Below are 72,089 nucleotides of genomic sequence, written 5' to 3'. Positions count from 1 at the left end.
GTGAGGGAGAGCCTAGCTTTTCCTGCCAGGCAGGATGCTGCCCAGGAAGCCCACTTCTTTCCCACCCTACCTAAAATGCTGAGATGATTGGCATGGCTGAGTGATTGAGAGAGCCTGAGAGCAGGGAAGATATGTTCTGGGAGCAGAGACCTTGGTTCTAAGCAACCAGGGCTCAGAATTCATCAAAGGGCCACAGATCCTACTAACTACTTTGTGGGTTCCATCAGGAAATCCACCGATGAGCTGCATGGGACACCTGACTGGCCCATGGACAACCCCAATTCTCTGCACACCTTACTGTGGCAGTCACCCCCTGTGTGCCCCCACAGAAGATGATTGCGTTCCTTTGCAGATGGCTCATGAGCACATGCAGAAAGCCAGCCCAACTCTGCAGAACTGAGATGAGGCACACACATTTGAGCATTACCGGACACCACTCGAGGGAAAACAAATGAAAGGCTCTCAGCACTCAGCCTATCTTTGAAGGATAAAGAAAAAGCACATCATACAAGAATTCCCTCCCACCAACCCAAACATACTGTTTTGTTTCTTTCTTTGTTTCTTTCTTTGGCATATATATATATATATATATATATATATATATATATATATATATATATGAAGAAGCTTTACTTTGGGGAAACCGGACTCATGTAGACTTGATCTGCATGAATAGGGTAATAAAACAGAGGCTATATTCCCTTTCCAAGTCTGAGGGCTGATGGTAGTTTTAATGATGGTGGGGAAAATGACAAGGTGACAGCTTAAAAGGTAAGAAGTTCAATTTGTGCCAGATTTAGCTTTGATGGGTGGCAGTATATGCATATGCCCATGTCACTCAGGCAGCAGCAGATATAAAACTGGAGCACAGCTGAGAAATTATGCTTTGGGATAAAGATTTGGAAACCATCTTCACACTTCATCCCTATGGTTGGAGCAAGTAAGTGAAGAAGTAACAGAGCACAGATTTCAATCCTGGGCCTCAGAGGAATAAACAATTAACTAGAAGAAAAGATAAAAACAACACCTCAAATGCCCAGGCATGAAAAGGTGTCTATGAGAGAGGAGAGTTAGATGTTATCAATGGCAACTTACGGATTTAGGAGGTTCGGGATGACTAGATTTTGCAGAGAAGTTTGGAGATTTTTGCCAAGTGGTATATGAAGGGCTTTACTTAATTCCTGTATACTTTTAGGTAGGAAATCCTGTCTATTTTTTCCAGAACTTCTCCCAGGACAGCTTAGGTCAAAGAGAAGTGGATTCTAACTGCTCTGTCGGACTTAGACTGCGACGTGCTCGTGTACGTAAACACTATATCCTTCACAAGGAGGGTGCTAAAAACACTTGATAATTGATTAAATTTAATACAGCATTTATTTAACATCTGCATTTCTTCTTGGTCCTGCAGAGGGTAAGAAGAATAAATCATCGTTCTTGCTCTCCACTGGCTCACACTCTAGTTGCACCAAGAAATATACCTAATGATAAGGCGAAGTTGGATAGGTCATTTTATTGAGTGTAAATAGGAAAATTGTCCTCTGGTTATATTATGGGGAAAACAATATGTCAGATGGATTCTGAGAACCTCAGAATTAATGAGAAGCTGAAGAACCAGACTAGAGCACAGACAGCCACCAAGGCCAGAAAGAATACTAAGATGCAAGAACCACAACAGCGTAGTGATAGCAAGGTCTGGTGAAGCTGTACCTGTTTAGGTAAAATGACCATTTTCTCTCCAGGGAAGAAGCATAGGATTGGCCTACCATGGATCAAGTGCCTTCAGAAAGAGGAGTAAAATTAAAAGGCCATCATTTTAATAATTGAATTCATCATTCCAGGAACAGGATAGACCATTAGGAAGGGTCAATGAATTTTGCGCAGCAAAATAACAAGTCCTCAGGTAATTAGAATAGTAATGAATATACAAACAAAATGCCAGGAGAAGGTCTAGAAGAAAGCACCTGTCCCACAGAAGAAGGAATCAATAACCATTGAAACAGAATGATCTAGTCAGTTGATGTTAGCCAGCCTTAGCCAATGACCATTGCATTGTTGACACAATGGGTGCAAGAGTCTAAGATGGTGAGATGAAGACTATGTATGCATGGCCCAGCATGGACTCACTCACTAAAGTTGATATAGCCACTGCTTCTATGCCAAATATCCAAATAGCCAGCCACAGAGATCTAAAGTGATGACAAGAGATGAATGCTAGGTCCAGATACGTCACTATCCCCCAGGGAGATTAAAACAGCTACTTAGTATAAGTTGGTTACATTGGACTCTTCTACTCTAGAAGGTGCTGTTATTCATTGTGACCAGAATAGACACTCATTCCAAGTATGGATTTGTCTTACTTTTTATGCTAGGGCTTACGGAGAGTTTGACCCATCAGCACGAAATTCCGTCTAACATTGCTCCAGACCAAGAAACCACTTTACAGGAAAGGAATCATGGCAATGAGTGTATCACCATGGACATGACCATGGAAACTGTGGGTTTGATAGCATGATGGAAGAACCGCTTGAAGGCAGAAGTGAGATAACAATTTGGAGATGATTCCATACATGGATAGGACAATATCTTTCACATGCAGAATTCATTCTAAATATGCAACACTTATAATACGCTATGCCTTCAATAAATAGAATACATGGATCTAGAAGCCATGAACTAGAAGTAAAAGAGTCCCCACTTGGGGAATTTGTGCTTCTCGTTCTTGAAACTCTGGGCTTCATAAGTTTAGTGGTCTAGTTACAAGAAGGGAAATGCTTTCAACAGGGAACAAAACAAGAGTCTCATTAAGCTTTAAGCTAAGGCTGTTTCCTGGTCAGACACAGAGTCCTCCTGTCAAGAGACCTGCAGAGAAGGAAAGGGGTAGCCCTACTGTTAGAAGCAATGGACCTTGATCAATAAGTGATAAGGCTACTTTTAAATAATGGGGGCATATGTTCAGTACTCAAGTGACCTTATTATTCCTTTGCCCAGTTTTATTGATAAATGGGCATGCGCAGCAGCCATGGGTACAGTGATCAGAGATTCAGACTCCTCAGGACTGAAGTCTAGATCATCTCCAGTCAAGTAATCTAGACTAAAAGAGATGGTAGCCATGAGTCAGGGAAATGGGTAGCAGAGGTTAGTAGAGGAAGGAGATGGGGAGTATCAAATGCAGTCATGAGAACAATTATAGAAATGGGCCAGTAAGGCATGCCACTAACCTTTCTCAAGCAACTTTCCCCCCAAAGAGAGACCTATCAGAATCCTGGAGAAAGTGTTCCTAGAACTTACCATGAAAAGCAAATGGACCTGAGAAACTCAATGGGTGGCCTGTAATAGATGTTGAGGCACTCATTCCCTCAACTGCTAGGAGCCTCAGCTAATGTTTAGAGGTTCTCAGACGTGTCCTCTAGCTATTGACAGAAGAAAGCAATGTCATCAAAGGTCACCTCCCCTTCCCATGGACAGCCCAAATCCCATCGCTGTTTGATGAACAGAAAATAAAGGTCTAACTCTGAAGAACCATTCCAGTTCCAGAGTTTTCTTTTAGAATCCAACAACTTTGCTGTGATTGCATCATAACTCCTCCCTCTGTCATTCTTCTTCTGTCACTCCATCACAGGTTGATCCTGAGAGTAGTCCCCAATAAGCATCCAACATGGAAACCTCAGATTCAAAATTTATTTCCCAGGAAACCCAAGTTAAGCCAGGTTTCTATTTAAATTAAAAAATATGTAAAAAATTTAGATAAATTCTGGAAAAGTTCATGATGAGAGTCCTTCTAATGACAAGTGATACAAATTTTCCTTGGATTTTGAATAGGGGTTGCAGAATCAAGATGCAATTTGCTCCCTCAATCAAAAGACCTGAATCTGCTATTAGGGTATTTTGCCCCATATGGTAGTGCGCATCTTGATAAGATGGTCTAGGGTATTAAAATACTCCTGAGTGTGATTTTTTAAAACAATTAATATTTTTAAGTCACTCATGAAAGAAATCTGAAAAATTATTATTTTGCATGAGTCTTAAAGCCAATACACAAAGACAAACTTTAAGGAAAATAAAATTAGAGTAGAAATAAATTGTTAGCATAAGCATTTCCTTCTGAATCACCCTTAATCCTTACATTGGATTCAAACTGCTTTCAGCATTAATATACTTTGGTTTTTCACCAAAATCCCTCTAGACAGCCTTCATCAGCTGCCAATATGTCTCCATCACAGACCCAACTAGTCTGTTCACTCTGATTAGACCGCTGGAGCTAATTTAAAGTATGGCCTTTGTTATGTCTATAGCAGTCTAATCAGCTAGGAAGATTCTCTGACACCCTGGCATCCATTCCGTCTCCATGTCATTGAAGCAGAAAGACAAAGATTATGGCCATCAAAGTATATCTTCAGGCAGAGATATAGCTCTCCAAACCAGTGCTTAGTTAAAACTGTCATGTTTTAAAATTCCTGCAAAGATAGATTTTTGATAGAAATTCCAGGAAGCTTGGAAATGTCTCAGTTGTTTTATTTTGGCTAGATCTTATTTCCCTAATTAGAGGGTAAGCTCCTTGAAGGAATAGATCATATTCTCCTCAATGTTCCCTGCAGTATCTTATAGATAGAATGGTTTTACACAAATTTATGTAACAAGATAATTTATTCTGAGTGTTCCCTGTTACTTTGATGTTTTTCTGATGCTATCTCATCAGAGCACTCACTTTGGACTAGAGACAATATTAGGTTCTTTATATATGTCTCATCCTATCTATCCCCCACAAGCTTAGGAGTGAAGCATTATTATTATTATCCCCACTGAGACAACCAAAGCACAGAAAGGTTAAATAATTTGTCTATATATATCAGTTGGTGGAAAAGTGGTATTTAAACAAGGCTCTCCACCTCCAAAGCCCAGAAATTTATCTTCCTACTTCTCAATGAAAGCAGAACTCTCAGAAGTTTGAGCGTTAGGGTGCGCTCTTGGGTACAACACAAGTGTGGGAACTGAGCTCCATTTCTGGCACCACGTGTGGAAAATGATTTTGATCAGAGGATAACAAGGATTATAACCTAGCCCTTCTGCTGCTATAATTGTTAAATCAACAGAAATATAAATGTTAGCCCTCCCTGATTTCCATTTTCCCTACTTCACCTTCAGGTGTTTTTCCTCTCACGTGAAGCTTGCTCTAATCCTTGGAGGTGGAATGGTATGCTGCAAAGAACATGAACCTTGGAATTAAACTAGCTTCGTTCCATTTCTGACTCTACCATTGACTATCCGTGTCCTTGGGCATAGTATTTAAAATATTCAAATTCAGTGTTCAGTAAAAGGAAGACAATAATCCCTACCACATAAAGTTGTTTTGATAATTAAATGAGATGACAAACATAAAACTCAGGGCCCGTGGAGGATATTCAATAATTGTGAATTCCCTTTGCCCTACTTTGACTGCTTTGTTTTCCTGATGAAGCGATACATGCACAATCAGCCACCAAGTCCTAGAAGTCTTTCCCTGCAGCAAGGAGCAAGGAAGAGCTGCTCAAGCTGGAAATTGAAAATTTCCTGTCTTCCATATGTAGAATTGCTTTAACTGAGTAATTAAGAAAGGACCTCAATTACATTTAAATACTTGTCTTGATACTTTAAATACTTGCTTTAGTGTTTTTGTATTTTAAAACCAATACCTTTGATGTTAGTACTTGTGTTTGGGGATGTTTTTTAGGTTTAGAATTTGACCCCTATTGTACGGATGTTAGGGCCCATTACCTCAGATACTGTAGGTTTGCTTTTAATAGTTCCAAAATACGTAGGCCTTTATTAACCTACCATGAGTTAAAGGTACTGATTGATTTATATCACTGCCGAGCATTCTCTATTTTTGGCACTGGTCAGATGTTTAAACTTTAGAAGCTCTACAGCCTTCCAGAAAAAGAACTAAACCAGGAGTCCTGACAGCCTGGATTATCACATTGGCCCTGCTACTCTCTATCAACAACCCCTTGGACAAAGAGCTCTCTGAGCTCCTCCAGCATGGCACCATTTCTCACCCTTTCTTATGCTCAGAGTCCAGCAGAGCACCTAGAATGAGGTAAAAACTACAAAAAAAAATGTTTGTTGAATCAAGAAATATTTTAATCAATTGGACAATCAGTATAGGAATTGTAAGCTAAAGAACCGGGTGCATTTTCAGCTGGCTACCTTGGGGTCATGCTTTTGACTGGACATATAGTAACAAATGAGACGAGGAATGGTATTTCTACAAATTTCTAACTTCAGTTTTCAACAATGAACTTTCAAGTTTTCAACTGAATCTCTCCAGGCTGTAAAATTCTTTCTACATCTACACCCTCATATATTTTGTTTATTTTCCTGTGAAAGAAATTTCTCCAAGTTTCCAATCTTAAACAATAGTACTTCAATCTAGTTCAATAGTTTATATATTTTTATATTTATTTTCTAGGTTGTGTTTGACCCTTACTAATTTACAACTTTTGAAAACTACCTTTATTTACATCATTAAAAGACAAGCTTAAAACATTTATAAACAATAGTTTTAAGCAGAAACATACAACAGTTTTTAAAATAGAAGTGTAAATTGACTTCATAATCACTGAAATTTGTAACTATAAAGTTATTTCTTCTCCATATGGTTTCATTTTATATCTTGTTCCCAAATGGAAAATTAAAATTCTCAAATTAAAATGAATAGGCCCTGCTGACCCTATGTTAAAGGCAACTATTCAGTTATCAGACACACAAGAAGGAACTACTAATTATATATTATTCTTTTTGTTAAAATATACAGAATGCAAAAAATTTTTAAGTTATTTCCAGAAGATAGCTACAACCATTTATTTATTTTTAAAAATTATTTATTATGTTATATTAGTCACCATACAGTATTTCATGTTTTTGGTTTTTTGTTTTTTGTTTTTTGTTTTGTATCAGTTTTGTTTTTTTTTTTTTTAAGATTTTATTTATTTATGTGACAGAGAGACAGCCAGTAAGAGAGGGAACACGGCAGGGGAGTGGGAGAGGAAGAAGCAGGCTCCCAGCGGAGGAGCCCGATGTGGGACTCGATCCCGAAACGCCGGGATCATGCCCTGAGCCAAAGGCAGATGCTTAACGACTGCGCCACCCAGGCGCCCCTATATCATGTTTTTGATGTAGTGTTCCATAATTAATTGTTTCCGTATAACACCCAGTGCTCCATGCAATAAGTGCCCTCCTTAATACCCATCACCGGCCTATCCCAATCCCCCCCCACCGCCGCCCCAGAAATCCTCAATTTGTTTCCCAGAGTCCATAGTCTTTCATGGTTCATTACCCCTTCTCTTTACTGCCCCCCTTCATTCTTCCCTTCCTTCTCCTACCGATCTCCCTGCTATTCCTTATGTTCCATAAATGAGTGAAACCATATAATAATTGTCTTTCTCTGCTTGACTTGTTTCACTTAGCATAATCTCCTCCAGTCCTGTCCATGTTGTTACAAATGTTGTGTAATCATTCTTTCTGATGGCTGAGTAATATTCCATTGTATATATGGACCACATCTTCTTTATCCATTCATCTGTTGAAGGGCATCTCGGCTCCTTCCACAGTTTAGCTATGCTACAACCATTTATAAAAGAAACTTTACAGAATTTTGTTTGTGAGTTCTCTATTACTGATATTTGAAGATAAGCAATTTATTCCTATCATTGAGAATTTGGGCTTCCCTTTACTTGTGTAATTAGGTATATTTCACTCATGGCCAAACAATTATGGTGAGTAACTCAGAGGATGTCCTCAAATCTGTATAATTCACAATATGCTCTTCCTCACTATGGATATTAATTAAACAATATAAACTCCAAATGTTAGTGAGAAAAATTCTTACATTTGTATTCAAACTGGAAAATGGAAAGAAATATATGAAGAGTAGAATATCTAAAATCTTAATGTATGGGAAGTGTAGCAGAATATGCTACCCCAAGATATGCGGATTTGGTATAGTGGTTATTTTGAGCTGCAGGCCCTTGGAAAATAGTAAATGCCCAAATAAGCTTTCTCTGAATCCCCTTATCTGCCTAAAGACAGATCCTCCAAAAAGAACTCGATTGTCATAGTTCCCTCCTTGAGTTTCATCAATGAGGGAACACTGACTCTTAACACAGGAGAGAAGACAAGAAGTAGACATGACACCCACACTTTGTCACAAACTCATACCTCCCATATATTCTTCTAAGGACCTATTAACCTTTCTTAAAAATCATTCACACTCCCCTAAGAGTAAGTCTACATCCTGCATCTCCTTTCTATATTAAGATGGTATTTAAGCCTGAATTCTAAGCAAGCATAGGGAGTTACTCATTTTCCCCTAAGTATCTCTCACATATACATATGTGTTAATAAACTTCAGTTTTTCTTTTGTTAATCTGATTTTCATTACAAAGGTGTCATCCAAGAACTCAGAAGTGTATAAGGAAAATTATTTTTCCTCTCCTACATTTAATTCCAAAAAATGTATATTTTAACGACAAAATGCAAATTTGGCTTTTAATGTTCAGTTCCTTATAAATGTTTTAACCTACCATAAATGCTAAAACATATAATAATTAACAGAATATATATATATATTTTAAATAACCATCTTGAGACCTAGAGAAATTGGGTAATATGAGGGAAACACAAATCTTTCACTTTTTGTCAATAGTTTGAACCTAATAAATGACTTACTGATTGATTGTGAGTCTCTGACCTGTATAATCCACATTTTTGCCCCCCAAAAAGCATAAATATCTGTACATAAAACTAAAAGATAGTAGCTAGAATAATTGGCATGCCAAAGGATAAAGAGAGTATGAAAGCTTAAGAAACCTAATTGTCTTTTTGGACACCAATACTATTCTCTTGTTCAACTAGCAACTCACCTTCTCCTTCTTGCAGCATATTCCCAAATTAACCAGCATGTTGTTTTGATATTTTATTATTTGTATCAGAAAAGTGCCATACCCAGTAATTTTCAGAGACTTTGAAATCTAGATAGGGAGGAGAGAAGAAATATAACAACAAACAATATAGGACAAAATAATAAGCATAACATTTGAGTCATAGTTAGCAATTACAGAGTTTCCATAATTTCCTTTAATAAAGGTATATCCTTAAATGTTAAATTGCATACTATAAGCTCCGTGGATGCAGAGATGTGGAGAGGAAAAAAATCAGTATGAATAGTATTAGGTTAGGAAACTTTCATTCAGAGTAGGTTTTTAAGTGGGTCTTGAAAAAAGATGGGAGAATAGTGTTGACCTGGAATGTTTGCAGCCCCCAAAATAGCTTAACAGTGGCAGAAATATCTTGTAAAACATTTATTTAGGCACCAAGTTCCAGTGTCTGCAGTTGGAAGGACTTTTGATTCTACCCCCAGTGATCCATTTGGTTGTAAAAAACATCTGTGAAATGAGACACATGATATACAAATGTTACCCTAAGTATTAAGCTTGGATATTGATAGAATATTAGAATCACTTTGGGAACTTTTTAAAAAATACAGGCAACTCTTCAGACCTACTGAAACAAAATCTACAAGGGATGAAAAACTTTTGTTTTTTTACGAGCCCCAGGTAATGCTGGTGGTTGATAAGATTTGAGAATTACTAGATTTGAGGTTAAAGTATATTATTTTACAATTTGTCAAGAAGGTTTTCTAAGAATTGACAACAAGCAATGAAATACTGGACAGCAATTTTTTTTTAAAGATTTTATTCATTTATTTGACAGAGAGTGAGACAGCCAGCAAGAGAGGGAACACAAGCAGGGGGAGTGGGAGAGGAAGAAGCAGGCTCCCAGCAGAGGAACCTGATGCGGGGCTCGGTCCCAGAATGCCAGGATCACGCACTGAGCCAAAGGCAGACGCTCAACGACTGAGCCACCCAGGCACCCCTGGACAGCAATTGTAAAAGGATTTGCTGAACATGGTAGCAACACCCTTGCAATTAAACTCACCCTGGTTCTCTCCTCTTTACAAGACTCCATGCACTTTTCATAGGCCTTCAGGAGTGTCCAAGATGAAGGCAAATTCCAGCTTTTACTTGATAAGGAGATGGAGATCAAGGTGTTTGGAAATGTGTTAGAAAGGGCCATTGGGAAAGTGGTAGATGGTTCTGGGAAAGAGGACATAAATGCAAGACTAGTAGCATAATGAATAAGAACTGACTCTACTTCAATATGATAATTCTCTTTTTTTTAAAAAAACAATCTTTTTTATTAATAAAAGAATTACAAAATGGAACGATGGGAGAGGAATAATACAAGCATATTTAACTACTTCTACTCTAAACAAAATACTAGTTTACAACTAGGTTGAACTTATGACTCATTCAAAATTTATGCTGCAAAAATGTGTGGTTCTCGTTGTCCACTTCTCTACCATCTTTGTTACACCAAGACTACTAATTGTAAGTTCACAATTTTGCATCTTGGCATTCAAATATTAAGATATTTGAAGTGTTGATATACTAGAATTTCAGGTATCCTGGAAGTGAGAGTGAAGAGTATTTGGTCACAAAGAGACTTCAAAGACACACAAAAAATTACACCACATAGGAAATAATTCACATTGTTCATAGAAAACCCTATGGTCACCACTCTTACTAGGCATATATCATTACACTTAGCTACTGATCCCAGACTTTCAGAAAACTTAAGTTCGCTCAGATTTTTAAAGAAATCCTACACAGAGTAAGCCGTATATTATGTGTACAAGAAGGAAATAATATGTACATACATTCATTCATTCATTTGGCATTTGCTAAGAGTCTTCTATGTGCCAGGAATTATATGCTAGAGATGCCAAGATTAAATGACACTATTAATTGCATAGTCTAGAAGTGGAAATAAATGTAAACAAATATTGGCAACATACTATGACAGGTGCTAGAACAACAAGATATAGTGGTTTACCCAAAAGGAGGGGATAATCAACACTTCTTTGAGAATGTGTGGAAAGAATTAAGAGTAGGTGAGACCTTTAAGATGTAGCTATAAAGATAAGTAGATTCTGCTTATATTATCTGGGGAGAGGACAAAAGGGGATTCTAGCATAGTGGGTATTCCATCATCGGTCTTTCTCATCCAATACAAGGCTGAGAAATTTTTCTCTCATCAAATGCTTCCTAACCACTTACTTGCTGTTTTCAATGTTCATAAAATGTCCAAGCCATTAAAAATTGGATGATCTGTTCATAATGGGGTTGCTTTGGATGACAGTCAGCAAAATCTTGGGCGATGTGTTTTCTGCTGAAGAATCCATAGACAACATGCAGGCCCCTGTGAATGCAAGACTCTCCCTTAACAGCTACGTGAGCAGCAGCTAACAAGATTCCTCAACCCAAGTGACACGTGGCGGTCACCAAAATGGCAATAGAGCATTGCAGGAATCAACTTAGCTCTTTCACAACAAATTGAGGTTGAAACAGCAAAGTGATAGTGATTTTCTTGATGCCAATTTATTGGCTTCATCCACTCTCTTCCTTCCTTCCTTTCTAGGTGACAGTCATTGACTAACCACACCACTCACCCCCAAATTAATGACTCCTCTCACCACCAAGGGTAGGAAGACTGAGGAGTTCACTACTCTATTTCTAGCTTTTTATCATGGCATATATTCTATGTTTTGCTTCCTTCAGAGTCTTGAACTTTGAGGACCTTTTCTTCTTTCCAAAAAAACAATATCCAGAAGACAGGAAGAAATGTCAGGTTTGGTTTTTTTTTCTCCTCTAAATGCTTGTTATTTACAATTCTAATTCTCTTCAAGTAATGACTGCCTCTGACTAATTCCGGCCAGGAAGAGATTGGGACAAAATTAATATTTCTAATATCTCACTACATTTGTCAGTGTACAAACTGACAAAAATGAAACCTGGGAGATCCGGGTAGAGCAATTACTTTATCAACTATATTTCAAAAGCTTAAAACAACCCTCTAAGGTAGATGTTATCCTGCCTCACATGATAGATGTAGTATTTATGATTTAGGTTGTACCCTGGTCATAGTTAGTGGGTTGAATTCCAATCCAAGTCTTCTGACTTCAAGTCTAATGCCCTTCAGTTTGATCTATAAAAAGAAATAACGAGGAATAGTCGAGCTCCAATTTCCACATCACACGTGCATGATTTCTTTTTTTTTTTTAAGATTTTATTTATTTATTCGACAGAGATAGAGACAGCCAGCGAGAGAGGGAACACAAGCAGGAGGAGTGGGAGAGGAAGAAGCAGGCTCATAGCAGAAGAGCCTGATGTGGGGCTCGATCCCATAACACTGGGACCACGCCCTGAGCCGAAGGCAGACGCTTAACCGCTGTGCCACCCAGGCGCCCCACATGCATGATTTCTTAATGCAAAAATTCAGACATATCACAGGCCAAATAATAAGAATAGCTAACATTTATTAATAGTTTACTATTTAGCAAGCACCTTGCAATGTACTTTATACGAGTTATTTGTTATTTCTACAGAAACCTTATAAGATCGGTATTATCATTAATTCCATTTGACATCTATGTGAAGTAGGGCTTATAGAACTTATGTAACTTTCCAAAGACCACCGAGCTAAAGGTGCTGGATCCTGGAGCACCTGGGTGGCTCAGTCAGTTAAGCATCTGGCTCTTGATTTCAGTTCAGGTCATGATCTCAGGGTTGTGAGACCGAGCCCTGTGCTGAGCTCTACAATCAGTGTGGAGTTTGCCTGAGACTCTCTCATTATTTCTCCTGCTGCCCCTCTTCCTACTCATGTTCTAGGAAGAAAGAAAGAAAGAAAGAAAGAAAGAAAGAAAGAAAGAAAGAAAGAAAGAAAGAAAGAAAAAATATTTCAAAAAATAAATTCACTAATCAAAATTTTAAAGTGAATATATGGAATTTAGAGGGCGATATGGATTCTAAGGTAGATTAGACGCAACTAAAAAGAGACTTTGTGAATTAGAGAGAGATCGAAAGTAATTATCCAGAATGTGGCACAAATTTACAAAAAATTAGAAAAGATGAAAAACAGATGAAAAAATATGGAAGAGAGGATGACGTGATCTAACATAGTAAATCAGTTTCAGAAGTAGTGAAGAGAGAATGCAAAAAATAACTGACAATATATTAACTAAGAATTTTCCAAAATTAATGAAATATGCCAAAACACAAATACAGGAATCTCAATAAATTCCAAATAGAATAAAATATTTATAGTAAAAGTGCCAAATACATTGTAAAAGTAGTCAGAGGCAAAGATTAACTTTGAAGGAGAAGCATTTAGACTGATGGCTTTCATCTCAACAGCACTAAAGGAAGTGGAAAAGAAATAGAATGATAGTTGGAATGTACTTATAGAAAAACATTTATCACACTGTATTTCTATACTCGTCAAAATATCTTTCAAGAATAAAGGTGGAATAAAGACACTTTTCAAAAAATAAAACTGCCACCAACATATCCACACTAAAAACAGATCTAGAAGACGTACCTCAAACCAGAGGAAAGTAATCCTAGTTGGAAGTTGGAAGATACACGAAGAAATAAGGAGCAAATAAAGTGGCATATGTAGCTGTAAAGCTAGAAGACCATTGACTGAATACAATGATAATAATATCTCTAGAGTTCAGGGGTCCCTGGGTGGCTCGGTCGGTTAAGCATCTGACTCTTGATTTTGGCTCAGGTCATGATCTCAGGGTTGTGGGATCAAGCCCTGCATTGGGCTCTGTGCTCAGCAAAGAGTCTGCTTGAGATTCTGTCTCTCTCCCTCTGCCGCTCCTCTCTCTCTCTGTAAAATAAATAAACATATCTTAAAAAAAAAATCTCTAGGGGTGCATGAGTGGCTCAGTTGGTTAAGGATCTGCCTTTAGCTCAGGTCATGATCCCAGGGTCCTGGGATCAAGATCAGGCTTCCTGCTCAGGGGGGAGTCTGTTTGTTCCTCTCCCTCTGCCCCTCTCCCTTGCTCATGCTCTCTTTCTCTCTCAAATAAATAAAATCTTTTAAAAAATATATCTCTAGAGTTAAAAAAATTAAAATAAACAAGGACAACAGTATAAATGTAAAGAAAGAAAGAAATCAAGCAAAAGTTTCTATGGTCCCTAAAATATCCCAGAGAAGGTTAAAAGTATTGGCTAAATTTGGACTTTGATCAGTTAAGGATGCCTGTAGTAATTTAAGAATAATATTAAAAAATATAAACAGAATGTATAGCTTCTAAACTAGTAGTGGAAAAAGAATAAATGATCAATAATACAAAAAGAAAAATAGAAGATTAGGTATCAACACAAATATATCAGCAGTTACATGGACTAAAAAGGAACTAAATGCTCCTGTAAAAAGATGAAGATTGTCAGTTTGAATTTTAAAAAAAGAATCTAATATATGCTCTCAATTAGAAAAAGATCTAACATAATTCAGACAGTTGAAAGTAAAAGATGGAAAAATGTACTGCACAAACATTAACTAAAAGGAAGCTAGTTATTATTTAATTATTACATCAATTATCATGCAAAATAGACTTTAAGGTTGGAAGAATTTCTTAGGAGAAAGAGGGTCATATTATAAGGACAAAAGTTACAATTCAAATATATATACGTATATTTGCATCTATAATTTTGTTTCTGCTTAAAACATGACCTCAAGATTCATGACACAAAAACTGAATTATAAGGAGAAATGAATAGTTCTGCAATTATTGTAGGAGATTTCAAGTTTTCTGATAATTGCTATTAAAAAGTCAGACAAAAATTTTACAGCATAATTAAATTTTGACACATACGGAATATCATATCCATCAAGTGCAAAATAATTTTTTTCGAACGCACAGGGAACATTTGCAAATTTGACTATATAATGGGCCATAAAAAACGTTTAAACAAATTTCAGAGGACTGAAATCATACGTGGCGTATCTTCTTGCCTCAGTGTACTTAAGTCAGAAACTAGAAACAACAACAAAACAAACAGGCAAAAAAGAAGGAATAAACAAACACATTCAGTATTTAATATAATCTATGGGTGAAAGAGAAGTTGGAAAGAAAATTTAGAACATTTTAACTGAATGATACAAATCTTAAATACCAAATATGTAGGGTGCAGATAAAGCTGTACTTTTAGGAAAATTCTAGTCTTAAATATTTATATTAAAAAGCTGAAAGGATATGGGGCACCTGGGTGGTGGAGTTGGTTAAGGATCTGACTCTTGTTTTTGGCTCAGGTTGTGATCTCAGAGGTGTGAGAGGGAGCCCCAAGTCAGGCTCTGTGCTCAGTGTGGAACCCGTTTGAGTTTCTCTCTCTCAATGTCACTACCCCCCTTCTAAAATAAATTAATAAATAAATTTTTTTAGCTGAAAGGATAAAAATTATTGAGTCATATAGCCATCTAAAAAATAGAATACTTTTTAAATGTATTCTAAAAAGGAGAAAATAAAATCCAAGAAAGTAGAAGGAAGGAAATAATGTAGTTAACAGCAGAAATTAATAAAAGAGAGAACACATCCACAAAAAAATGAAATAAATAAAACAAAAAACATGCATATAATAGAGCAGATCAACCATAGAGAAAGTTGGTTCCTTAAAAAAACAAATAAACCAACAACAACAGTAAAAAACAACATGCAAATATCTGGCTAGACTAACCAAGAAAAGCTTAGAAGTCACAAATAAATAGAGGATCCAAAGGAATCTATCATATTCAGAGATTTAAGTTTACTAGATACAAAATGATATATAAAACTCCATTACACTTCCATATCCCAGCAACAAACAGGAAAAAAAATAGAAAAAGATACTATTTAAATAGCATCAATAATATTAAGAAACTAGTTATAAATCTAACCAAAGATGCCCCGAATTCATTTTTTTAAAGAAGATTTTATTTATTTATTTGTTTGTTTGTTTGTTTGTTTGTTTGTTTGTTTATTTATCAGAGAGAGAGAGAGAGCACAAGCAGGGGGAGTGGGAGAGGAAGAAGCAGACTCCCAGCGGAGTAGGGAGCCCAATGCAGGGCTCGATCCCAGGACTCTGGGATCATGCCCTGAGCTGAAGGCAGACGCTTAACGACTGAGCCACCCAGGTGTCCCAAGGATGCTCAAAATTTTATAGCGAAATTAAAATACTTGTGAGAGATATCATAGTGTAGATAAATAAGGGGAGAGAGATTTGTGATCATGAATTAGAAGATTCGATATGTACAGATGTCAAATCTTCCAACAGGTCTTCTATTGATTTATAGATTTAACATAATCCTACCCCAAATTTTAATGTAGAGTTGGTGGCAGGGGGGACATTACACAGCTATTTTAGTTAAAACACTGTGCTATCGATGCTGGACCAGACACATAGACCAATGGAATTGAATATAAAGAGGACAGAAAAGGACATACAAAGATATGGAAACTTCATATATATTGATATAAAAAATCCAGAAAATTTTATATATATAAATTTCATATTAATATGTTTTATATAATATAATATTCATATAAATACTTACATAAAAAATATATATATATTATTAAGTTTATGTATATATAAAAGCACCCACTGTATATATAAAAGCCCCAAGAAAAAGAAAAGGCAGTCTTTTTAAAAGAGAACTCTCGAGGATAAGGTAGAAGAGGGTATTCAGGGGCGCCTGGGTGGCTCAGTCGTTAAGCGTCTGCCTTTGGCTCAGGGCGCGATCCCGGCGTTCTGGGATCCAGCCCCACATCAGGCTCCTCCGCTGAGGGCCTGTTTCTTCCTCTCCCACTCCCCCTGCTTGTGTTCCCTCTCTCGCTGGCTGTCTCTCTCTCTGTCAGATAAATAAAATCTTTAAAAAAAAAAAAGAAGAAGAAGAAGAGGGTATTCAGAAAGTGGAAAGAGACACAGAGAAAGAGATGTGTTATACTGGTTATAAGAGGGAGATTTTAAATAGAGAGGAGAATGAGAATTGCATTATCAATTTTTTTCTAGTCAAAATATTTATTTTTTAAATTGGGTTAAATGGTAATACAAATACTGTGAACCTGTCTTATGTTTCTAATGTATTTTATTTTGTCCAAAATTTTATAAAACCAGATATGATCCAGTTTCTTTCTTGATGCATACTGTAGAATCTCAGACTGCATACTCTTTGAAATAAATTCTCTCCTTGACCATGACTATTATAGATTTGAAAAGAGAGAACTGTAGCAGTCATATCAACCAGACCCTCAGTTCTAAACATAAATGCCCAGGAAGAAGAGAGAGAGGAGAGAAGGGACTAGGGAGAGAGAACAGGTTTATTTCATTTAAGTTGGAAATGATTGACTTTTCAATGAATGGTGATGAGAAAATTGTATTTCCTACCTCATACTTTATTTTCTTTTTCTCTTTTTTACAATGTTGTACAACCACCACCTTTATTAAATTCTAAAGCATTTTCACTAGCCCCAAAGAAAACCTCATACTCAATAAGCAGTCACTCTCCATTTCCCCCAACCTCATCTCCTGGAAACCACATCTGCTTTCTGTCTCTATGGATTTGTTTATCCTGGTTATTTCATATACATGGAATTATGCAGTATGTGACTTTGTGCCTGGCTGCTTTCACGTAGCATGTTTTCAAGGTTCATCCATGTTGTATGCTGAATTTCTTTTTATGTATATATCACATTTCTTTTTATGTATATATCACATTTGGTCTAGCTACTCATCCCTTAGTGGACATTTAGCATGTTTCTACATTTTGGTTATTGTGAATTGTGCTATTATGAACATATGTGTTCAAATACTTATTTGAGAGCCTGTGTTCAGTTCTTTTGGGCTTATAGCGAGGAGTGGAATTTCTAGGTCATAAGGTAATTCTATGTTTGACCTTTTAAGGAACTGCCACAGTATTTTCCAAACTGACTGCACTGTTGTACATTTCCAACAGCATGTATGAATGTCCCAATTTTTCTACAACTTGTTATTATAATTGTTTTAATTATAGTCTTCCCGGTGGATGTGAAATGCTATCTCACTGTGGATTTGATTTGTACTTCCCTAGAGACTAATGATGTTGAGTATCTTTTCATGCACTTAGCCAATTTTTTATATCTTTGAGGACATGTCTATTTAGGTTCTTCACCCATTTTTAAATTGGGTTGTCTTGGGGTGCCTGGGTGGCTCAGTCATTAAGCATCTGCCTTCAGCTCAGGGCATGATCCCAGAGTCCTGGGATCGAGCCCTGCATTGGGCTCCCTGCTCCGCTGGGAGCCTGCTTCTTCCTCTCCCACTCCCCCTGCTTGTGTTCCCTCTCTCGCTGGCTGTCTCTCTCTCTCTGTCAAATAAATAAATAAAATCTTTTTATAAATAAATAAATAAATAAATAAATAAATAAATAAATAAATAAATTGAGTTGTCTTTACATATTCTGGATTCTAGACCCATATCAGTTATATGATTAACAAGTATTTTCTCCCAATCTGTAGGACGTCTTTTCACTTTAAGAGTATCCTTTGAAGTACAAAAGTTTTTAATTTTGATGCCGTTCAGTTTACCTACTGTTTTCTTTTGTTGCTTGCACTTGTACTCTTATTTATTTATTTATTTTTAAGAAAGAGAGTGTGTACATGAGCTCAGGGACAGAAGGAGGGGCAGAGAGAAAGAGAGAGAATCCTAGGCAGGTTCCACACCCAGTGTGGAGCCCCACACAGGGCTGGAACTCACAACCCTGAGAACATGACCTAAGCCAATGAGTGTACTCTTACCCCCCTCCACCTGTTTCACCCATTCCCACACACACCTCCCTTCTGGTATCCATCTGTTTGTTTTGTACAGTTAAAAGTCTGTTTTTTGTCTTCCTCTGACTATTTCACTTAGCATTTTACCTTCTAGATCCATTCATGTTGTTGTGAATGGCAAGATTTCATTCTTTTTTGTAGCAGAGTAATATTCCATCATATATATCTTCTTTATCCATTCATCTATCCGTGGACACTTGGGCTGTTTCCATAATTTGGCTATTGTAATAACGCTGCTACAAACATAAGGGAGAATGTATCCCTTTGAATTAGTTGCAGTTTTGTATTTGTGGGTAAATACCCAGTATCGTGATTACTGGATCAGAGGGTAGTTCTATTTTTTAACTTCTTGAGGAACCTTCATACTGTTTTCCACGCTGGCTGCACCAGCTTGCATTCCCACCAACAGTGTAAGAGGTTTCCTCTTTCTCTACATCCTTGCCAATACCTGTTGTTCCTCATGTTTTTTATTTTAGCCATTCTGACAGATGTGAGGTGGTATCTCATTGTGGTTTTAATTTGCATTTCCCTGATGATGAGTGATGTTGAGCATCTTTTCATGTGTCTGTTGGCCATCTGGATACCTTCTTTGGAGAAATGTCTGTTCATGTCTTCTGCCCATTTTTTAAATTGGATTATTCATTTTTTGGATGTTGAGTTTTTAAGTTCTTTATATATTTTGGATACTAATCTTTTATCAGATAAATCATTTGTAAATATCTTCTCCAATTCAGTAGGTTGTCTTTTAATTTTGTTGATTATTTCCTTTGCTGTGCGGAACCTTTTTAATTTTGATGTAGTCTCAGTATTTTATTTTTGTTTTTGTTTCCTTTGCCTCAGGAGACATATCTAGAAAAATGTTGTTACAGCTGATGTCAGAGAAATTACTGCCTGTGCTCTTTTCTAGGATTTTTATGGTTTCAAGTCTCACATTTAAGTCTTTAATCCATTTTGAGTTTATTTTTGTGTTTGGTTAAGAAAGTTGTCCAGTTTCATTTTTTTGCATATAGTTGTCCAGTTTTCCCAATACCATTTGCTAAAGAGACTGTCTTTTTCCCATTGTGTATTCTTGCCTCCGTTGTTGAAGATTATGGGTAATCATGGGTTTATTTCTGGACTGTATTCTGTCCCATCAATCTATGTGTCTATTTTTGGGCTGGTACCATACTGTTTTGATTACTACAGCTTTGTAGTCTATCTTGAAATCTGGAATTGTGGTACCTCCAGTTCTGTTCTTCTTTTCCAAGATTGCCTTGTACTAGATTTTCAAATGTCACTTCCCCAGTGAACTGTGGTCTATAAAAAGACAGAACTATAAATATTTTAGAAATGCAGAGAAATATTCTTACAAACTCAAGATATTATCATTAATTTTATTCAGAAAACACCAAAACCAAAAAGAAAAAATGTTTAAATTCCATGACATTAAAATTTAAAAATTTATCAAAAGACACCTCAAAGAGATCAAAAGATCTGCATGAGCACTTCCACAAAGACAAAACCAAAAAATGTATGAAAAGATGCTTGCTACCATAGAGAAGCAAACTAAAACCACAGTGAGATACCGTTAACCATTCACAAATTTGGGAAATATTAAAAAGTCTAACAATACCAAGTGTTGATAAAGACATAGAGCAAAAGGAGGTCTATCAAATACTGTTGGTGGATTCATAATGCCATCGCTTTGGAAAACAATTTGTTATTACCAAGTAAAATTAGGGATGTATATATTCTATAGTCCAGCAATTTGTCTTCTAGGTATATCTCAGAGAATATCTTGTCTGTTAGCACAGGGACGCATGCACGAATGTTCACAGCCACATTATTTATAAGAGCAAAAGTAAGGAAGCGACCTAAATGTTTATAAACTGGGTAAGTGTGGTCTATTAATATAGTAGATTACTAAACAAAATTGATGACAAAAGAACTATACCATTAGGTTGGATTGGGTTTGAGTTGAGTGTTAACTGATAGAATACTCTAGTGGTGTAAGGCATTACTAACGATTAAGGGTAACAGATATGTTGGGGCCACTGATCAAGGGACGGAAAAACAGGAGGGTGTGGGTAACTTAAGTATAACAGGCTGAGCCCCAGTTAGCATAATCTCTGAAATATTAGCCTCCTCTCTTTCTTCAAACCCATGTCTCTCAAATCCACGTGGTTGCCAAAGGCTTACAAACTTATTTATTACAACCATCGACCCTGCTGCCTGCTGTTCCTCCAGGCATTAGGTTTGATGAAACTATGCTCCAGATCTGTTGTTTTCACCTTTGCTGCCGTGGTAACATCTCTGTGTGGACAGCCTCTCACTGTGAGTTTTCCTCGCTCTGGCAGGAAAAGGAAGCATTTATTCCTCCCATGCTCTCCTCCTATACATAGTTCACAATTTGGGGGCTGAGGAAGGACACTGCATTCCTCCCTGTGTACATGATAGGGTAGGTTTCTCTTTATTTCCCACATTTCTGGGGACAAACTTTCCTGCTACTGTCTCTTTTCACAGACTTACTGTGAAGTAGTGAGCCTTAAACATCAAGACCCCCTCATTTGGACAGGTGTCTTCCAGTGGTCTGGAAAGAGCCCTAGCAATGTGTTCACATGGAGATATGTCTTTATGAAATTTGTGAAACTAATGTATTTAAACAGGAATGAGTTAAGACTATTGCCTACTTCCCCTCAAACACACCCTTCAGAAAATTTCAACTCATGTTGAGTGACGTTACAACAGCTCAGGCATTTTCGATACTTGCTTAAGCGGAAGATGAACTGGGAATACATTAAGAAGATTTTAGTTGGATATGGACCAGTGTTGATTTCTATCTATCTATCTATCTATCTATCTATCTATCTATCTATCTAATCTATCCATCCATCCATCTGTATAAGTACTTAATAGATATAAATAATTATGTAATAGGCACAGCTATACAAAGATAGAAGTAGAGACAGGGGAGAGAGAAACAGATATTGCTTGTAGTCATTTCTGGGCATGGTTAAGTGATTGCTAAGTATCCATTTGTAGTAATGGCTTGCAGAAATATTCATATTGGCCACTGTGCTGACGCAACCTGGTAAGGACAAAAGTGAAGGGCTAGAGTTTATATTATGATTTGAACATGTATTATTGTGACAACTACCCCAGTTACATAAATTCAGGGTGAGAAATCACGCTGGAATGCATGGAACCAGAGGCTCGTCTGTAGAAATCTTTCAAACAGTTCGTGTATGAAGAAATTTGGGAGAAATGTTCCTAAATTTGACAGCAATCCTGAAAGTTTGCGTGGTATTACTGATAATGTATTAAAAAACTAATTTTTTCTAAGACTATCAATACATTTTTTAAATTTTTGATTAAATGTGTGTAGGAGAAGAAAATATTTTCCTCCACCCTCTTGGGGTCTCTGGTGGGGTCTGCAAATTAAACTGACAAAGACAGATTAGCAGGAGAAAAGCTCACAAATGTATTTAATATAAGTTTTACCTGCCACAGGGACCTTTGATAGGAAATGAACCTGCAAGAGACAGATCTGAATATTTTGATGCTAGGTTTGACAAAGAGTCGGCAGCTGTGTGGAAATGTGCTAGGTGAAGGAATATGGGGTAAGTGTAGTATACTGGCGAAACTTAGCAAGGTTGTTTGTGAGATTTTTCTCGGCAACCCTTTGTCTTCAGAGATAAGGAGGTTTCTTTCCTCCTGGTGTAGGGAGGGCACCTCTTTCATGAGAGTTTTATGATCTGTTGCAGGAGAGAAGGGCTGGGAAGGGCAGAGTGACATTCCCGTTTCTTCAAACTCCTTCACCTTTAAATGCTCCATATGCCAAGGTCCATATTTTGAGGGTAGCCAATCCTGAACCCTATCCCATGCTACAAGTTACAGGAGAGAATTATCCTTCTCTGACGGTTATAGAAAATCATAGTATGCAATCATTGTCATTTGGAGAGGTACTGAAAGAAGATACGATAAAAATACATAGAAAAGAATTGTACAGATAGGTCTGACAATTACAAATACTGTCATTTTTCTGTGTTTTGTGGTACTTACCAGCGCTTTAAAATGGATATATTGTTCTGTTTTTATTTTCTTACCTCAGTAAATACTATTTTTATACCTAATTTAAAATTTTTAAATTTGCCCTTTTTGGGGACGCCTGGGTGGCTCAGTTGTTAAGCGTCTCCCTTCGGCTCAGGGCATGATCCCAGGGTGCTGGGATCGAGCCCCGCATTGGGATCCTCCGCTGGGAGCCTGCTTCTTCCTCTCCCACTCCCCCTGCTTGTGTTCCCTCTCTCGCTGGCTGTCTATCTCTCTGTCAAATAAATAAATAAAATCTTTAAAAAAAAATTGCCTTTTTTCTGAGGCACCCACACACCGCATGAGCTTCGGGCTCCATAAAACCTGGATCTGCCCCTGCCTGTGTTAGCTTTTCCGAGGCAGACGCTGCAGAGATCGGCCCTCACTAGAGTCATCGTTCTGGGAGGACGTATTCAGGGTCTCTCCTTTGAAGCCCTTGCCTCATAAATGTGAACACATAAAAATGAGCCTTAACCTGTAGAGTTCCAGTCTCCGATTGATGGAGCTGTGTATCGCCCTTCAACTTCTTTTCTCCCGTGAGCGTTTCTTGCCTCTTCCTTTTCCACTTGGGCTGCTTCCTCCCGCTCTTCATAAACACTTCCCCTTCGCAGCACCTGATCCAAAGCTTCTGGCACTCACCGCCCTACTTCCTCTCTGAGACACCCCATGCCTGACTCCCAGCCACCAGGAGATTTTACCGCAAAAACCCCAGCACTGCTCATCCAACACGGTTTTTTTTTTTTTTTTTAAGATTTTATTTATTTATTTGACAGAGAGAGAGACAGCCAGCGAGAGAGGGAACACAAGCAGGGGGAGTGGGAGAGGAAGAAGCAGGCTCATAGCAGAGGAGCCTGATGTGGGGCTCGATCCCATAACGGCAGGATCACGCCCTGAGCCAAAGGCAGACGCTTAACCGCTGTGCCACCCAGGCGCCCCGCCAACACGGTTTTGTACTTCAATTTCAAAGAAACAGCTAATGAAACCCTTCTTCCCCATTCCCTCTTGTCTGGAGTCCTGCCTCTCTGCCGGCCACTGAGGGCCACTCAGGTCATATTGCTGTCCCGACCGGAGCAAGGAAGTCCCAAGAAACCCCATCCCCGAGTGGCTCTCCTGAGAAGGAGAGGGGAAACCTTCTATCAAAATTTAGAATTAGGATTTCCAAGAATTTGTAACAGAGAAATCCATGTTCTCTGCAGCTGGACTTGACCTAGCCTATGGAATCATAAAGAAGAAGAAAACTTTGCTTTATTATTTTAATTCAATGACTGCTGGTTTCAGTGATTTTCTGTGAACCCACAGGAAACTTAACGACCATTCTCAACTTCGTTTTTAAGGCAAATTGTGCTTTTGCATTACAAATAACTGGCTGAATAAATGATTGTTGGGACACAAACTGTTGGTGCATTGAGTAAATAAACTATTTCTTTCCAGTTTGGGAAGCTTAAACTCTCTTATGCTGTTTCTGGAATTGGAGCTGGTTGCTGGGGAAGCCACGGCACTATCTATCACCTTGGTGTCATTATGGCTAATTATTAAAATGAATCCAAGTACATGGTATTTGATAAATATGCCACCTTTATTTCTTCTCGAAAGTGCAGAGTGAACCTTTACGAGACGCACTTAACTTCTGCCGGAAGGTTCGGAAGCTATAAGAACCCCCATTCCCGCTCCACTGCTATTGCTTCCAGGGATCGCCCACTGTGTCTGTTCAAAGCTGCCTTCTTTTGAGATTCAGGGCAGGAGGTCAATGGAAGGTCCACACCTGACCTAGAGCAGGAGCCCTGAAAGGACAGAGCCCACAGCCCTCTGCACATTGCTTGGGGCTCCATTCAAGTTTTCCAAAGCCGCCTTGAGCGTCCCACTTCCTAATGGCCCATAGGTTTTCATTCAAGGATGTAGAACGAAGCTTATGGGAATGCCTAGGCCAGTGCCACTAGACGTGTGGTCCGCAGACCGGCGCTGGTCTACAACCGGATGCCGGTCAATGACAACAGAAATACAGAGATTGAGAGTTTGCGTTAAAAACCTTTTATAATCAGTCGACATTGCTGCACAATGTCGCATCCACGCCCATAATCGGTGAACTTGTTTCTTGAAACAGGGAATACCCAGTCTGGATGTTATCCAACCCGCCTGGTGAGTTGCATGGGACGTGAGCTGCAAGCTGGTCAGGCACCGTGAGACCACTGAGTGGTCTAGAAGAGATCGCAAGTACAAAAACATATTTTTAAGAGCCGGTTCTTCAAGATTGTTTTTAAAGTTTTGGTCTAGGCTACTCAGAGTGGGCCGGGAGGCAGGAAAGTTTAACGAGTGCAAGTTGGAAAGACCCCAGGGACCTCTATGGAGAGAGTCGTGATTGCTACACAACCTCAGATTACTTTTGACCTCATACTTGAAATCACTGTCCTAGGATAAGGTGTGTCGGGGGCCAGCTTGGATAATATTCCACTGTGATCTGCCTCTTCGGGGACCGCAGAGCACTCTCCTTCCATGCAGCCGAGCAGAAGTAACTTGCGAGCCGACTGCACTGATGGCCAAAAGAAAAGCCACACAGGGACATCTAGTGGCAGTGGGAAATCACCGAAATGCTCCAGAGGAGTCCAAGAATTTCCAAACCGCGAGCTGCGTGGTTCACTTTAGGTTCACTTATTGAACTTTACCTCCTACCCTAGCAAATGAATCAGTGCATTTGAAGGCAAGCAGAGGTCAGAAGGTTGAAGCCCCAGAAATGGAGCCCCTGAACTTTCACCAGTTGTTCGACCACCCCTAACAAGCATAGCCAAATGGAGCCAAGACTGGAGACAACAGGTAGATTCTCCAGGCCAGCGCTGAGGAGAGTTCATGGATGGGAGACCCTCATTTTGTGGGTAATTCCTTCCATCCTCTCTTTCTAGTTGTCTATAAAACAGACCTGACCCTCGAGAGGTAGAAAAGACGCAGAGCTTCAAAATAAAGTGAATACATTAAAAACAGTCCCCCAAACTTCGATTTGTAAATGAGCACCAGCAGGACTCTTAATGAGAGTGACTCACGAGCTTTGCAGCAAGATGACCAAGCCAAATCAAAGCCAGCCACCCAGACCAATAAAACAAAGCCCTCACAAGAGTTGGGCTGCTCCTGGCCTTTGATGGTAGGACAGAAGCAGAAATGGAGATGGTTGCATCGGAAATTCATTGTCAAAAGCTGTCTTTTTCACAGGAAGACAGATGTGAAAATAAATTAGATTAGGTCTAAATTAGCTGATAATAATTATAGTGGATTTTATTACGAGAAAAATATTGAAAGTCTGCAACCACTGATTTGTTGCCTCTTCTCTGTGTAGCAAGGTCAAGTTTTCCGTACTGCAATTCCTGCCCCCAGTACAGCTTTTACGGAAGTATCTCATTGACGTAATCCCAAAGTCCTCCCTTCGGCCCACCTTCCCCCAACCTCTAGTGACAAGAAAACTTTTAAATTTGCCCATTCATGCTCACCAAACCCCCTCTTGAGTACTATCATCCATTGCAGGCAAACTCTTACTACAGTTCCAACTAGTTATTCGAGCAATTTCTCTTTCCAAGGTTCTCCTTTTTCTCCAAATAAAATTTGGGCACATAAAGAAGCTCCTACCGGGAAGGTGGTCTTCAGTCCCTGTGTTGTATTTCTCTTCTGGCTTCTGCTTCTCTGAGCTGTAGTGGTTTCTTCTGTTCTCCGACCTCCGACTGTCCAGTCTAAATCCCCACTGACAGGTCCACCCTGGTGGAATCCCCAGTCTGTTCTCTCAACACATTTAGTATCTGGTAATATCCCCCATTCCCACCCAACTTATGTCCCTTTCCAGTCTCTACCTCTACTATCCACCTGCCCCTGCAGCCTCCACTGTGGCCGTCACCAGAGTCCACTCTCACTGTGGGACCTCTGTGATAGGACCACCTGTTCTCCGCCATCCCACCCAGAACATGTCAGAACCTCAAGAAACAGTCTATGAAAGTGAACCAGGAGAGACTCCAGGGTCTTATTTCTGAGACTTTCCCTTCCAAACCACATGACACTGACAATACTACTCTCATATCACCCCAGAGCCCCCTTGGGTGCACTCCTCCCAGAGTTCATGACAAGAAGCAGGACTTGGGGGGCTTGGGGGGCTCAGTCATTTGAGCATCCAACTCAATTTCAGCTCAGGTCGTGATCTCAGGATTGTGAGATGGAGCGCTGTCTCAGGTTCCAAGCTCAGCACAGAGTCTGCTTGGGATTCTCTCTCCTTCTGCCCTTCCCTCCAGTCACACGCACTCTCTGTCTCTCTCTCTCAAATAAATCAATAAAATCTTTAAAAAAAAGAGAGAGAGAGAAGCAGGGCATATTAGTTTCTTAGGATTCCTGTGGCAAATTATCACAAAGTGAAAGGACAGAAGTTTTTTTCTCCTAGTTCTGGAGACAGAAGTCTGAAATCAAATTGTCTGCAGGGTTGGTTCTCTCTGGAGGCTCTGAGGGAGAATCAGCTCTATGACTCTCGTCACTTCCGATGGTTACCAGCAACCCTTGGCATTCCTTGGCATGGAGTCGTAGAATTCCAGTCTGTCACCCTCTTCCATTACCTTCTCTTTGTGTCTCTGTATCTGTTCCCCCTGCTCTTCCCTTAGAAGGGTTTGGTATTGGATTTAGGGCCCATCCTAATTCAGAATAATCTCAAGTCAAGATCTTTAATTTATTTACCTCTGCAAAGATCCTTGGTCCACATAAGATCACACTCAGAGGTTCTAGGGGTAAGGACTTTACACATCTTGTTGGAGGGGGCACTGGTAAACCAATGACATGGGGCAGAGTACTCACTGCGGCCATATCTTCTCACAAAGGCCAGGAGTGTGTAGGTCCCCTCAGGGGACCACAGTTAACATCCCATTCCTAGACCCATTCTGCATGAACCACCTTCTTTTTGTACCAGAAGCATTTCTGCTTCCTGTCCCTCTTCAGTGAAGAAGTCTCCTGGGTCATATCTTCCATCTTTCCTACTTCTGCCTCTTAGTTCTAGAAGGTACCTACTCTCCTCTTTCCTGGGGTGATAAAGTCTCAGGGCATACAGTAACGGAAAAAACTGTGTGGTTTTTAGAGAGATTAAATTGTTTGTAAACATATTTGAAAAATATTATCTCTATTATATCTGTCGAGATGCACACGGTGTCTGTTATATTAAGATTTTGTCCCTGCAGGGCAACATCTTAACAAAAACTTTGCAGGAGAAATCCAGTCGTGAAAAAGAATATAAAATTTTACTATGGATAAAAATGTTAATCATAAGCACCCGCTAATACACCTCAGCTTGTACACAATCTTCGAGTACAAAATATTTTGTCCTTCAGTTGCTCATCTATTTTTTCCATTTTAATTCCAGTATTGTTAACATGCAGTGTTATATTAGTTTCAGGTGTGCACTGTAGTGATTCAACAATTCCGTATATTACTCAGTGCTCATCAGAGTACAAAATACTTTTAAAGTATTCCTTCAACAGGCAGCATCTAATTTATTTAGACTTTGATAAAGCTTATAGTTCTAGGTCTTGGAAGAATTTGCTCACCTCTACCCTCTAGGTTTTAATGTTTTATTCTAAAATATTTCAAACATAAATCAAAGTAGAGAGACAGTGTAGTAACTCTCCATGAACCTATCACTCATCTTCAACAGTTCAAAATTCAAAACCAGGACGCCTGGGTGGCTTACTCAGTTAAGTGTCTGCCTTCAGCTCAGGTCATGATCCCAGGGTTCTGGGGTCGAGTCCTGCATCGGGCTCCTTGCTCAGTGGGGAGACTGCTTCTCCCTCTGCCTGCAGCTCTCCTTGAATGTGCTCTCTCTCTGACAAATAAATAAATAAAATCTTAAAAAAAAAAAAAGAAAACAAAAAAACCTCAAGTCCAATGTCACTTTCTTTACACTGACCCCTTCCCGTCCTTCTCTATCCCATCCCTGCAGTTTGAAACTGTCTCAGACATCAGATCATCTGTAAATATTTCAGAGATGTTTCTAAAAGATGGAGACTTTTTTTTTGCACATTCAATACCATTATTACACCTGAAAATGTTAAAGGAATTCCTTTTCAAAAAATATTCTTTGATAACAAATATACATTCATGTTCACATTTCCCCAATTACTTACTGGTTTTCAGTTTGTTTTTACCTTGTTTTTTGAATAAGAATCCAAAACGATGTCCATACATGGAGGGATGATAAATCTCTCAAATTTCTCTTATCTATAGGTGTCTCTCTCTTTCTCTTTCTTTTACTATCTTTCTTTAAGTTTTTGTTGAAAAAAATGGGTTGTTTATCCTCTAAAGTTTTCTTCAATCTGATTTTTTAATTTCATCCTCATGGCGACTTTTGTCCTTTGTATTTCTTATAAATTTGTATCAAAATTAGAGACTGGAGAGACTCATGCTGGCTTTTTGGTCCAGCTTCGTAGGTGATGGTGTACACTGCCCTCAGGGGTAAGTTCTCCCTGGTTGCCTTCTTTTTGTGATGTTAGTGGCCATTAATAATCATAGTTTAGATCCATTAATTTGTAAGGTAATGAAAAGATAAATTATTTCTTCAGTTATTAGCTAGTGTGCTTCTACAAAGAGACATTTCCCTCTCAACAGCAACTGGTTAGGCTGAGGTACAGTTTGTAAAAGGGGCAAGAAAAATGCTTGGTTCTTTATTTTTTAAGTTTTCACAAAGAATAAGACTCGTAACATCCTTCAAAGAAGATAATATATACTGTCTCCTATGTATATTTTATATATATATTATATATATAAATATATATTTGATATATTTAAAATATATATTTAATATATTTTAAATATATTAAATATATATATTTTTATATAAATATATAATATATTATATATTATATAAGTATATTATATAATATATTATATTATATATTATATTACATATAATATAACGTATTATATTATATATAATTAAATATATATTTTATATATATACACACATATATATACATGTATATTATGTATGTATATGTGTGTATATATATACATATATATTATATATATAATAGGTATGTATGTCATATATTTATGTGTTGTAATTATAAGTATTTTATCAACTCACAGATTTAAACACCTTGGATGTCTTACGATTTACTGCAACTATTGTTCTTACTGATTAAGTCATCCTGTCTTTGACACAGGCGTCTATTCATTTAGGCCCCTGAGTCCTTTTGAGATGACACTAGTATCCTTATTTTCTGATGTGACAAGTCATACATACCAGGTTCATCTTATATTTCCTGCATCGGGCTGTTAGTTCTTTTCATTGAGCATAAATAGAAACTAAGTTTATCTTTGTTTTATTCTAGATGAAACATCCTACGTTCATACTAATACTTCCAACTCAAAATCAGGAGTACAGGGTTTTTACTCACGGATTTCATATCTGTATCTCCTTTCTGCCGTGCCCCAGATCCTGATTTTCAACAAAGCCGATGTAATTACTCATTTGCTTTATTTCACACTAGGTCTCACATACACAGGTCTCAGAATAATATTAACACTACCACCAGTTATACCATTACACAAAAGAAGAGTATTTGTTTGTTTTTTACATTCTTTGGTTCCACCAAGGATGTACAGTCAATCTTCAATGCTTTAAAGTCACTGGGGCTAGTTCCTGTGTGCCTCGACAGGAGACGCTTTGAGGTTTCTTTTTCCTTCGGCTTTCAATGTTTAGGAATTGCTCTTTGTGATTACTTTTATTTTATTATTATGTAAAATATTTGCATTTCAAAAGTCACATCTTCAAAACAAGGTTCTTAAAGGAAAAAAAAAAGAATAGTTTCTATTCTTCTCCCTTCCATTCTGCCCTCTCCTTCCCCTACTGTCAACTATTCTTTTGGACCTTATGGTTTATCTTTTTATTAATTTTTAAAATAGAAGCACGCAGGCATGCATGTGCACGTGAGTGCATGTACACACACACATTGTTACATCCTGGAGATTATTGCGTAGTAAACACGGAAATTTTCTCATTCTTTTTTATAGCTGCATAATAATCCATGTGTATCATAAGTTATTCAGCTATTCCCTATTGGCTAATGTTTGGATTATTTGCAATATTTTGCCATTACAAACTGTGCTTCCGTGAATAGCCTTGTTCACAAGTACTTTCATATTTTTGCCTGGCGTATCTTTGGGATGGATTCCTAAAAATGGGTATGTATGTAATTTCCTAGTTCATATTTTGAAATATATTTTAAAACTCTAACTTAGAATTCTAAATACAATGGTGATTGTTGTTTTTGGTGAAGGGTTTGGGGCGATTTTTAAATTCGTGAATTTAAAATTCATTTGCGTGGCAGAGCAATGAGAAATCGTGATTTTTCCAGAGGAATAATATACTATTTCTTCATAAAATAGTAATAAATTTAAAACCATCAGAGAAACTAGGAGCAATTTTAAAAGCAATAACCATGACTATATTATATGTATGCAATATAAAATCACCACCATGAGCATAAATGTCCCAGGAAAAAACAAAGATGTTAAATTAGATCCCATCAACTGTTTCCGAGGCTTCCACTTGCTCTCCTTTGGCCACAGCTAATTCTGCTCTATGTTAGTATAAACTACTAAAAGTGATTACACATTAACGGCTTTAACCACTGTTTCTGACAACTGAATGACTTAATAGTGTGACACTGGAAGTGTCATGATTTCAGTACATCGAATCCAAGCAAGGCGAAATTTTTCTAGCCAAAAAGTCTTTAAAACTTCAATATCCCTCATGGTAACCTCAAGAAGTACCCATCTCAGAGAGAACATTCAGCTACCAGGGAGCACACATCCAGGAGCAGAACATGCTGGGAAGAAGTTATGTTTTCATTCAGGTCAATTAACAGTATCTCAGTCCTTTAACAATTCAGCAAAGGCTTAAAAGATTACCAAATATCCCAGCGTACCCATACCACGTAGGACATAAGAATTTGGAACAGACATGGATAACTTGGTTCAAGTATGAGAGGATCAGTGTTGAAACACAGTTTTCTTAGTCACTTTGATTAAATTCCAGCCCCAGTTCTTTAGTGAAAAAGAACTAGAGAAATTTCTGTATCCATTTATATCTTTTTGATTCAGTTGTATAGATCAGGGACTAACACACTTTTTCTGTAGAAGTATTTAGACTTTTGAACTAAAAGGCAAATTCAACTATGTTATATAGGTACTTTTATAACAAGAGAGAAAACAAGTGTCCACATTTTTTAATTGATGAAGTTCAAAAGATAACGATAATAATAGAGCACAATTTTGTTTTTGTAATTCAGATCTCCTAGGGAGAAGAATGGAATTTTATTCAAAGGTTACCATTTTGCTTAATTGGGGTTCAAGGTGAGTGTGGCCAATCATCAAATTTAGTGCAAGTGTTCATTAGTTAAAAAAAAAATTAGCTTATGGGCCAAACAATATCAAGTAGCAGGTCAGCTGTGGCCCACGGGCCCTAGTGGACTGAACTCTGGCATGGGTAATTCCCAGTATAGCAGAGGTTCAGTAAGTTCAACCAATCCTTGTGCTTTCCTTTTGCCTTCTTTACAAGCCGTAAATGAAAGGATCTCCACGAGAATACAAACTCTGCAAGGCAACGATCTTCATGTGTCTATCACTGATGTGTACTAAGCACCTAGAATGGTGCTTGGCACATAGGAGGTCCTCAGTGAATATTTCTTTCATGAAGCAATGAATAAAACATTTTCTGCTATTTGACATATAGATATTTGGACTAGAGGAACCTCGCTAACTCTTAGAGTCAACATTCTGGGAGCCAAGAATTAAAAAGACCAAGGAATCCTATTTCCCTGACTTCTGGGCATTCTATTTGTCCCACAAATACTCCCTGTTACTAATGACTGGTCTACTGAAATGGGAGCATGTGTCATGTCTGAAGAAATTTAATGGAAGCAAACCTGAAAAGGGGGGGGAGGGGTCATGATGCATTTTTTTTTCCCCTGAAAATCAAAAAATGATCATTTGGTTTGGGTGTCATCACATTGGTTATTCAGAGAAAATTAACTTAAAGCTTAATTTTTCTAAGACGTTGAGCCACAAAATGCTGTTTAACTCACAAACTTATCTTTGACCTCATTAATAGAGGCTACAAGCTTTCTACGCTAATTATTCCCACATCTTGCCATTCATACTTTATCACTGGAAAAAGAGGAGTCCAACACCTGCCTCAGAACAAAGAGAACTTCTAAAGTGGGTGAATATTCAAATGTACTCTTTCTTTTAAATGTAAAAAAATGAAGACAGCAAGAGTAGGTGATGTGGAAGGATGTCTCATGCAAGTTAGTGGCAAAACTATTGTTGGAACCAATCCTTGGCTCTGAAGCCTGATTATATTGCCATGAAATATGAGTTATAAAGAAAAAGTAAATTACGTCCCAGTAGTTATCAAGTTTATAGATTTAGCAGCTCAGACAAGAATTCAGCACAGCTCTTATTTTCATGAAGAACACAATGCATAGAGAGGTAATATACAATCACAGCGGCAAATACTAAAACAAACAGTTTACGTTTGGGCCAATAATATTGTCTGTTCTATATTCAATGCACCAATAGTCAGCAATGGATTAATTTTGATGAAACACTTGGTTGGGAGCAGGGTGCAGATGATAATTCAAGAGAACAGACTGGGCACAGTTTGGGAACCAACTTGATTATGGAGGCAATAAGGCTATCCAAATATTTGTTCCTTGTCCCATCTGTCTCCCTACGCAGCACATTGCAAATGAGAGGGAGAAGGCCAAGTTCACATACCCAGTATCACATTTTTTATTTAGCTATAACTATTGCTATCATACTGAGTATATAACAGATTACCACTAATCTGGTCAAATGGTGACACAGTAGAATGAATGCTGTTTTAATGTTGCAGAGTTTATAAGATGCTTTACACGTGTTCCAATCGAACTTCATAACAACATCATAAAGTGGGCAGATGTGGTAGATTGACTGCATAAATAGCCTAAATTCTTTCTCTCTCCGTGCATCCATGCCCCTTCGCCATGTGACTTTGCAGTTCTCACTGGTGAGGTTGAGTCTGTTTCCTAGCACTTTAATTCTCTGCAATTCTCACTTTAATTAACATGACTTTTCTTTTCTCTTTTCTTTTTTTTTTTTTTTGGCCAGTAGCATGTTAGCTGACGTGATGCATGCAGAATCTTAAAAAGGTGCTTACGCATTTTTCATTTCTTCTATGGCTCTTTGCCATGGCCACGGTGAACACACCAGGCTAGCCTACTGCAGTAAGAGTCAGCAAACGTTTTCTGTAGAAGACCAGATCGCAAACTTTTTTTTGGTTTTGTGGGCCAGGGGGTCTCTCCTGCAACTCTTCAACTACTCAATGCTGCTATGGTGACAGAGAAGTCACCACCGAAAGTAGGACAATCAATGAGCACAACTGTGTTCCGAGCAAACGTTCTTTATAAAACCAGTCCATGAGCTGGACTTGGCTGAAGAGCCATAGTTTGCTGACCCCTGTTTTAGAGGATCGGCCACATGGAATAGAGATGAGTTGCCCCAGTAATCCTAGTTGAGATCATCTGGAATTAGCCAAGCTCCAGCCAGTTCCCAGCTACATAAGACAACCAGACACACGTCCAGCAGCCCTGCCTCGCCAAGGTGTAGCTTACAGCAGACACATGAGCAAACCCGGCCAACATCGGCTCAACCCTGCAGAATCATTTGCAAAGACACTGCGTCATGGGTGATTTGTTCCACAGAATTATTGCAGCAGAAGATTATCATACAGTAGGTAAAGTATTAATTTTGCCATTTTAGAATTAAAGATGGGGCTTAAGGAGGTTAAATACCGTGGTCATTATCTCAGGCAGCCAGAAAGTGTCAGAGCCAAGACTCAGATATAGGTGTTTTCAAATCCACTGTTCTAGTCACTATACAAAACTGCTTCAATCCTTTCCTTTTTTTCTTTGGTTTGTTTACATGGAGATAAAGATACAGATATGTACTATTTAAGCTAAAAAATAAGAACTTCAGGCAGCTTCTAACTCTTTACTGCTTCCCCTTTTAGCTTTGAGCTATTAAAAATCATGTCGCTCTGGCTTCAAGTTTGGATTCTTTTCCTTCGATTGGTAATGCGCATCTCCTCCTCGTGGTGTATCATAGTCTATACTGTCCTTGTTCATATTTTCCAAAACTCCAGTCAAAGGAAAGAACTTAAATGGCCTATTCTTGCGCACGGCTCCTATTTCTCCATTTTACTGCTCCCATTTTATGCAGGGCTGTCAGGCCTTTCTGAATTAAATGTGACTTAGGGCCTGCGCTTGCTGACTGAGGGGGCTCCTAGGTTCTATAGCTCATCCACGATCTCGTGCCAGAGCTGTCAAGTGTGAGAGATTGGTGCCAAATTCGACCCAATATAGCCCCTTCCCAGAAGTCTGCCTTCGACAACTCCTCCTTGTCAAATCCAACAGTTTACATAGGCTATATAGTGAATAAAGTGCTCTGGAAGATACGAATGCAGAAGTGCTGTTTCCGCGGATAGCAGGAACACCTATCAGCTTCCCACAGGGCTGACATTTCAGGCTGGCAGGGGGGAGATGATCGTGGGATTTTTGTGCTGCTGTTTTGAGATGGATTGTAGAGACTCCCAAGACAAATTGCCTCACGTCTCACCATCTGCCTCCAAGAAGCGTCAGTGTGATGCAACTCAAAAAAACCTTTTTTTTTTTTTTTTTGGTATTTATAAAGTAGGACCTTCAGGTGAATGGCTTATACAACCCATGCAGGTAACCCAAAGCTTGAGTCTCTCTGCCTTAAAGTTGAGTGCTTTAGGCACCGAAACTCCATGCCCTTCTCCACACTGCCTGGGGAAACGTCTGGCCGTAGAATCATTGAATGTGAGAGCGGGAGGGTAGGTATTAGCAGTGCTTGGGTGTTTCTGGAGGTCCCCCTAATTACGAGGAACCAAAGGTTGTACCATTCCTTTTTGATAGTTAATCTCCTAGCTGAACCTAGCACAGGTGTAAGTCGTTAGCTTGCGGGACATGAAGACACAAGAGGGAGACTCTCAGTCAGAAGAGAGATCAGATAGCTAAGATAACGGGGAAAAAGAAGGACCCAAAGGTATGCATTGACTGTGTCTAAGTAGCCACATTGATGACGGACTTGCATCAGATCCGACTTGGTCTTGCTAATCCCACCTCCAAGGCTGTTCCAAGTGAGGAGATGAATGTGGGATGCTGTAGCCAATGGACTATGCATGTTTTAATCCATTCATGAGATCACCTCTATTTTGAAATAGAGGTATCAGATTATTTGAGTCTTAGACCATTGAACGTCTGATTCATCGAACTTTCTTTGGTCTAACCTATGCTCACCAAGTATGCTTTTTTGCCACACAAGCCTACCTGCAGTGCGGAGAGCCCTGGGCCCTGGAGTGACTTTAGAACCTCTGGCTCAGAGAAAATCAACAGAGCCTTTCTGATCATGATTTCAGCTTCCAAGTCACCTTGACCATGGAAGCAGAAGGGACTGCCCCATGGGATTCACACTCCAGACCATGGGACAATTACAAGGCCGAGTTGTGATGAATTCTCTACCATTCTAATTCAACTGCAGTCTCATTTATATTTTGGTTCTTATGACTTTACCTCTCAGGACCTAATGGTGCCTAGACCCTGAAAGAGTAAATCTCTGAGCCTTCAAAACAGAGGGACTCATTCATTTGGCCTTAATTAGATAAGGGTTCCTTACCCTTTTTTAAAGCACCAAGGCCCTTGATATACATGAATCTCTTATGTCCCACCACCTTTCAACACGTCCAAGCCAAATAAGTACATCTTATAAATAGATGTTTGCACCTGCTAAGAAGACTCTATGTAATACCATATGATAAAGCAATAGTGCTTGTATCCTGAATAATATAGATTCAATATATATACACATTCGTGTGTATAGACGCTAGCTGTTGAGATTTCAATAAAATCTGCCCTACCCTCCAGCCCAATCTGAGAATCACTGCACCCTCCCCAACAAAACTCCCCTCACTGCCCTAGATATTGAAGCTATAAGAATTACAGATAAATAGCTTCTGATTTCTGCAGAAGGAGCTCAGCTTACTCATGATAAAGTCAGTTTAGGGTAAGTGAGGAGAGAGCAAGGCACGAGCAAAGAGAGATGGCAAAGTGTGAAGTAACACGTTACGTAATCACTAAGTACCCATAATGGCTAGGACTGGTGCTGGTACACACATGGGTGTGTGTGAGTGTGCTGTTTGTGAGTACGAGGTGCGTGGGTGTGAATGTTTAGGTGCACGTCTGTGTGCCCGAATGAGAACACACATATGAAAATAAATAAAACATAATCCTCGCTTTCAGAGTTCTAATTAAGTGGCAGAAACATGAAAATATCCACCCTGCCCCTCACAGGTAACAGTGTTTATGTAAAGTGTGCATGCTCTTCTCCAATCACAGGTTAAAGTTGCTTCCTGCACAATCTTCACTCTAAAGCCCAGGCTATCATGTGGTCAGGCGGGGATTCCTTGATGCAGGAGAGACTAGACCAGTAAATATTCTTCCCCTTCATCCACCTGCAGCCACTAAAACAATTCCACTACGAGACCGCCCCCCCATCTACAGCTTCTCTTGTGAGGGAAAAAACAGTTAGAAACCATTTAAAATCGTCCTTACAACTATTATGCAAACTTGGGAATTGAAGTAGGTTATCTGCGGGTGTTTTCAGTTTTTCTTGTGTGTTCTGCACATACACATGGTTCTTATGCCTCTGAGACTATAAAACTTCAATGTCCTTTGTTATTCTGATGACTGTCTAGTAACGGGTATCAAATATTAGTAGCTGACCTATCCTAACCATTAGGATAGCCACAGGCCACTCTGCTTCTACTCCGAGAAGCATTACCAGGGAAGTAGAAATTTTACGAAAACGATGAAAAAAATGGTTAAACAGAGATCTCACGCGAAGCTAGGAAAAGCTCAACTACCTGAATCTTTATGACCAATAGATTACTCTAATTTTACACATGGAGGACATTTTATTGTTTAGAAAGTACTTTTCTAAACAGTGTGTGCTTCACCCACAAAGATCATTGGACCTTCAAAAAATCTCACAAGAAGTTTGAGGAGACTACAGCTCAGACAGGGTAAATAGATCAAAGAGCAGTGGGTGTATGTGTGTGTGTTTATGCGGGTAAATACAATCCTTGAATTTTGGGCTTTTCACGTCTAAGCTCATGGCCTTTTCCATTAATGACACCACAAGCTTTTCTGAAGCCAAGACCCATGATATACGCAAAGCTGTTTTTAACACTAGAAAAAATAAAAAAATAAAATAAAATAAAATAAAATAAAATAAAAAGAGAAACTTGTACAGAATTCTCTGTAGTCCAATAGGCTCTGTTTGTGGGTTTCAGAGTTGCTCAAATTATGAGACCTAAAATGCTACACAATGATTTTCTTTTGTTTGGTAAATCTAAACGAACAATTATGAGCCACTAAAAGCACTTTTTTAAAAAAGATTTTATTTATTTATTTGACAGAGAGAGACAGCCAGCGAGAGAGGGACCACAAGCAGGGGGAGTGGGAGAGGAAGCAGCAGGCTCCCAGTGGAGGAGCCTGATGTGGGGCTCGATCCCAGAACGCCAGGATCACGCCCTGAGCCGAAGGCAGACGCTTAATGACTACACCACCCAGGCGCCCCTAAAAGTGCTTTTTAAGAAATATGTATTTAAAATTAAGACTAATCAAGAGATGGCACAATGAATAATTAATATAAATTTAATAGCAAGTACGAGAAAAATATTGGTATTTTAAAAGTTCATCCTTCATTATAAGGATTTAAATAAATATAATTCCATTTAAGACAAAAAAATCTAAATCTGTGTGGATTTATATGTGTTTATAGGTTTGTATACTTATATATTCTATCAATTTTTATATTTATATATTAATATTTTCATGTAGAAACCACACTGAGCATCATTAGAATCCAAACCCATTGGGTGAAATTTTATAGGAAAACAGAATTTGCACAGTGTCAGTCTGTCCCCACATATGATTACAAAAATAAAAAGATGTCTTTACAATGGACAGGTCTGGTTGATACTGTCTTATTAAGTTGATCAAATTTAAAATTGATATCATATGCCTACTGATATGTTGTCATCTGAAAGACACATCACCAAAAATGTTTAATCTGAATCTAAGAACAAGAAAGTAATAGACAGGGGCACCTGGGTGGCGCAGTCCTTAAGTGTCTGCCTTCGGCTCAGGGCGTGATCCCGGCGTTCTGGGATCGAGTCCCACATCGGGCTCCTCTGCTGGGAGCCTGCTTCTTCCTCTCCCACTCCCCCTGCTTGTGTTCCCTCTCTCGCTGGCTGTCTCTCGCTCCATCAAATAAATAAATAAAATCTTAAAAAAAAAAGAAAGTAATAGACAAAAAAAAGCCAGATTCAGGTTCATTCTGTAACACAACCAGCATATATCCCTCAAAAAAATGTTGATGCTATTAAATACAGAAAAAGAAAGAAAATGAAAGAACTCTTCCATTTTTTTGAAAACTAAATAGAAATGATAACAAAATGCTTGTGTGGTCTTCATTTGATTCCTGGATCAAAAGTATAGCAGTTATAGGGGCACCTGGGTGGCGAGTCGGTTGGGCTACCCACTCCTGGTTTCAGCTCAGGTCCTGACCTCAGGGTCAAGGGGTCAGGCCCCACGTCAAGCTCCATGCTCAGGGCAGAGTCTGCTTGAGATTCTCTTCCCCTCTGCCCCACCCACTAATGTTTTCTCTCTCTCTCTCACTCTAAAATAAATAAATGAATCTTTAAAAAATATATAACAGTTATAAAGGACATTATTAGGAAAATTGGGGAAATTTAAGTATGAATTTTATATATATATAATATTATTATATTAATGTTAAATTTCTTGTGTGTGATAATGTATTGTAGTTATTTGGAGATTGTCTCATTCACAGGAGATACATGTTGAAGTATTTAGAAGTGAAGTATCATGGTATCTGCAACTTACTTTCAAATTAATCTGAAAAAACATTGAGTGATAGAGCAAAAGCAAATATGCAAAAATGTTAACAACTGGTAAATCCAGGTGAAAGATACACAAAGGTTCATTGTACTACTTTTCCACTTTCTTCTAGGTTTAAAACTTTTGAAAATACAAGTTGGGAAAAATTAAACCAAATAAAACTCTTCTTTAAATCCTTTATTTCATATTTCCAATTCAACAACATTGCAATATACCCTTTGTGTAGATTTCAAATATTAAATGTTGAATGAATGTTACAAATTAGAATCAGAATTTACAACAAGGCACGTAAAGAAGAAGTCGGAAGACTTCAGAATTATGTGAAATTTTGAGTACAAATATAACACAAGAATACAGGATATTGGTGACGTTCATATTCAGACTGTTTGCCCCGTCTTAATTTCTCTGCTCCCCTCCCACTTAGAATCTAAAAAAAGCATTCATTATAAATTGGAAGTGCAGAATTCTTAGAAAATAATTGGATGAGTTGCATGATTCTCCTTATAAGTACAATCTGCTTTTCAGCAACCTGTAAGCCATTGAAAAAGTAACTCCGTACCCAACAAAGAAAGCCAAAGCACGATTTGGCTGGGGAAGGGGTATCAAATATGCGATCGTGTGGTAGATCCGCGCCCCAACAAAGAGTCTGAAGTGCAGGATGGCCGTAGAGAGATCTGGACCGCTCAAGGAATACAGAAGGCCAATGCCAAGAAATGGCACAATATTTTCAAGGTCATTCAGGTGAGCTCTGTGGGAAAAGATGAGTAGCAAATCACTAATTTCAAAATCTGTAGAAATCGACTCATTTTTCCCTTTCTTCTAAAACTAAATATAATGTTAGTGGATCTTAAAAATGCATATTAGCTTTTTTTTTTTTCAAACTGCCTTGTTTCTTTAACCATTTGGCTTTTATTTAAAATGTCTTCTTATTTTGTTTCTGTTTTTAGTGTATCTCAAACATACAGCAAAGAAGATACTTTGCACTTTCAAGAATATCAAAAACTGCATCTGTATCATAAAACTCACTTCAGTTTTGTAGATATGAAATACTTTTTCTTCTGAGGTTCATACAGTGGCAATTCAAGATTCTTTCCAAAAAAGGACAATCCTTTTGGTTATAATCTTTCGTAAGACTCCCCTCTCACTTCTGCCAGTCTACAGAATGGTTATGCAGACAATCCCTTGCTCATTCACCCAAACTACTAGGTTGCCAACAATTAATTTATCAATGCAACACCAAGAATCTTATGCTCTCAAGTTCCAAATTACAGAATACATAGTAGCCTTTCAAATATGGGTAAAATTTTAGCCAATCTATCCTCAAATTACAGACAGAATTAGCTAAGCGAGGGAGCAAAGTACAAAGAATACACAAAAATGACAGACGATAGAAAGATAGGTTTCCTAAATGTTATCTTTATACCATAGCTAGAAGAAGAGTTCCTACAATTCATGGCACCTTGGGTTTCTCTGGCTAGGATTGGGAACAGAAGGCACATTTATTATTGACTTGATTTTTTTTTGAAGTGCTTAATTTTAAAATCTAATGTCCCTGTTTAAGTCGCCAGAATTAAAATTGCTCTAGAAATCTAGACTAGAAATTGAGATTTTTGACAAAGCTTATCAGCTATCAATAGGTATTTCAAAATGAAAAAAAAAATCTTTTATGTCATTCTCTTTTCTTCTACCAAAAAATTATTACATATTTCCCGCTCAACAATCACCATCATCTCCCCCTCCTTTCCTCTCTCCTGTTTTCCACAGGTTGCCTGGCAAGGATGATCAGAACATACAAGTTTCGGGGCGCCTGGGTGGTGCAGCCGTCAGGCGTCTGCCTTCAGCTCAGGGCGTGATCCCGGCATTCTGGGATCGAGTCCCACATCGGGCTCCTCTGCTATGAGCCTGCTTCTTCCTCTCCCACTCCCCCTGCTGTGTTCCCTCTCTCGCTGGCTGTCTCTCTGTCACATAAATAAATAAAATCTTTAAAAAAAAAATACAAGTTTAAAGAGGGTGACTGTAACCTAGATAAGTAATGGTTTTGAAAGATTTAAATAAAGAATGACCCGTTCCTAAGTAAAAGCAAAAGACAGGTGTGAGTGTTCCTGTCCCCCCTCCTTCATGGAACAGGCTACTGAGAGCAAGGTGGGCAAGAAGGGACAGGAATACTATTTGCTACTAAGGAAGGGTCCATTTCACCAATTACACCAAGGCTATTTGTTTTGGTCCTTTGAATTCTCCTGCCAGATCACAGATACAACTTCACTTCCAATCTTGGCCATGTTGGTTTTCTCCCTCACAACTTCCTAAAGGGCAGACATCTTAATGTTGGTGAAGAAGCTTTAAAAGGGAGACCCCCTGGAAAACAATGTCTACTTCTAAGCCTACTTAAGCAATTGGCAAATAGAAGGCACTTTTGAAACAGAGAAGAAAGTCAAGGACAATAAGAGGCAATGGGTTTCAACTGGGGGTAGAGGGAAGGAACGTCTGAGGAAGGCTTCTTTTGACCTCAGTAGCCCCTCATTTTTTTCTGGCCTCCCTCTCTCTATCTTATTTCTCTTCTTCAGTTCTCTTTCCCTGTCTTCAGCCCTCCAAATGATCTTACAGATAACACTGCTCATCATCCTAGGAAGGCCTGTTTTCAACAGACCCTCATCCTCGATGCTAATTCAGGACATACTCAATGCTAATTCATGCCATCTTTTGAGACCCTGGCGGGGCATACGCTTTCCCTGCTCTCCCAGTGAGCACCTGCTTTACTTCAGTATCACCTGTCTGCTGGAACCTTTTCTCTGCTCAAACAACAGAGCTCATCTTCCAGGGGCAGCTTCTTTCATCTTCGTGTCCTTTCTAGACTGCTCCCAAAATCTCTGAGCAGGGGGATTTCAGTCTTCATGACCACTCTCTATCTGGGTCTATCCCCTCCCCCCCCAGCCCCGTGATGATTCCTGTTCCCATTCTCCTTTCTCCTTTGGACAGATGCCCCTTGGTATAGGCCTGCTCTGTGGCTGACCTTCCCACCAACTCTTCTCTGTGTTCATGATGCTCCAGTCACACCTCCCTGCCTCAGATCAGAACCACCTGGATTTCAGTGTCATCCCCCTGACCTGGACCAGAGTTGCTACGCATCTTCGAGAATTGTCCGGGGGTGGCCAAGAACAAAAGAAGCTTCACGCCAGGCTTTTCCAGACTCCCTTATCTCAGCCAAAGCTCTTCACACTCAGCATATAGCAGTGTCCATAGTTCCAGAAAGAAATTGTTCCAAATTGACATGATCTCTCTTCTCTTCCTCTTCCCAAATCCTAATATCCTTCAAGCTCTTCCTTCATGCAATATTCCTAAATATTTTAGGAATTTATACTTTGTCCCCCACAACTTAACATCTAGTAAGAGGTTGCTTGATATCATTCTCTAATTACTACATTTATGTTGGTCTTATTTTCAGGGGAAAAGTTAAAAACCCCTCAAGGGCAGGAATCCAGTCTTAAAGCTCTTTTATAGTATCCTAATAATAGGAAAAAGTGACCGTAATGCACACACACTAATCTCTCAGTGAATGCTTTATTCATGCACGGGGGCCAGAAGGGAAGCCATCTAGTTCAACCCCTAGCCCAAGGCTCAGTCCCTTGACAGAATCCCCGGTGAGTGTCCCCTACATTCCATTTAACATTCAGTGAAAAGGTATTCTCTGCCTTTGAAGGTAGCATAGTCTAAAGGTCTCTCCTTTCGCTATATACCAAAGCCAAGCCTTCCTTCTTTTCCTTTTGAATGGTTCTCTTTATTTCTCCAGCTGCCTTGATTACCTTGCAACTTTCTTTTCATCTTGTGGTACCGAATGTATATACGATCTCATATTCTTTCTAGAACATGGCGAGATAGTATTAAAGAAATACATATGTAAAATGTTTTCTAACCATCACTGATTTCTGTCTGCGCAGAACACAAGTCACTTACTTTAGGTCACTTATTTCACATTTCCACACATATTACTTTATGCTCTTAATTATTTGTCCCATATGTGTATGTATTAATTTTCTCAATATTGCATACCTGAAAGCATACTCTTCACTTCATTTGTAGTGCTTGACGTTGGGAAATACTGATAGAAATAGCTTTATATGTGGAAGTAATGAAAAAACAACCCAAGTTAAAAATGAAATGGGGAGATTATGGAAACTCTTTATCTGAAAAGTATCTCCAAAAGTGAATAGTTACTAGAAACTTTTTGATGGTGTCGGTAAGGTCTCAAAAAAATATTACTGGAAACTGGACACCTTGACTTTCCTGGAGACTCCTTCTGTTGTCACACTGAAAAGCCAGTGTCCGATCACCAGGGGGCGCTGTGCACACAGTCGCTGCACCTCTTCAAGGACACTGATTCCTTTCAGAACTAAGGTCAATTGTTCACAACCTGACTAGATTAGCTTCAATAATGGCTTTCTCTTCTAGAACTACAGTCCTATGGGCATGGGGGGGTTAGGGTGGGAGGGGAGAGTGGCGAAGAATCTAAAATCTCAAGATATCTTTTGTTAAGCTTTCACACATGACACTTGGATCTTCCTTTCAAACTTACTAACACTACTGAGCATCTAATTATTATCACTTTCAAGTCCTGGGCAATGTTATGAGTATAGGGTCATGAATAGCATCATGTATGAGATTACCTGCTCTAGAAGGGAGGTACGAAAAGGTAAAGACAACGTTTTAAACTGCTTAATGTCTCTGGTGGTTTTGATAACGCCACAAAGCTGACTCACCTTTTCTACTGTTTATTCTTTTTCATCATAACACTTATAATTTGCTGATACTGTTTGAAATTTTCACACTGATTCTTTGTCCTGAAACTACTTGAGATCCACATTCTTGGCATAGTCCGTTTTTAAGACTGGCTGATTTACTCAATAGGACCGCTCATTTAACAAGTATATCACTAAGTGAAGCATAAGCCAACGTTTTATTCAAACTACCTAGCACAAACTTCCTCTTAGGAGGAAAATAGTCTTGCTTCATAAATAACTTGGGGTTAAATTTTTTGCATCTTTTCGGTACTGGAAGAGCAGAAGTGTATATGGAGCCAAAGAAGAGCCTGCAAAATGGTGTGATGGTGGGCATTATTTGAGGGGAAGAAGATACAGTGCAACTTCCCCGGGGAGAGGATGCTGAAGGACCCTGTCAGAGCTGCCTAACACACAACTTGAAATGTTTGTGTTGTCATCATGTAAACTCTGCCCCTCAGTTTCGTCAAGTCTATTTTATCCACATTTTTTAAGTTGATTTGTGGAGAGTTGAGGAAAGAGCCAAGTTTACATCAGCCTAACACAATGTAGACTATGGAAACATGCACACGTGTAGGAACCCAGACTGAAAGTGAATGTTGAGATCAAAAACCAGAGGGAATCTGCAGGAACCTTGGAAGGTGCTTCAGACTTTCACAGGGAATCAAAAAAAAGTGATAACACAAATATGATCTAGATCCTAAAGATGTGTAGAAACTCCAGCTGGTTCCTGAATTACAGAAGTAAAAGTCTTTTATTTCAGTATCCAGTTCACTCTTCATACTCGCCAAACTGAAACAGTGCATCAAATATACTCATGAGGTTTCCTATCTTAACTATTCACCACAAAACCCAATATCTGAATGTTTAAGCATGGCTATGAAAACACGTCCCTGTTTCTTTAATTTTATACAATTTTACTTATTCCTTGAAATGTGCCTAAAATTGTACCATGTTTGGATGAGCATTAGAAAATACTCAATGAGAAGATGTTTCAGATGTTATAAAAAGGTAACTAATAGATTGGTAATAGAATCTCAATATAAAAAATTCTGTGGGGGAAGAGGGTTATCCAAGATGGTGACATAGGAGGCTCCTGAATGCCCTTCCTCCCTCAGCCACATCAAATGTACGGCTACACACAAAGTAATTACTTCTGGAAGAAATCCAGAAACCAGCTAAATGACCCCTACATGTTGAACAAATACCCATGGTGAAATGGGTAGGAAAGGTTGAGACACAATCTTGCCATAAACCCTAACCCCAGCATAGTGCCACACAGTTCAGAGGGAACTCCCAACTCTGAGCTTCTTTCTGAGGAGCACTGGATTTGGACCCTACATTTAGTGCCCAAACATTTATGTCTCTCACCCAAGGATGGGGCCCCAAAATATCTAGCTCTGAAAATCAATGAGGATTGCATCCCCAAGACCCAGAAGACTCACAGCAAACAGAAGAGAAGTTGTTAAGGGACGCAGGAGACTTGCTGTGTGTCAGCACAAAGGGAGCGGGCAAAATTGTCCATCTCCCAGCCTTTCCCTGAAAGGGATCCAACTGCATACTGTGAAATCTACTGCCTAAGTGTTAGCATGCATGCATCTAAGGTTGGGCTTTGATCCTTCCTAGAAACCAGGGAAGCCAGCAGACATCTCCCCCACCTTCTCCCTCTAGCTCAATCCCAGTCACAAGAATCTCTCTGGAAGAAGCTCATACACCTGTATGCACTCCAGATTTTATGGCTGCAGCCCTAGGGGTGGTCCCTGGATTACCTGGCCCTGATAGTTATTAGCACTACCACTCATGAGTCTCATAAAAATACAGCAAACAAAGAATCATTCTCAACAAGCTCAAGCAGTCACTGCAGCTATCCCTCCCCATGGCTATATCTAGGCCCAGCACAGAGGGAGCAGACAAAAATACCCAAATCCCAGGATCTCCCTAGCAGGGGCTGAACTACATACTTTCCCAGCTGCTACCTGAGCACCCAGCTTCCACTCAGCCTACCTCTAGATCCCAACTGTGTTCCTCCCTTTGGAATATGTGACAAGTCTCGGCACACCCAGAACTACTGGAGGCCAGTAAAAACAAAGAAGGCAGCTTGGACAATCACAAAGGTCTGAGAGTCAACCAGGGGCTCAGTCCAGGATGATCGACAAGTTTCATCTCCTACATGAGACCACACTGTCAAAACTTGGAGAAGTGGTTGCTTTATCTAATGCACAGAAACCAACACAGAGCCAAGGAAAATGAAAAAGCAGGGGAATATGTTTCAAACCAAAGAACAAGATAAATTTACAGAAATGGATCTTAATGAAATAGAAATAAGTAGATTTACCTAATAGAGAGTTCGAATTAATGGTCAAAAGATGCTCACCAAGGTCAGGAGAGAAATGCATAAACAAAGTGAGAATTTCAATGCAATAGTAAATATTAAAAAGTCCCAAAAAGAAATCACAGAGCAGAAGAATATGATAACTGAATTTAAAAATCCCATAGAGGGGTTCAACACAGGCTACATCAAGCAAAAGAAAGGATCAGCAAACTTGAAGACAGGGCAGTGGAATTCATCTAACTGGAGGCACAAAAAGAAAAAAGAAAGAAAGAAAAAGAGTAAATATAGTTTATGGAATTTATGGAATACCACGAAAAAGATGAATGTACATATTATGGAGGTCCCAGAAGTAGAAGAGAGTGAAAAGAGGGCAGAAAGCTTAACCAAAAAACTAATGGCTAAAAACTTTCCTACCCCAAAGAAAGAAACAGATGTCCAGATGTAGGAACCTCGCAAGTACCAAAAAATGAATCCACAGAGACCCACACTGAGACACGTTATAATTAAATTACCAAAAGTTAAAGACAGGAGAGAATCTTAAAAGCAGCAAGAGAAAAGTAGCTTGTTTCATACAAGGGAACCCCATAAGATTATCAGCATATTTTTTTTTTCCAGAAACTACAAGGCAGAAGGGAGTGGGATGATATATTCTAAGGTCTTAAAAAAAAAAAATAAATAAATAAATAAATAAATAAATAAATAATAAAAAAAATTTAAACTGCCACCAGGAATCCTCCTCCACCTGACAAAGTTGTCCTTCAGAATTGAAGGAGAGATAAAGAATTCTCCAAACAAAAGCTGAAAGTGTTCATCACCACTACAGCAGCTAGAAATGTTTAAGGATGTTCTTTAAGCTGAAACGGAAGGACACTAATTAGTAAGAACAAAGCACATGAAAGTATAAAACGCACCAGTAAAAGCAAGTATAATTAAATTCAAAATACACTAATGTAATGATGGTGGGTAAATCACATAACTCTCGTATAAAGACTAGAAGACAAAAGTAGCAAAGATAACTATAACAAAAGACAAAGAATGACGGAATGGATTAAAAAACAAGACCCAACTATATCTGCCTACAAGAGAATCACTTCAGCTTTAAGGACACATGGGCTGAAAATGAAGGGATAGAAAAAGTCCATGGAAATGGAACACAAAAGAAAGGAGGAAAGCCATACTTAACATCAGACAAAAGAGATTCCAAGCTCAAGACTGTACCAAGAGATGAGGAAAGCCATTATATAATGGTGAAGGAGGTCAATTCATCCAGATGATACAACATTAGTAAATACTTATGCATCTAACATAGGAGCACTTAAATACAGCAAATATTAACAGATCTTAAGGGAGAAGTAACAATACAATAATAAGAGTATTATTGGGGACTTTAATATTCCACTTTCAACAATAGATAGATCATCCAGACAAAAAATCAATAGGAAAACATTGGACTTAAACTACACATTAGCTCAGGTGAACCCAAAAGACATTTAAAAACACTCCATCCAATAGCAACAATACATATTCTTTTCAAATACACATGGAATATTCTCCAGGATGATCATATGTTAGGCCAAAAAACAAGCCTTAATAAATTTAAGAAGTTTAAAATTATATCAAGCATCTGTTTCAACCATAATAGTATGAAACTAGAAATCAATTACAAGAAGAAAACTGGAAAATTCAAATATATGGAGATTAAACAACATGCTACCAAACGAATGGGTTAAAGAAGAAACCAAGAGAAATAAAAAAACTCTTGAGGCAAATGAAGATAGAAAATACCAAAACTCATGGGATATAGTGAAAGCAGTTCTAGGAGGGAAGTTTATAGTGATAGATACCTACATTAAGAAAGAGAAAGATATCAAACAGCTTAACTTTAAGCCTCAAGAAACTAGAAAAAGGAAAACAAATTAAACTGAGAGTTAGGGAAATAACAAATATTACAGAGCAAATAAATGAAATATAACCTAAAGAGACAACAGAAAAGGCCAACGAAAAGAACTGTATTTTTGAAAAGATAAAATAAGGTAAATCCTCAGACTTACCGAGAAAAAAACAAGGAAGGATTCAAATAAATAAAATCAGAATTGAAAGTGGAGACATTCCAACTGATCCCACAGAAATACAAAGGAGACTAGTATGAACAATTACCAATAAATTGGACAACCTGGAAGAAATGGATAAATTCCTAGAAACATACAACCTATCAAGACTGAATCATGAAGAAACATAAAATCTGAGCAGACCAATTACTAGTGATGAGACTGAATCAGTAATCAAAACCTCCCCATGAAGAAATCCAGGGCCAAACAGCTTCACAGGTGAATTCTACTAATCATTTAAAGAAGAATTAATGCCAATTCTTCTCAAACTCTTCCAAAAAAGTAGAGAATAGAACACTGCTAAACTCATTTTACAAGGCCAGCACTACCTTGATACTAGATAAGAACACTACAAGAAAAGAAAATTACAGGTCAATATCCTGATGGACACAGATATGAAAATCCTCAACAAAATATTAGCAAAACAAATTCAACAGTTTAATTAAAAGGACTTAAAGAATCATACACTATTATCAAATGAGATTTAATCCAAAGATGTAAAGATGGTTGAACATCTGTAAATCAATACCACATTAACAAAAAGGACAAAAATAGTATAAATCATCTCAATAGATATCGAAAAAGCATTTGACAAAATTCAACATTCCTTCATGACAAAAGCTCTCAACAAATTGGATATAAAGAAAATGCAGTGACGGCCATATATGACAGTCTCACAGCTAACAACTTACATCACGCATCATGAGAAGCTGAAAGTTTTTCCTCTAAGGTCAGGAATAAGATAAGGATGCCCACTCTCACCACTTTTGTTTAGCATAGTTTGGAAGTCCTAGCCAGAACAATTAATCAAGAACAAGAAATAAAAGTCATCCAAATTGGAAAGAAGGAAGTAAAACTGTCTCTGTTTGCGATGACCTATTACATCAGAAATCCTAATTCCACTAAAAAACTGTTAGAACGAATAAATGAACTCAGTGCAGTTGTAGGCTATGAAATCAGTCCACAAAAATCAGTTGCATTTTTATACACTAACAATGAACTATCAAAAAGAGAAATTAAGAAAAGAATTCAATTTACAATAGCATCAAAAAGAATAAAATACTTAAGAGTAAATTTAACCAAGGAGATGGAGGATCTATAACTGAAAACGATAAGACACTGGTGAAAAAAATTGAGGAAGACACAAATCAATGGAAAGATATTCTGTGTTCACAGACTGGAAGAATTAATATTGTTAAAATGTCCATACTTACCATAGTGAGCTACAGATTCAGTGCACTCCCTCTCAAAACCCCAATGGTAATTTTTTAGAGAAATAGAAAAAACAACCTTAAAGTTTGTATGAAACCACAAAAGACCTTGAATAATCCAAAGGAATTCCGAGAAAGAAGAATAAGGCTGGAGGTATCATACGTCCTGATTTCTAACTATATTACAAAACTATAATAATCAAGGCAGTATGACACTGGCATAAAAGCAGAGGCATAGATCAATGGAACAGAATAGAAAACCCAGAAATAGGGGCGCCTGGGTGGCTCAGTAGTTAAGCGTCTGCCTTTGGCTCAGGGTGTGATCCCAGAGTCCTGGGATCGAGGCTCACATCAGGCTCCTTCACTGGGAGTCTGCTTCTCCCTCTCCCACTCCCCCCTGCTTATGTTCCCCCTGCTTGTTCCCTCTCTCGCTGTCTCTCTCTGTCAAATAAATAAATAAAATCTTTTTTAAAAACCCCAGAAATAAACTCATGCATTTATAGTAAATTAATTTTTTACAAAAGAGCCAAAAATATACAATAAGAAGGGCTAGTCTCTTCAACAAACTGTGTTGGGAAAACTGGATTTCCACATGCAAAAGAATGAGACCAAACCCCATTTTATACTATACACAAAAATTAACTCAAAATAGATTACAGACCTGAAACCATAAAATTCCTTGAAGAAAACATAGAGGTAAGCTCCCTGACATTGGCTTTGGCAATTATTTTTTTGGATTTGACACCAAAATCAAAGACAACAAAAGCAAAAATAAACCCATGGGTCTATATCAAACCAAAAAGCTTCTGCTCAGCAAAGGAAACAATCATCAAAATGGAAAAACAATCAATGGAGGAAATATTTGCAAGCTACAAATCTGATAGGTGGTTAATATCCAAAATATACAAGGAACTTATACAGTTCCATAACAACAATAATAATAATAACCCAATTAATAAATAAGCAAGGACCCAAGTAGTCACTTTTGTCCAAAGAAGACATCTAAAACCATTGATTTTGATTCAAAAATCAGCCAAAAATCAATGGTTTTGATTGGCAGCCTCCCCTCTCTTAGAATGGCTATTGTCAAAGGACAAGAGATCATAAATGCTGGCTGGCAAAGATTGGAAAAAAGGGAACCCTGTTGGTGAGAATGTAAACTCATACAGCCACTACGGAAAGCAGTTTGGAGGTTCCTCAAAAAATCAAAAATAGAACTACCAGAGGATCCAGCAATTCCATTTCTGGATGTATATAAAAGAAAAGGAAGAAAGGAAGAAAGGAAGAAAGGAAGAAAGGAAGAGAGGGAGGGAGGGAGGGAGGGAGGGAGGGAGGGAGGGAGGGAGGAGGAAGAAAAGAAAAGAAAGGAAAGGAAAGGAAAGGAAAGGAAAGGAAAGGAAAGGAAAGGAAAGGAAAGGAAAGGAAAGGAAAGAAAGAAAGAAAGAAAGAAAGAAAGAAAGAAAGAAAGAAAGAAAGAAAGAAAGAAAGAAAAGAAAAGAAAAGAAAAGAAAAGAAAAACCATTATTCCAAAGAGATATCTGCACTCTCATGTTCACTGCAGCGTTATTCACAATAGCCAAGATCTAGAAACAACCTAAATGTCCATCAACAGATGAATGGATAAAGAAAATGGTAGATATGTGCAATGGAACATTATTCACCCTTAAAAAAGTTATGTGCAACAACATGGACAAACCTGAAGGGCACTAGGCTAGGTGAAATAAAGCAGACAGAAAAGACAAATGTTGTATGGTATCACTTATATGTGGAGTCTAAAAGACAGGGGAAAAAAAGTTAAACTCACAGAAACAGTAGAAAGATGGTTGCCAGGGGCTGCCGGGGATATAAGGAGAGGTTGGTAAAAGGGTACAAAATTTCAGTTACAAGATGAAGAAGGTCTGAGGATCTAAAGTGTAAGATGGTGACAATAGTTAATAACACTGTACTGTAAAACTGAAATTTGCTAAGAAATTAGAACTTAAATGTCCTTATAAAAAACAAAGGGGGTAATAATTATGGAGGTTATGGATGTGTTAATGAGCTCAATGGGGATAAACCTTTCACAACAAATATGTGTATCAAATCATGATGCTGTGCACTTTAAATGTCTTACAATTTTATTTGTCAATTACAGTTCAGTAAAGGTGAAAAGAAAGTTTGTAATTAACATGACTTTATGGCAAGGATTAGAACTAGAATTCATGCTTTTTTAAAGAAGTGTATTAATTATATTATTAGGAAGCTGTGTGGATGGTATCTTGGCTTATTGCTTTTCATTGTTCACTGAATTCTCAGTACATTAAACATAATACCTATGAAGGAGAGAGAGAAAGGAGGGCAAGATTTCCCACGTTCATATTTTGAGTCTTATGCAAAAGTATCTTCAACCGTTCGCACAAGCTGACAGTCTCACCTCTGGAGAAAGATGACAAAACTGCAAAAATCCACCATCCTCATTTTACCTCCTACCTGTAAATCTCTTTGAAAAATCCCTACACAGAACAAAGTCATTAACCCCAACAAAGTAGGAAATAGGCAACGTGTGCAACTGCAGTGAGAGTTGGAGACTTCTAGATCCCTGATTTTCTATCATTATTACATGGACCAGTTAAAATGACTGACTTTTCTCCCTTTTAATGATCCCCAACATCCTCCCTGAACTCCTTGACCAAAATTGTTTATCAAGTAAACAGGAGACAGTGGGTTTACCTCCGAACACGTTCCACTCTGTCATCTGTCCGAAGATACTTCTTGGCATTTTCTCCCTTGCCAAAGTTGGCACAGTCTTCTGGGTTGACAAAAACCTATTCCAAATACCAAGGGAAAAAAATGTATTTCAAATGCCAAATAATATGGGGGTCTTCTACCTGATACGTTATTTGCATTCTAACAGAAGAAATACAGGCATCCAGGTTGGCCCTTACGAAAAGAAAATTTGGAGCTCAAACACGGGGAGGGGTCTATACTTTAAGTTTTTCTTAACAGTGCAAAGCATTTTTTAAAGAAAAGCATAAATAAGAACTTAAATAAAAACTAATGTATAAAAATAATGAAAAGGAAGCAAAAATGGAAGAGGGCATAATTCCAAGCCATCACACTATTATTATGGTGAACTGGCATCTTTTCATAGTGATGTTGATGAAACTTCCCTCAAAAGTATTAACATTTTCAACTGGTTGGCTCATATGAAATTCTTTAATTTACCAACCACAAATGTTAGAGAACAGGCAAGAAGCATAAGAGTGAGGGGCAGTAAATGTATTTTGTACTTTGTTAGGATATGTGCATCTTTTTTCTTTGGCTGAATTAACGAACACTTTGGGTTGAATAATATAGTGAAATATAAGAAGTTGAATGGCATTCCTAAAAATACCAAGTACGTATTCTAGGGCATATGTTCATTTATTCCTTCCTGCAAATTATTATGCTGTTTGATATGATTTCCCCATCCCTTGAAACTTGAAAAATGCATTTAAAAAATATTTCAGTATGTTCCACTATTTAATAATTTATAATAAAGAAAAATATGAACTACAAAATTAGCCTAATTTAAGCTTAGAAATCCATAAGTATTATATTATTTTTCTTAATACGATATAAGCATTTATTTCAGATAGAGATGTTGAGAACTAATGGGAAGGGAGGTGATACAGTATCAGCTCTTGAGGTCAGCTCTGTCTGTCTTGTTTCTAAATAAATGCCTGGCACATGCTAGATATGTTTCAAGTAAGTAAATAGATGTATTACAATGGAAAGTCCATGCCATTTGAGTTTGAGGCAATCTGAATTAGAATCTCAGCTTCATTCTTCATTGGTGTATAACCTTGGATAAGCTACTTAACCTCTCTGACTTTCAGTTCCTCATCTATAAAATGGGGGGACTAATGCTCATTTCACATGATAATACTAACAATTATGTAAAACAATTCCAAGATTTCGCACCTACAAAGGGTATCACATGGCTCTTGGCACATATCACTGGCACTCCAAAATTTGAGTTCTTTTCTCCTTCTCTTATAAGATGGGGTACATTTCTGCTATGCCTAGAACTACTCTGTTTCTAGAGGACATTGTGGACCCAGGGGTAGGCAGTCACTTTACAGCCTGCTGCTCTGACATCTGGACCCCTTAGAGACTTAAATATGTCTGTAGGTGCTCCCATTAAAATGCAAATATCCTTGGGAAGGAATTATACCTCAAGATAGTAACAGGGAAATACCTTAAGAATGACTGCCATCTCTAGATAAAAGCAAGTCTCTGAAAGACAAAAACTTGGGACAGGCACTAAAAGAGAAATAGGTTGGCGGGGGGCGCCTGGGTGGCCAGTTGGTTAAGCATCCGGCTCTTGATTTTTGGCTCAGGTCCTGATCTCAAGAAATCGAGCCCCATGTCAGGCTCTGCACTGGGCTTGGAGCCTGCTTAAGATTCCCTCTGTCCCTCTTCCCCTGCTCTCTCTCTCTCTCTCTCTCTCTCAAATAAATAAATAAGAGAGAGAAATAGGTGGTTTCCAGGAAGAAGTCGCTGACTAGGGACAGGGTGCACACCAATGACCATAGCTTAACTTTGTCAATGTAGCTTTGCTCCACCCCCTTACTGTGTTATAAACCCTGCCTGAGTATAAGATATACTTTTCAAAATCTTTCTACCACCTTCCCCAAGTCTCCAGTTTAAGAAAAAAAAAAATCATTCTTATGATACTGGGCAGAAATAACATCCACTTCAGAAGTCAGAACTACATAAATTCATATGCCTTGCCCCAGTCATAAAAGGCTCTACTGATAATAAGGACTTAATTCTGTTCCCACAGGCATATCCTTGACTTGTAATAGAACTAAAAACACCAGCTCACCTGGAAAATGACTATTTTCTAAACTCTAGTTGGCAAAATTAACTTCAAAATCATAGAGTTTTCCTGAAAACTTCGATACTCCAAGAATCTCATATAAAAGCAGCATGATAAAAGGTAAAAGCCACAATGAAAAAACCACTTCCTAGCTTCCAGGAGAAAGTACCTATTCCATAAACATATCAGATGCATCTGTACCAAATGACGACATAATTCATTTGCGACATTAAACAATGTGCCGCTGGGCTTTGCCAAAAATTTTCTTTAAAAAGTAAATTAAGAAAACTGTTTTCCAGGGGCGCCTGGGTGGCACAGCGGTTGTCTGCCTTCGGCTCAGGGCGTGATCCCGGCGTTCTGGGATCGAGCCCCACATCAGGCTCCTCTGCTATGAGCCTGCTTCTTCCTCTCCCACTCCCCCTGCTTGTGTCCCCTCTCTCGCTGGCTATCTCTATCTCTGTCGAATAAATAAATAAAATCTTTAAAAAAAAAAAGAAAAAGAAAACTGTTTTCCAAAATGCCAACCCTTACAGGAAAATATTGCCTCCAAATGTCTTACCTTTCTTGTCAATCTATAGAATGCGGTCGCAGTGCTCATAAGCATCATTTTGGAAAGAATAATCGTTGCATAGGAAGCAAAGGCCATGAATACTTCATTTTCCATTAGTTCAGTGAGGTCAACCATTTTTTCAATTTTGCTCTGGAATCTTAAAAAGATTTTAGACAAGACAGGAAAGACAGACATAAATACCTCGAATAACTTGTGCTTATATTACAGCATTCACCATATTGTTCTGAAAAATATCTTGGGCTGCTGCAGGAGAAGTAATCTTTCCTAACATTTCAAAATAAACAATATACTGTGCTTTTTTCTAGTTCTATAACATTACGCTTGAAGATATCAAACAAGGATGGAGTGAAAATGAAAATGTAAAGGTATGAGAAGCAAAAATAAATGGGCAAAATGCTATAAAGAGAGACTAAAACCCAGGTTTTGGATCAGGATGAACCACAAGTTGGACACAAAAGGCCAGAGTTCATGGACTGATCTCTTTAGAAACAGTAAATTATGTACACAGTAGCACCATCAATGTTTGATTAGAAATGCCCAAGTTCTGGGCGCCCGACTGACGTAGTCAGTTAAGCGTTTGACTCCTGATTTCAGCTCAGGTCATGGTCTCAGGGTCTTGACATCGAGCCTCGAGTTGGACTCTGCACTCAGTGTGAAATCTGCTTCTCTCTCTCCTTTTTCTGTCCCTCCCCTCTGCTTGTACTCTCTCTCTCTCAAATACATAAAGTCTTAAAAAAAATAAAATAAAGAAACGTCTAAGCTGTAATATATGTCCTGCTTTCGAAACCCAGCTTACAGCTTTTTGTCATTTCAATAGTATTTAAGATCCCCGGCTACCAGATATGAATTCCAGTCCCACCATCTGGTTACTAACTTTGGTTGAGAGATTTGGCCTCTCTGAAACTAAATTTCTTCATTTCTAAGATGGGAATAGTAATAGTTCCTAACTGACCGGTTTGTTGCCAGGATTTAATTGAGATAACATGTGGAACATACTTAGCACAGCACCTGGCCCACGAAGAAAACCTCGATAAAGTTGATTATATCCTTAAGACCATCATTATCACCATGGTTATAGTCATCATTAATACCAACAACACGAGGGAGCCAGGAGAAGCAGGATAATGGAAACAAAGGGCCTGGCAAATGCAAAGTAAGGAGGTGGCATTTATGGTGTGGGAAGGAAAATTAGCTTTATGCAATTCTTCACGTTACTTCACCTTCCACTGAACCTAACTTTCTGTCTGGAGCTGGAAGTATAACTGGGAATGTACCCAGAAGGGAAGCTAGGGCACGCTGGTGATACTCAAGTCAAAGTGGGTAGTCATCTAGGGTAAAGCTTAAAATTTAAATTCCCTACCCTACCTGATAGCCATTCTTTTTAACATCCTCTTGTTCTGTTATCAGCTCTGCTGCCTGCTGCGTCTCTCTCCTCCACATCAACACACATCTTTTCTCACACCCAAGCTTAAACACTATTTAATCCGCTTAGCATGCAGTGTGGTCTCTTGGACGTAACGTCCATTCCTGCCTTTGAAACTCAACCTCTATATGCAACCTTATCAGACTATCTATCAATCTACCAAAAACCTACAAATCTAGATCTCTTTCTAGACTCTGCGACTGGTCGTATAGCTGTCTACGTATTGCTGTGAATGCGATATAACCAACACACATATACATATATGCTTCATTTTACAACCAGCATCTATGCCGTATACTTTATATGCGTCACATAAGCTTTGTAACTATGCTAGCAGAGTCCTCGTAACTACATGCATTTTACAGATGAAGAAAACGTGACTCAGAGATGTTAAGCAGCCAAGGTAGGACACAAACCCACGTCTCTGACTTGGTGTCTTGTACACTCACTACACTCCGTCTCCTTCAAGAGACTGCGAACTGCTTAATACTGACTCAGCTAACATTGGCTGAATGCCTGCTCTGTGGCTGCCACCGTGCACGTCTGTTCTCTTGTTTTTTCTCCCAATGGTGCTACAAGGTAGGTTCTATTACTCTCATTTTTCAGATAAAGAAACCGAAGCTTCCGAAGTAACCCCTATTTTGTTTTTTTGTTTTGTTTTTAAAGATTTTATTTATTTATTTGAGAGAGAGCATGAGCAGGGGTGAGAGGCAGAGGGAGAAGCAGACTCCCCACTGAGCAGGGATTCCAGACGCGGGACTCGATCCTGGGATCCCAGGATCATGACCTGAGCAGAAGGCAGATGCTTAACCAACTCAGCCACCCAGGTGTCCCAGTAACCCCTGTTTTGAAAGGTAGCCTGAATATGCACTTCAGACTGAAGCAAACAGAAACTGTATGTTTGTTTAAAAAACAAAACCAAAGGCATATGATACATTAATCCACCTCCCAAGTCAGTAGTCTTGAAAGCACAGAATGTGATACAAGCTCCCAGTGCAAGGTAATACTTTTAGTACCATTCGAGGTCTCTGCTCTTGCTCTGGGAGCAGGGGTGGGGTTGGGGAAGAAGTCATGAATAAACTGTGCTATCCTTCAAAGCTCATGTAAAGCAATTAGCTTAACAAGGGATCCTTAAGTCCTATGCCTCTGGACAGAGATCTGAGGAAACACAGCAGGAGTGTTAATAAAAAAAAATTAAGAAAAGTTTATCAAGTCGGAACAGTTGTTATTTAAGAATAATTTTATAACTAAACAATTTCTGTAGGTTGCTACAGATGTTTATAGAATGAAATGCATTTAGCCATGGAATAGAAGCGCAGAGAACGGTTTTCTTTTGGTGAAATTGGTTTTGGAAAAGGAGAGAAAAAGTGGAAGCCTTCCAGAGCTGCTGGTGGGAAAAGAACACAAAGATGTCAGCAGTTGGAGGAAAAGGACAATGCGACATTTTTTTTCTTTCAGTGTGAACAACACATTGAAAGCGCACCTCACACCAAGAGTTTTTCCAACACCAAGAATGTGGCTTAACTTCTTGAGTCTGTGGTTTGGGGAGATGGGCCAATGCTGAGCCTCTGCTTCACATCCTACAGGTCTATGAACCACTTCTCAGAGACCGGTATCTTCCACTCCCAGGATACCCGAGGGCCAGGCGAGGAGTAGTGAAGGCGAGAGAAACAACAGAAGTGATTTGGGAAGGGTATGTGTGGGTGAGCACTGTGTATTGTGTAAGACTGATGAATCACAGACCTCTACCCCTGAGACAAATTATACATTATAAGTCAATTTAAAAAAAAGAAAAGAAAAAAGAAAGAAACAGAAGTGATTTACAGGATAGAATAAGATGGTGCTGGCCTAGACTTTTTTTCAAAGCTGATTTGTCAGGAAGTTCCCTTGAGCCTACATCATGGCTGGGCACTGCAGTCTATACAAAATTATTGGGGCTCCTGGGTTGGTTAATAAGCGTCTGCCTTCAGCTCAGTTCATGATCTCAGGGTCCTGGGATGGAGCCCCACTTCTCCCTCTCTCTCTCGGCCCCTTTCCCCCACTCGTGCTCGCTCTCTCTCTCTCTCTCTCTCTTTCTCTCTCTCTCGCAAAGAAGTAGATAAAATCTTTAAGGAAAAAAAAACCCACAAAATTACTAAACACTTTTTATTAGAGAAGGTCGCCAGGAAGGAGGAGAGCAGTGTAGTAGTATTAATAATTAAGAGGGTAAAATGTTAAGTGTTTTGAGTATTCTAGAAATGAGGTATGAATAATCTAAGAAAAGACAAAACATGAAACTTGGTTATGAATTAGAATAAAATGTTACAGTGATAAATTATATTTGTCCAGTGTATCGTTCCCTTCATTGTCCGGCACTGGTTGGCATAGCAGAGAATACCTCCATCTCTTTCACCAGAGAGCTGGGCTCAGTCCCCTAAGGTGGATGTGACCACCTTCAAAGGGACAAAGAGCAGTGTGGAGCACACAGAGACTCTGGAGCTAGACTAGAGTCCTGGTAAATTCGGCTCTGTCACTTACCGGTTGTGGTTTAACTTCTCTGGGACCTACTTACCTTACCTGTATAATGAGGTTAAAAATACTTCCTATCTCACAGGATTCTTGTGAGTATCAAATGAGCAAAGTCTAAAGAGCTTAGAAAAGCACTGGGAACTAGTAAATGTTATATAAGTATTTGGTAAATAAGTTCCTACTTCAGCACTATTCTAGGCCCTGAGGGTTTTCAAAAAGCTTTCCCATTATCTCACTTGATCTAGAAAACTCTAAGGCAGTCAGAGCAAGCAATATTTGTCTCTGCCGTTAACATACAAGGAAAACTGAAGCCTGAAGAGGTAGAGTGAGTAATATGACCCAAATTCACAGCGGAGGGAACAAGACTGGAACCCAGTTTTCTCAAGCATTTAACTCATGGGCTATCCACTATCAAGGCCAAGAATTCTAGACCACTCAGGTTTTCTGGGGGCCTTTATCTATCCACCTGCTTATTCCTATCTTGCCCTCTTCGCCCAACCCCTCAGCACCTACGCCAGCTGTATCTATTACAGTTGAGTCTTTATCTCTCAACCAGGCAATATTCCTCTTCTCTTTACAGGCTCTGGGCCAAAAAAGGGCAAAGTTCTCTTCTTACTTATGGTGGCCTTGCAACATCCATATTGTGAAACATACAAAATATCTGCTCGAGCCATGACTCTGCAATTTCATACCTTCTAACACAAAAGTTAACACTACCACAAGATTTAAAAAAAAAAAAAAAAGATAATTCAATGGCCTTGTTGCTGTTTCCCAGTTCTAGTTTTTTTGAACGGGGATGGTGACTGCAGACTTGGCCTCCTATGCTTCAGAGCCCCGGTGCTGGGGAGAAAATGCTGGGGGCTCTGGAAGAATGTAAGGCAAGGCTGTGCTGATCCCCTTTCCCAGCCTGAGTGATTAATAAACTCCACTCTAAAACAAACCCTTAGAAAAATTGTATTTATCTGCCACCAAGAGCAATATTCAAATTTGGGCTGATTTGCCATTTAAGAAAATGACCAAAGTCCCCACATAGTCCTCTGATTTGGGGAACAGCAAAGGACAGCAAGCCCTATTACTATCTTAACTCCCAGTATAGTAAGCCCCCCCCCCCGGGGGGGGGGATGTGTAGCTTGGTATTCACTGCAAGGGAAGGCCCTGCAGAACTCTGGTCGTAAATGGCCATAAGGCTGTAAGCTGGAGATCTGGGGAATTTTCCATGTGACCATACAACAATGCTTGATTATAACGCACTTGGCACTCTCTTGGAGAGAAAGCAGACAGAGGGCAAAGGAGAAAACAAAAGGGTGCCCAGAATACTAAGAGGCTGTGAGAGTATTTGGAAGGAAGCAAGGGGATGGGAGATTTGCAAGCACCTTCTCTCCACTGCCCCAGTTCAGCCATAGCAGTAATATCTGAGGCTTCACCCCCTAAATAAGAGTTTCCCATGGCTTCCTCCTTCACACTGTGGGGCTGGCTATAATATCACAAAGTTTAATCTCTGTTCTCCTGCACTTTGTTATTGTTGTTCTATTATTACTAATATTTTTAAACTTGCTGAGGTTCCTCTTGCCGAGCAAAGTGAACCACGAGGAGAGAGCCCTTCTTGAACTTCAGTGGGTGCAAAGGCCAGTTTGTCCAGAGCCCCTGCAGGATTCCACGCCCGAGGTTGAACAGAAGTTGTCCGAACTGTAGCGGCTTCACATATTACCACGATTTGCACACAGAGCCTTGAGCGCCCAGAGACTCTGGAGCTAGACTGGGGTCAGGGTGAATTCCACTCCGCCACTGACAGGTTGTGATTTAACTTCCCTGGGACCCCAGAATTCCAGGGGGCCCATTCAAAGCGGACGCTGGCTTGGCTTGGGAATAAAAAGTGAGTAACTCACCACGTGCACATAAAAGGATTTCTCTCTTAAATTTCTTTGCTGGAGTTTGACGGGGAAGTTTGACAGGGAAAACTTACCTACAAGGGTGCGGGAACTCAACTCCCTTTCAGAGGCGACGGACTGAAAAGCCAGCGCATGGCAGCTACAGGGAGCAAAGAAGTTTGACGCCGGCAAAGACCTCTCCAGCCCACCCCCTGCACCCACTGTGCCCCTTGCCGCCCACCGCCCTCTGCACACCCTCTCCTTCCGCGTCCCTTCCCGGGCACGTACTGTGAGTGCGAGTAGTCGTGCTGCAGCAGCGAACCTGTCCCAGCTGGCGGCTCGCGTGGGCACTGAGGTGACTGTGACCGCCGGGGAAGGCGGGACGCAGGCGCCACGCCCACTCTAGCTAATTTCCAGTTAATTCGCTCCCCGGTGCTTCAAGCCGGGCTCCCAGCCTCGCCAAGCACCTCCCCTAAGTGGCCTGATTTTTCTGTGCAAGAGTAATCACCGCCCACTGGTTCCCTTCTTTGACCCCCTGCGGCGCCTCGTGGAAGCCTTTCTTCCCGTTTCCCCTATTCAGTGGGGCGGGGATGTTCGCGGTTAGTATCCGACCTCTGTTTCCTCCGACTTTTCTAGCACGCGAGTGGGAGAGCAAGGAAAAGGCGGTTAACTTTTATTGAGCTGGAAACAAATTTTTTAAAAAGGTTTTAATGTTGAATTTTGAAAGCTTTATAGAAGACTTAAATCTCTACGGGGGGAAACCTGATTAGGAAGATCGGTAGGAGAAGAAAGGGAAGAAGAAAGGGGGGTAAACTGAAGGGGGAAGGAACCATGAGAGACTATGGACTCTGGGAAACAAACTGAGGGCTTGGGGGGTGGTGAGATAGGCTGGTGATGGGTAGTAAGGAGGGCACTTATTGCATGGTGCACTGGGTGTTATACGCAAGTAATAAATCATGGAACTTTTAAAAAATTAATTTTAAAAAAAGAAATCATTCATAAAATTACCTTCCCTTGAACTTCACTTTCCCTGCACCAGGGGCATGGCAAAGGCTGGCACGGACACAATGTAACGTTTAGGAAAGATCACCTATAGTCTTCTAAACCTGTAATCCCAAACAGCTTGCTTCCTCACTCTGTCCCCTCATGTTCAGAGTCCAAAATGGAATTGGAGGAGATTATATTGGATCAGTTCATTACACAATCAGCTCAGTATGGTTTTTACAGGGACCTTCAGGGGAGTGTTTTAGGAGGGCGTGGTTATTCTAACATCAATATCTAGATTAGGGATATTTCTAAGCTTCCTAGTCCCCACAAAAATATTTATGGATCTAGCTTCCATGGTTTTATCTAAAACTGTTTAAGGATTTATGTTTTCAATCTATGTTATTTCTCCCCTGGTAATACTTCTTACACATTTACCACCTGCTGCGTGGTATACTTCCTTTTTTTCTTTCTTTTTTTTGTCCTAATTTTACCTCCTTCAGGTTTTAAGGGGGGCCCTCAGGACTAGCTGTCTAGGATTTGATAGACGAGTTGGTGTTCTACCAAAAAAGGAAGTAAGACTTACCAGTTTGCTCTGGGAAGCAGAAATTAACCACAAACCTGAGAACAATTTCTGTATAAGCCTATCAGTAGAGTATTGGGAAATCTAGCATCAGAAGATAGTGGTGCTTCATTTTCAGGTCTATATCTTTTGAAAATTGTATTTATTTACTTATCTCAGTAAGGTACTCTGGAACCCGCCCGTAGCACTATCCCGGTTAGGACAGACTTTGAGATGAGTCTCTTCTTTGTTATGTGGTGACACAGCCCAAACCATAACATTACACAAAAAGGTACAGAAAGCTATTATTAAATAATTTGATCTACAGAATTCCAGTTGAGCAGTTCTAACATGTTTTTGAAAAGAAGGGGGCACCTGACTTATCTGATTCTCTAACTATAAGATGTATTCAAACTTAACTGATCAGTGAATAAATCCTGAGTTCCTGCTAGCAATAAACCGTGAACAATTATTGCCTGTCTGTTATATATGTGACACTGTCTTCAGTACAACATCAGCACTTAACAGTAATAAATTAATTCAAAAGACATTTATGAAGTGAATACAAGGCACTTGGCCTCATGCTAAAATCTGAAACTAAGATAAATAACATTGAGTAATTTTGTTTGAGGAGTTTATAATCTAGTAAACACAAAGGCCAAAAACAGTACAAAGGCCACCAAACTTGAGGAAGAAAATATTTCAATTGAGAAATGAGAATGCTGATTGGGGTAGGAACTCGGGCAGTAAAGAATTTACCCTTTCTATTTATCTTTGTTATAAGCTCTTAGATGAGTACAGAGAGAAAGAGTTTTTATCCAGCTGCTTTTATTTTGGGTAAAGGGAGGGTTTCAGACTTTGAACCCTTCTCCTCACCATCATTTTAAGTCTATAATAAAATCTTTCAGAAAAGCTTGACCCAAGCTTTAGGACAAGTAATTCCCTAGTAAATATTAAAACAGTTTAAAAGGTCAGTGATTTGGGGTGGAAGAGCAAAGGTCATTCAGCAGAGTAGCTGTCCCAACAAAGAAAAGGGGGATCAGATCAGAAAGGTCTAGAAGAATAAAGCATTTGCAGCCTAGCAATTCTTGCCTTTTAAAAAGCCCCAAAAGGAGAAATATCAGAAAGGATTGCCATTACCACAAGACAAGGCTTACTGTAAGTGGGAGGGGATCAGGTGCCCATCATTTCTTGTAATTATCTTAGATCTTTGTTTTTTTCTAAATCCACAGAAAAAGTGCCCCTGTAACCTGAAACTAAGGGTGCATATCCTTCTTGAAGATTTGCGTCAGCATGCATGAGAACTTTTAAGATTAAGGGAACCAAGAAGTGAAATAAAAATAAGCAACATTCTAAGCATACAAATGTTTTTAAAGTTTTTATTTATTTGACAGAGAGAGAGAGCACGAGCACAAGCAGGGGGAGTGGGAGAGGGAGCAGCAGGCTCCCCACTGAGCAGGGAGCCAGATGCCGGACCCAGTCCCAGGACCCTGGGATCAAGACCTGAGCCGAAGGCAGACACTGAACCGACTGAGCCACCCAGGCTCCCCTGAGCATACAAATTTTATTTTAGAATTATAATATGCTTTTTAAAAAGATACTAGATTATTTATCTCTCCCAACCATCCTATAACAGAGTTCTTATTTTTTCCTATTTTATATATATGCACTCTGAGATCCAGAGCAGTTTGGAAGTTTTACCAACCTCTAAAATAAGCTCTGAGCCTAATACCTACAGGACGTAAAAGGAGCCACAGGGAGAGGAACAGGACTAAAAAATAATAAAACTCATGAAACAAGTCAAGAGAATATGGTAAAGCTATAGGATAGACAAGCAGATCAAAAGAACAGAATAGAGTCCAGAAATAGAATCAGACTTAGTTGGTCAATTGATGTCCAACAAGGCACCAAAGCAATTCAGTGGATAAAAGAAAGTTTTCAACAAATGGAGCTGGAACAACTGAATAGCCATATGGGAAAAAAATGTACTTGTACACAGCATACATGAAAATTAATCCAGCATGGATCATAGACCTAAAGACTAACACTCAAATTTCTGGAAGAAAACAGGAAAACACCTTTGGGGTAGGCAAAGATTTCTTAAACAAGGCACAAAAAGCATTATCTATAAGAGAAAAAAAAATTAATTAAGTGGACTTCATCAAAACTGAAATCTTCTAGTCAAAAAATATCATTAAGAAAATGAGTAGGCAAGCACAGACTGAAGGGAACTATTCTCAATACATTTATCTGACAAAGAACTTGTATGCAAAATTTATAAAGAACACCTATAACACTAATTAAGAGACAAAAATATACAATTAAAAATAGAAAAAATATGCAAAAGACTTGAATAGATACTTCACAAAAGAACTTATGTGACTAAGAAGCCGATGTAAACGGGCTCAATGTCATTAGTATTCAGAGATATGCAAATCAAAACCACAATGAGATACTTCTTCCCAAACATTAGAATGGCAAGAATTAAAAAGACAGACAAAATCAAATATTGATGAGGGTGTGAAGCAAGTGGGATTTTCATACGTTGATTGTGAGAGTATAAAATGGAACACCCACACTAGGAAAACTGGCTTGTAGTTTCTGCAAAAGATAAGCATAGATCGAGGCTATCGTCTAGCAATTCCACCCTGAGGTATCACTCAAGAGAAATGAGGACATATAGACCCAAAGAGAATTGTTTAAGAATTTTTTTGCAGCTTCATTTGTCATTGCCCAGGCCTGAGAAAACCTAAATATCCATCAGCAGAAGCAGAGAAAACAATCTGTGGTAACATTTATATAGAAATACTAACTAGGTCTCAAAAAATAGTAAGAAAGTACTAACGCATAGTAACATGGCTGAATTTCGATACTATGTCAAGTAAAAGAAACAAGACACGTTTCATTTATATAAAGCCCAAAGACAAATGAAACTAATCTATGATCACAGAAATGAGAAAAGTGGGCGGTTGTGGTGGGATGGGGTGCCAATTGGCTGAAAAGGAGCATAAGAAAACTTTCTGGAGTAATAGAAATGGTCAGGATATCAGTTATGTGAGAGTACGCATTTATCAAAACTCAGTGAACTATACACTTAAAATCTGTGTACTTTACTATGTACAAATCGTACCTCAATAACAAAGGCATTTTTAAAATTTTATAAACTCCACAGAAGGGGTAATGAGCTAAGCCTAAGATAATTACATGGTCACCTCTACCAATTCCATCTTAATATTGGGTAGAAAGTACTGAAGGAAAATGTAGATATATTTCAGAGAAGACCGTGAAGTCTTAGTTTCTGTTTCTGCCTCTTCCACAGAAACAGTAGATATTATTTGCTTTTCCTGGAAGAGGGATATTCTTAAGTACAATTGTCTGCCAAGCATTAGAAGGACATCATCCCTTTCAGTGTCGAAGAGCAACACCGAATCTTGCCAAGATTCTCTGGCAAATGTTTCAGGCAACATGGAGACGTAATTCTCCATTTGTAGGATTAATGTTGACTTTTCCAGCAGAGACCACTACACTCTCTCATGGTATTCCATGAGATTCCATTCCACTCTGACATTCCAATTTAGTTATATAATTTAGGTTCTTTTAATCAATCCCTTCAGTGTAGATGAGATATTGGAGGCTTTAAAACACGGAATTCACCAAAGCGAACCTGAAAATATTATTTCAAGTTTAGAAAATAAGCACGATGCACCATTTGCTAATATTCCCATAATTGCTTTTGCTTCTTTCACATCATATAAGCTTACTGACCACAATTGCCATAATGTACGAACAGAAGTCACCATCACTTCTATCATGGAGCCTCTTTTAGAAATACAAGAGCCTTCCGTGTGCTGAGAGAAATCACTTGGCGAATCTTGTAGAACCTACTTCTTTTCTGCCAAACGGGTTTAAAATTCTTCTTTTTCTCAGTTTTGATTTAGTAACTTTAGATCTCTGCATTATGTTGTGTTTTGCACAGAGCTATTGACTTCAGCTAAGGAACCGTGAACAATAATTATTTTGCATGACTAAGCCCTGGTACACCATTGTCAGACAGGCACTTTACAGTACCAGTAGTTTCAAAATTTAGAACAGAACTGTCAAACAAGCGAATGCCTGCACCAAAGACTTCTATTTTCAAGCTACAGGCTTGAGTTCTATGATGTGCAATAATAGAGTGAATCTTTGTATTCTCGTGAAAGCTCCTGATTTGACAGTCCTGGAAACAAAAGTCTGTTTCTTTCTAGAACAGATATATCAGTAGTAGCAACAATACAATTTTTTAAAAAGATTTTATTTATCTATTTGTCAGAGACAGAGAGAGTGAGAGAGAGCACAAGCAGGGGGAGTGGGAGAGGGAGAAGCAGACTCCCCATTGAGCAGGGAGCCTGATGTGGGGCTGGGTCCCAGGATCCTGGGATCATGACCTGAGCCGAAGACAGATGCTTAACTGACTGAGCCACCCAGGCACCCCAACAATACAGATTTTTAAGCAAGGCTGAGGTTTGGCATGAGGGCTGGAAATGGGAGGCTCAGGCATGGAGGTTATTAAATGCTAAGAAGGACTGTATACAGTCAGTTAAGCAGCTTACCCCACACTAAAACATCTGATTTGGCTCATCATTGTTGGACATCTGTCCAATTATTCCAGGAAATTTTTATGGGCTTAACCAATTTGTACCGACTAAAACTTTTATCCTAGAAATAATGTAAATCTAATACAACTGTTTCTTCACATTTCAAAAAGCCCAAGAATGGAGCATGTTACAGCAAGCATTAATAGACAGGGACATACATTTTCTATAAATTAAATGTATTTTACCCTTTCAGCGCAGCCAGGCATGGCCCATCAGGAACACAGGCCAAACAATTTCTGTTTCAAAGTTGACATTTACCCTTTACATTTTTACAACACTTTTTTTCCAAGGGTCTTATCTTCCACTGATAGTTCGATTCTTAAAACAACACTTTAGGACAGGCATTACCTTCTTTGCATAGGTTTAAAAACGTAAGAACAGAGATTAAATGACGTTGAAATGTTCTATGACCATGAAAAATAGAGGGAAGGATGGGAAGCATGACAAAGATGTCTCTCAGATACCTCTGTCTTTAAATACTTCTTTTTTATTGACCCAGGCCAGTGTTCAAGTTCTCCAAAATAAATTCATACTAACAGATTTATTACTGCTGCTTTATAAATCAGAATTCTGATTTATTAAGTAAAAAGAGAAAGTTCTGCCTTTCTATTGGTCAGACTCCTCGGATCTACTTTACAAAGTAGTCCCTTTCTAGGTGGAAAACCAAATAAGAGATAACAAATTGTCCAGAACAAAGGAAATACTTCCTCCAGGCTATCGTAGAATTTGGAAAATGATCTCAGGTCCCCTTCAGAGGGTACCTTTCAAGTGACCACAGAGACATTACTACAATTTTTAAAGGGGATTCTCCAATTTTGGTCTCTCTCCCCACCAGTATATCCTATCCAGCTCTGCATGTCTGGAATTTCTGGAGCACAGCTCTGGTACGCCACTCCTCTCCTAGAAATTCAAGATAGGATTCAAGAAACAATGGTCTCCACTGGTCTACCTTTCCGATCACAGCTGCAGGATGCATCATATGGCAGTGAAAGTAAAATGTGGGGAAATGGACTGGGTCTTCTTACCTCATTTGGTCAACTTCTGGGGTGAAAATCTTGATGTAATACTTGGTAAGTTGGACCTGCACCCAGCTATCATAGTACCCAACGAAGTACTTATGTAGAACTTGAACTTCCTTCTTTGAAAAGAGTATAAAGGATTTGTTGGAAATTGTTAAGCAGACATTTTGAAAATAATAAATTAGTATACATATGTAAAATTATGAAATTTGTGTTAGGGAAATTTTTAGGTTACAATTTCTTGACACCCTCAAAAGTAGTTGGCAACTAGAAAGAGAGCGTTTAAGTTACTCTGTATGAGATAGAAGAGAGATAAAAAGTGCAGAGGGTTATTAGAGCAGAAACTTTACAAACCAGAGCCAATAGGTCAGCAGGAGCCATAGGGCAAAGGGCTGAGAAAGATAAGATGGCTGGTGAAGCAGAGGAACTTCGGAGGAAGAGCAGATGTGGCTCGTAAGGATTTTCATCAGGATTTCAGACACAGTAGGTAATGCAACCTTCCTCCTCTCTCCTTTCCCATACACTCTTAGGAAAGTCTCCCACTCTCTCTAAAGTCCTAGGGAGTTGATTTTCCTTCTGGAACTCCTGAGAGGTACTGAGCAGGACTCCAACAAACAGACTGAGAATGTAGAGGGCCCTTGAGCACAGCCACGACTTGGTTAAACCACTCACACACAATGAACATACAGCAGGCTCTGACCACAGTTCCCGTTCCTCCTGGGGAAGATATGGCAATAATTGGATTCGATTACTCAATAACTGGCAAGAAGTTGATCCAGAATAATTTTTTCTCTGCATATTCTACTCTAGTTTCATCCAGCAAAACTCTGCTGCATCTTGCTTTAGAAACTTTACTGTGAAGTCTCAGTCTTTACTTGGGCACATGCTCATAGAGCAGTCCATGTATATGGAAGTCTATAAATGACCTCTGTGGAAAGGTTTTGCTTTCAATATGATCTTCAAGCACGGATGGGCTGCAGACAATGATCTGCCTGCCATCTCTTTGTAAGATCAGTGACCATCTCAGCTCTCACTCACAGGGGATAAGAAAGATAGGGATGGGGTTTAAACCCGCTATAATGATAAAGAGAATTGTTTCCCGCTTCCCATGAGATCTGAAAATAGATTGCACCACATAGACAGTGACAGGACACTTTCTGTCAACACCGTGAAACTTCCATCCTTCAGAATTTCAATGTCTGCAATGGCTTAGGAATGACAAAATACTCTAATAGCTTATGGGGCCAGTATACAAATTATTGATATCTTAACTGTATGTGAAATTCCAGGACAGGCAGAGAAAGCAGAAGACTAGGGGAAGAGTCTATATGTATTGCTTACTCTCAGGTTGGTTCACTGGCACATGTTCGACCTATTTCCGTTGCTGTACTTCTCTTCTGTTGTTTTATCTGACAATATCTTCTTTTCACCTCAGTTTGTCTAAAATTTATATAGCCTAACCTAACTTCTATTTTTCCTTAATTCTGAGGCTTTTACCAAATTAAATGTGATTTTGTTCTCTACTGAACTTTTGCAGGAGATTATATTTACCTCCTTTATGGTATGTTTACATTATCTTATAATTTGATTACTTTCATATTATTTTAACACTCCCACTAGACTATTTTTACTCACCCCTAAATATGCAATATATAAATATAGGGCTCTAACTTCATTGAGGAACAATGTGTGTGTGTGTGTGTGCGTGTGCGTGCACACACACACACACATGCACAAGGACTAGAAGGAAATAAATAAAATGGTGATAATTGTCTTTTTCTTGCCTAAAGGCGTCTATATGATTTCCATTTTCTTTCTTTTACTTATCTCTGTTTTTGAAAAATGTCCACCATTATATGTATTACTTTTTTAATGTAAAATACAATAATAAATATATTTGATCAGAAATTCAAGTATTTGATTACTTCTCTTGACAAAGGTACTTCAGGCTTTTCCCCACAAAATACTCTCAAATGATATCAACAAAATACAAAACACTTATCATCTAGGGTTATTTGCAAGAAGGAGAAATAATCTTGGTTCTCATGTTCATATAATGAAAACAAACTCTAGTAGCATCAGCTCAAGAGGTTTTCAAACTATTTTTTTAAGTATAATTCTGTGTTTCAATGAAATCTTACACAGAACCTTAATATTTAACTAATTTACACCAAGGTACGGTTTTCTGAGATGGTCCTAAATCTCCAGTGATTGGGACAAATATGCATTTCCTTGGTTAGGAAATCCCTAAATCACTCTCCTGGAATCTTGGGGTTCATCTAGTCCAATCCTCTTACTTTACCAGGGGGTAAACTGAGGCACGGGGAGGTTATAATATCTGTCAAGATAACTCAGTTGGTAAGTAGAACCTACATTTTCTAAGTCTAAGGTTCCTGCTGTTACATCATACTGTCCTGATTTCTGATTGGAATTATTTTAGAGCATGACATTTTTCCGACTCAATTCTGGATTGTCACATATATCTCATTGGAATTCTTGAGTTCTTCCCCTCTGCTAGCTCCAATGTCTAGAGTCCTGCTTTCATTCCAGACTTTAGAGAAGGCTTCCCTGACAAAAATGTCTATTACTCAATGGTTATTTTCTGATTTCCCAAGCTTGTCTTTAGTGCCTGGCCTGTTATCTGACCAGATGCTCATTGCTATGTTGCTCCTCTTTTGACAGAGAGTAAAGATTTGTTTGAATCTGAAGGCACATCTTTTCTGTCTATTCCACATTTGGCCTGACTTTGCAATTGAAAGCACTCCAGCTTCCATGTGCTTATCTCTAAACTTACCACCCCCAAGCTGAGCAACACACTTAGATTTTTCCACTATTCTGCTTTCTCTTTCTTGCCCAACCCATAGGGAAAATCCCAGCATACATTCTGTCTTGGTCTTCTAAAAATTATTGAAGTGATACATATCTTTCTATTTTTCTTTCATGCACACAAGTCTACAAAGTAATGGTGTAAGACAACAAATGACTAAGCTTTTCTCTAAGATCAGGAAAAACATGGAGGTGTTGCATCACTCTCACTCAACATAGTACCAGAAGTCCTAAAGCAGTCAGGCAGGAAAAAGAAACAAAAGTTAACAGAATTGGGAAAGAAGTAAATTTGTTTCTATTTGCATATTACATGATTTTATATAAAGAAAATCCTAAAGATTCAACCAAAAACAGTTAGATCTAATTAATGAATTCAATAAACTTTTAGTATACAAAATTAACATCTTAACATATAAAAATCAGTAGTATTTCTCTACACTAACAACAAATTTTCCGAGAAAGAAATAAAAAAATCAATACTATCTGTAATAGCATCAAAAAAATTAAAATACTTAGGAATAAATTTAACTAAGAAGGCGAAAAATATCTCCATGCTGAAAACTATAAGACATTGATGAAAGT

The 72,089-nt window shown here is 38.7% G+C and overlaps 1 protein-coding gene across 3 annotated transcripts; it reads right to left on the bottom strand.

Moving 5' to 3' along the window:
• Positions 1–40,008: 40,008 nt before the first annotated feature.
• MGST1 (microsomal glutathione S-transferase 1) lies at positions 40,009–61,928 on the bottom strand. 3 transcript variants are annotated; one of them, XM_045781401.2, is made up of 4 exons: positions 61,771–61,928; positions 55,672–55,819; positions 52,979–53,073; positions 40,009–40,594 (listed from the first exon to the last, which is right to left on the bottom strand). In XM_045781401.2, exons 2-4 carry the CDS (start codon positions 55,795–55,797, stop codon positions 40,348–40,350), a joined length of 468 nt encoding a protein of 155 aa, XP_045637357.1. In that variant the 5' UTR covers positions 55,798–55,819; positions 61,771–61,928; the 3' UTR covers positions 40,009–40,347. The 3 variants fall into 3 exon arrangements, with proteins under 3 accessions (XP_045637357.1, XP_045637358.1, XP_045637359.1); XM_045781402.2 differs by lacking the exon at positions 61,771–61,928 and adding an exon at positions 61,578–61,648; XM_045781403.2 differs by lacking the exon at positions 61,771–61,928 and adding an exon at positions 58,590–58,709.
• Positions 61,929–72,089: the final 10,161 nt, after the last annotated feature.

The sequence above is a fragment of the Ursus americanus genome, chromosome 25, assembly GCF_024610735.1.
Source record: "Ursus americanus isolate L20-20 chromosome 25, mUrsAme1.1.p, whole genome shotgun sequence".
Classification (NCBI taxonomy): Eukaryota; Metazoa; Chordata; class Mammalia; order Carnivora; family Ursidae; genus Ursus; species Ursus americanus.
This window is presented reverse-complemented; position numbering and strand designations above follow the sequence as displayed.

Coding starts and splice junctions, on each gene's coding strand:
- MGST1 (XM_045781401.2), bottom strand. CDS start 55,797: ATGGTTGACCTCACTGAACTAATGGAAAATGAAGTATTCATGGCCTTT. Junction 53,074..55,671: donor TCTATAGATTGACAAGAAAG/GTAAGACATTTG, acceptor TATTTGGAATAG/GTTTTTGTCAACCCAGAAGA. Junction 40,595..52,978: donor AGAGTGGAACGTGTTCGGAG/GTAAACCCACTG, acceptor CTTTTCCCACAG/AGCTCACCTGAATGACCTTG.